We start from the raw sequence: 60,754 nt of genomic DNA, 5'->3' as shown, positions 1-60,754 counted from the left end.
CTAACTCTAAAATAGTATAGGCTAAAAAAGAGCCCAAAATAAGGCAGCAAGTCTCCAATGTCCTGTTTTTTCAAAAGAATAACTGTCTAGATTGTTTGCTACAATTAGGCGAATTAGAAATAATATATCCATAGTAAAGATACAAGACTTTCTTTAAAGCAGTTTTTTTTGTTTAAACATTTGAAAATAATGCGTGACTGAAATGATCCCATTTTCCATTGCATCTTAGTGTGCAAAGAGAACAGTTGCTCAGAAAAGTGACTGAAGAGTTTAAGTGATGGGACTGCAGGATATTCATGTCTTCTGGGCAAAGCTCCGTGGGGCTCAAGTGAGGGGGGTTAAAAAAAAATAAAAATTGTGGTTTTCCCTCATGTTTCAGTGTTTGGGGATTTGGGTGTAGGAAGATGTTTAAATATTTGTTAAGGCAGATTTACTGTACAAAACATTAAGCAAGTGTTAGAGCGACTTAGTTAATAAATTACTCACTTTCAGCTTCCCCAGTTTCCTTTTACTCCAGTTTTAAAGCTGCCTTAACCCCCTGTTATCCAGGGAAAACTTGTATTCTTAAAATCTAATTAGATGTCACATCCCCTTGCCTCTCCCCATGCTCACTAAACAAATAGGTGGGATGAAAAGTGTCACTGGAAGTACAAGCATCGGGTTGATAGCTGCTACCCTGAAATTAGGCTGGCCAGACAAAAGCTCCTGACTCCTACAGGAGCAATGTGCTTATAGCAACGGTAGTTTGTTTATGGATGTACCTGTTAATTATGACTATTTAAAAGCTAACTAGAGTGGAAAACAACTTGCAATGCTACTGCACAAAGATGCAGATAAGAATGGAGTTACTGGCTCGCTCTTTTGGATAACCAGTTTTGTCCTAGCTCTATTTCACTCAAAAAATGTTGCCATCTTTCAATCCAGGTGACTGATTGAAGAAAGATGATACAAATATATTTTAGCTGGAAAGTGCATCTGTGTAACTAAAGCATCCAGGTGTTGCAGAAAGCAACAGTGAAAACTTTCTTAAAAGGTTAACTTGCTTTACTGAGCTTTGACTTCCCTTTGCCTCCTTGATGACTTCGCACATCCTGATGGGTGGCTCAAACCATGTTATTTAGAAAATAGCACTGATAAGATTTTGTTAACAGGACTTGTGGGTTGAGAATGATTCAGAACACAAAGTGTTTCAGTGCCTCTCACACATATGTTATCAGCATGTATTGGCAGTGTTGCAGCTGGTCTTTCCTCCTTGGAGCAAGATCTCCCAGCACCTGATTCTCAAAAGTATTTAACTGCAAATGCAAAAATCAGTATTTCCACAGCACCTGGCTGCATGTCCACTGTGAGTGTCCACAAAGGCAGGCCAGGCTGCATGTTTTCTCTCCCAGCAGAGTATTCTAACTTTCATGACATAGCTTAAATCTGGAGTGTTCTCCATTCCTCCTCTTGAATAGCTTCAAGCTTGCATGGCATAATGAAATGCACAGCCAAAATCAGACTAAAAATAAGGCAGCTTAATCTCTGGATCCTAACTGAAAGGCAACAGTATTTAAGATAAGGTGTGTGGACAGTAGGTGAATCACCTTGATGAGGCATATTCGGTTAGGTGCAGGAATGGAACCAATCCTGATGGAAAGAGGAGCAAAGGGTGAAAAACAGGGTGCTGCTGAGGAAGGAGTACTGAGAAAGCTGTGGAAAAAGTGAGCCACAGAGTGGAGGTTGGAGGGGAGAGAAGGCAACAGCAGTGCAGCCTGCCAAAAACTGGCATGATGAGACTGGGCTAGTGAACAGACGCTCATTTGGAGGTGATGTTCATCGCAGCACAGCCAGGAACACAGTTCCTTCCTTCTGAAATGAGTGTCTGAACCAAAAGGCTAGAAAAGCATGCAATTACTTAGCTCACAGAAAACAGAACAATTTCAATGGGAAGGGTCAAATGAGAGTCTTGCTCCAGAATGCCCTGTACATCACTGGTACTGGCAGAGTGATCAGATCAATCATCTGGAAGATTATAATAGAGGTTCCTTGAATTCTCTCAAGGACAGGAGCAAAGTCCTAATTTCTGTAACCCCTTGCTGAGAGCTTCCACTACTGAGCTGTCTGTTGGAAGGCAGGGAAAGGATGTGACTGTAGTCTTCTGTGAGGAAAGTGTGGGTTAAATACCTAATGCCCAGAGATAGAGTGTGGCTGTGACTTCAGTGCAAGGAGGCACTGCTCTGTACTCTTCTAACTTTGAGAACTAGAGTTTATGCAACAGTTCTTTTTTCAACATTTTCTATTAGCTAGGTTAGGAAGTCAGAACACAGCATTTGAGGAATCTAGTTCAAATCTTGGGAAGTCCATTAAGCTCAGCTCCGAAATTGCTTTAATGAGTCTGGCCCAAACTTTGAAACCTGTAAAAGCAATTTGAGCTTGTACCTGAACTTGCATCATGCTTGCACCTTGAGTTTCAAGAAGACAGCATTAAGAGAACTCTAAAATTTAAAGTTACAATTGTGCTAAATATTAGAATTTTTTTAAATTATGTTTTACCTTAACTTCATGCTCCTTAGCATTTTGGTGCTAGGTTCATTCTGTAAACACAACAGGGAGCATTCAACATTCAAGCTTTAGTAGTTCAGGACTGTAAAATGATGGTCAAGTCTGTTTTGCCAGGATTCCTCACATACAGAAGCAGATGTAACTGAAAGAGATATGAAGGACCCTAATCACTCTTAAAAAAAAAAGTCTACACTTATACAATGCTTGAACAGACCACGGCTGGTTAAAATTTTTTATTTTGTAACTCACTTTCATCTGAGGGAAAGCGAGAGGACTGCCGAGGGAGCTGGGCTTACTGTGTAAATACTAAAGGTAGCATACTTGACATATCACCATTTGTTTATGTAATGTGAAGGGGAACTTATCTAAATTTCAAATAATCAAAGTAGAAATCCAGCTGGTGGCTATTTCTGTATTTTACAGATCCTGCCCTTCCTAGGAGATAGAACTGGGGACCCTCTTCCCCTCTTTTTCTGCCCGAGGATGCGTTGAATTTCTGTGCGTGCTGCTGCGCCGACACCTGCCAGGAACTCTCTTTCAGGTCATGGCTGAGGGAAGAGGGTTTCAAGCCTCCTTTGCAGCAAGGCACGCTCTCACCACCTCATCGGTAGGAAAGGGATGTTGGCCGCCTCTCTTGCCGTGCTTTTGCTGCGGGGCCTGCTTACATCTCCGGGACAAAGTGCCTCAGTGCCCCACGGAAGCCATGGATCCCCCAGGGACGGTGGCCGGGACCTGAGGAGAAGAGCTGCAGGACTTCAGCCCTGCCACCTTCTCCCCCGGGGCCCTCCGGCTCTTCCAGCCCTTCCCGGGGACGGCGTCCGTCGGCCACCCCGCGGAGTGCCCCTTCCCCTCAGCGGGGAGCGCGGCCGCCGAGGCGGGAAGGCGCAGCCGGCCTCCGCGGCGGGGCCCAGCGCCATGGCGGCGAGTTCTCCCGCCCGCCTCAGGGCAGCGCGTCCCGGGCCGCCGCCGCCGCCTCCGAGCTCCCGCCTCTCAGTTTGGGGGCGGCGGCGGGGCCGGCCCTCGAAACGCCGCCTGAGCAGGGCCCGCGGTGGCGGAGAGGCCTGAGGGGACGGGCTGGGGCCGTGCGGGAGGCCGGGGACCTCTCGGTAACCCGGGGACCTCTCGGTAACTCGCCCCTCACGCGTGGGGACCCGCGGCGCCAACTTGAGCGGGGCTGGGGGCTGCCTGTGCCGGGCCGGGGGAGGGAGGGTCCTGCGGTTAGTGTGTGTGGAGGAAAGGAAAAAAGCCCACAGGTTTCTTACAGGGTTTTATTGCCTTCAGGGCACATAGGGAGGACGTCTCAAGAAGGGAGCGAAACGCTGCGGCCATGGCGGGAGAGGCGCTGCTGGGCTCCGGGGTCCAGCGGCGGGAAGGCAGTGGAGCTAGAGCCACCCCCGTGACAGGGCTGTAAACTGAAATGAGAGAGGAAAAAGAACGAAGGGTGTCGAAAGCAGCACTTGTAAGAGACCTGACCTAATGCAGGCAGTCGTGGACTTGACTATATAAAGCAGTACTCCACGGAGAAGCTGCTGGGGTGGCACACGGTAGCTGCGCGCAGGGTGGGAAGCAGAAGGAATCAAGGGTTTGGGGTTTTTTTTTCCTTTTTAAATAGCTTTAAACCTTTCCCATTCCTAAAGGAGGTAATTTTCAGAAAATGAATGAGCATCAAGAGAGATGGTTTGAAGCTGAGCATACACATAAGTGGCTTGTTGAAAAAAAAAAAACCAAACCACCCAAACCCACCCTTGGGCAATATAACAAAGTATTTCATACAAATTCTGCATCTTACCCCTCCTTACGTAACTGGCATAGCTGGCAGGATCATGGCAAATTAGGTCAAGCTGTACCCAGATGAGGGATTAGAGGAGGAGTAGTTTAGAAATAGCTGAAGACACTGACAGGGCTGAAATAGAAATGTTGTTGGGTTACGCTGAAGAGCAGGGAAAGGGACAGCGCCAGTAACATCTGTGTCCCTCACCCACAAGGCTCAGAGTGGGAGTTAAGCAAACACGCTACTGATAAACAACCTGCAGGTTTTCACAGCTGTAATGGAGCTCTTGTGCTGATTTCTTTGCTGGCTAGCTACACAACATAGAGAAAGTAAGCGTCGCAATGCTTCCATGTTTTTTTCATAATGAGTGAGCTGTACTGGTGAGTTAAAGCTAAGTGTCATAAAACAAAGACAGACACTTTTTCACCTTTGAAAACTATTGGTATAGTATAAGTAACAGCCTCAGGGTACTAACTAATATAAATAGCAGGTAGTTGCAGACCTGAAGCAGAACCAGCACAGCCCTGCTCTGAAACACAAAGTAGGATTTCTCTGAAAATGGGAAGGAGCAGGAATAGCAACATAAATAGGGCTGAGATAATTCAAAACAAAGAGAAAGCCAGAAAGCCCTATTCTTAGAAAGGGTGAAAAAAAGTCTGCTTTCACAATTAAGATTGCCTTATCTTTTCAGCTTTCTTTAAATGACAATACAGCAAGTATTTGTCATTGGGCTGTGACTAATCACAAAATCCACCACTCAACTGCACATATCCAGACCAATAACATTGTAACACAAAAAATTGAATTTACATATTCCTCCAAAGGAATGGACAAGATGAATAAATGCTTGTGGAATTTCAGGAACTCTCAGATTTCCAAAACAAATAAACAAAAAAACCCCAATAAATATCAGATACTTAGTGGTAACTAGTAAAGGTGAATAATTTTAAACTCCCCTGAGACCTCTTAAAAAATCATCCTATTTGGTGGAAGATAATACAGTAGTGTGACAGATTTTCTCAAAATTTGAGGGCAATAGCTTGATAAATAGTATAAGCAAATTATAAACTTTTTCCTAAACCTTGGAATTACAGTGAGTCCGTCTCTGGCAATATCCCCATTGGTTCCACTGCTTTATTATGTTCCTTACATCTCCAGAGAGAGTCTTTATCCTGCACATTGTAGCAAATAATAAAATCCCAAGTACAGAGAAGTAAAAATAACCAAGATTTTACTGCACAATATCTGCAAAACGCAAGGGCACAGTGAAGTAAACGGCTCGACATACTTTTGTTAACACATTCACCTTTTGTTTCAGCTGGTAAATCTGTCTTCCAGCTCATCTGTCAGATTTGTTTCAAGCAATCAAACCAAACATGTTCTTTTCTTAAAGCAGCATTTCTTAAGACTTACTGCTGTAAAAGAATTCTAGTAAATGCTGCCCAGAAAACCCATGTGGCTGCCTCAGCTTCCAAGAATATTTTTAATGGGGAAAAGAAGAACATTTTATAAGAATATTCATTTTTGTAATGTGAAATTCCATCTGACTGACAAACCTATCCAGAGAGAGAATGCTCTCTCAAGAGTGGATAGTCTGACTGAGACACAGGCGTTGACAATCCTAAGATTCAGATTCTCTTTCCAGCTCCCCATCAAAGCCATCCTGTGTAATTTTGGTAGCTGTTACTATGTGGCTCCCTAAACATAAAATAAGAATATGTATCCATTTTAAAAATTTCTGCCTGGATCATTCTAATACTGCACCTTTAAAAAAAAATTAGATTCAAGTGGAACTTGTGCAAATACCACAAATAGCGAAGAAGCGATTTAATCACTTGTTCTCTTCTACTGCTGTCCTTCAAATTAAAGGTCTTTGCTGCTCCCCGTGAAGGTCAGATACATTATGCTTCATGAAGATACACACTTTCACTTGCCCTTGTTACGCTTTTCTTTCACTACTGATTAAACAGATTTACAGAAATAACCTCTGTTGAAATAATGGCTTATTATTGTTCCGACATCTTTGCTTCTCCTGCCTCATCTGTTCAAACTGATTAAGCAAGAGAAGGTTTCTCAAACACAAGCAATCTGATCGAGGAGCCAGAAACAAGTGGAGATTTAACTGGGTGTTGCTAAACTTACACATTACAGAGAAAATAAAAGCTCATTAGTATACATGTAGCTGGTATACTTTATGGAAAGAAAGTAAAAACTAAAACAAGTAGGGAAATGAACCTTTTCTTACCTTATGTCCTCGCATGCAAATGTTCCAAATTTTTTCCAACATTCAGATATATGCTAATACAAAAATAATAAATCTGCCAGAAATCTGACAGTTCTGTCAGTTGCAGGAGGTGGGGGGAGAGTCCAACTTCTTACAGCCCTGTTCTTTTTAACAGTTCTAACAGTGTTTGATCCCCTAATCTTAACTGTATCTTTTTTACTTCCTAACTAGGCTTGAAATAACATGTATCGTTGAGAAAAACTGTCAAAGATTAGAAGGCAGGAGAACCGTGTGAAGCTTGCCAAGAGGGTGCTTTATTATTGATTGCTCTTGCAGACATACCTAATCTCTTACTAAAAAAAAATCCCAATTCAGTTTAATCATAATTACTGTGTCCTCAACGGCATAAACTTTCATTTAAGGCAGTGGAAGACACTTTGGAATTTATTTTATGTCAACAAAGGAGAAATAAGGGCATTCTAGTAAAGTTAGAAATAAAAGACCTGTTAGGGTTTCTTGTTGAGTTCACCTTTAGTACAGGGCAGTCCCATATTATATAGTTAATCTTCTTTTCCCTGTGGTATTTTTAAATGTCATAAGAAACTACTTTAAACATCTACCAAATAATCTGGCTAACTGATACGCTTCTTGCCAGAAAGATAAAACTAGGAAATGAGTAACATGCTAGAGGCTTTGCCAGTGGCCTGGCAGAAAGTTCACCTTTTCTTGCAGGTTTAGTGTTCGGCCAGAATAGTGATGTTAGTTGTTACTGGGTGCTGTGGGCGGGTGTGAGTCTGTCTGTCTCTCTGATGAGGACTCGCGCAAGGTAAGCAGGTGGAAAGAGGAAGTAAGGCAGTGAGTTCTCTGTGTCAAGGAGCAACCGTCTGTTAGAACGGGTTTCCACATTTCATGGAACCATACCTTCAGTCTCCCATGCAGTATTTTAAACATTCCTAAGAGATAAGGAGAAGCAGTGAGTGTACACACTGTGAACGCCTATGCCAAAGTACAGACGGTTAGGAGCTCATCCATCATCTGTGCACGCCGAGTGTGTGTATATGACTGTTTAAGGTCTCACACAGCTTATAGACAGAGGTTAGATATCTGCATAAGATACAATTAATCCTATTATTTCACTGAATTTAAAACTTACTTCTTCAAATACTAAACATGGAAGATAATCTGAGAAAATGTGACCCATGTTATTTCCTTTTAAATGAGTATTGCTTTTTATTCATAGCTATTGTAAGATTAACAGTAAAAGTTAGCTCTGAAAAAAGTCTATACAACAATTTATGGAGATTAATTTTCCTATTTAGGTAAGTCCAGACATTTACAAGAACAATCACTTAAATAAAAATAGAATATAAAGCCTATGTTTAAAACATGGCCTTTATTAATGCTGTCTAGTGAGCTCCAAATTTTTCTTACATTGAAATAGTTCTGCTTTGCTTAAGAAAAGACAGAAAAAGTGCATTTACAAGAGTACTTTTTCTTTAATTTTCTGCGAAAATGGAAGGAATTGGAATCACAAGGTGACAAATGTTGTAAAATGAAATTTCAAGAAACATCAATTTTAGTAATGCTACGCCATCACTAGTGTTTCGTTCTGACTTTCTGCCGTGTGAACCAGAATATCCTGATATACAGTCTAGAGCATCTATGTTATTACTCTACAGCATATTAAACACAGAAAAAGGGGTTAAGAACCCCTTTCAATGTACAAACATGAATAAAAAAATTGATAAAAAAATCACTTTTATACATAATGTATATGCAAACTGTTTTAAATACATGGTTTTGGAAGAGTTATTTACAAACTGTATCTGTCTGTGGGACAATCCACAGACAAAGCATACACAGTTGCTTTACTTTATTGTTGCATCTCAACTTTGGGAGATATAAATTCATTCGGCAGTACAGCAAACATAAGAACTTGTGACAAAGTATCTTAAGGGCAACCCAATAAATTTTGTTCCTCAAAACAATGTAAGTACTAGGACTGCCAAAGTTTCCAAATAAAGTCATAGTTTAATCCAGATGCCCGCTTACAGACCTATGTTGTGGAGGATACATAGACAGACCCATGTGAAATACAGGCACAGCTACTGGATAAAACCTCCTTAAGAGCCATAACTGATAACTATGTTTTATCGAAAGAGTGAACTAACCTAGAATTTTTTTTCCAATTTTATTAATATTTTAAAAAATACATAAAAATACAACATCCAATGTCTGAATAAATATATTTAACAAGTTGCAAGATACCTTATTTTACACAAAAATTTCAGCTTTAGAAATCTTGTTAAATAACTTCACTGTTGTTATATATTTCATTTTTCGTCTTTTTGTAACAAAATAAAAACTCTGAAATTACATAGAAAAAAGACAAAATATTTTTGTCAAGGGATAAGATAGTCCACTGAAAACCTATTCACAATTCCACTGTAAACATTAATAAACATTAAAATATTTGCATAATCGTGTGCTCAAAAATCCTATAAAAAGTGGAAGACTTATTACAACTGTAGTTTTCAGTCAACTACACTTCCTTTCACAATTTATTTTGTCCCATTTACACCTTTAAAACTGGGCACATTGCTGAACACATACTTTGGCAGTTCTGTATAGCAAGTGCTTCCACAAAGAGGAACTACTCACCAAGAGTTAACGTACAGCTCAGTGAAAGTGCAGCAGTTACTCAATTCTTTTTGATAAAACTCTGATGTCTGCTTGGTGCACTTGCTTTTCTAAGATCTCCCTAGAACAGCTGAATGCTTCATTGGACATAACTTTTCAAATTTGATAAGTGCCCTTTCTCTGCATTAATAAAAAAATAAAAAAGAAAAACAACAAAGAAACAAAACCAAAAACAAACACAATGACAAGCATGTCACATTGTGCCTACAAACCTTCAGTTACCAATGAGCTTAATTTCTCTGAACAGTAAATTAAACAAAAGAAAGAAGGTAGGAGGGGAGAACAGGTACAGTCCAGCAGTGGAAGTGTGTACAGAATATACTTGGCAATGTCAAACCAGTTGAGTGCTTTCTGTGGTTGAATTTCAGGATTTATGTCCATGGCAGCAAGTTGCTGGCAAGGCAGAGAAATGTATATCACCTGCATTCTACAGCAAGCACGTTTTGTGGAGGAGAAGATGATGATGGACTCATTCCAGTGTCTGATGAAGCAGATGACATGGATGCTCCTGTATGTGACACTGAATATACAGAACAACAGATCACCATCAGATTATCAAAGTACATGTCAGAATGAAGGTTTTCTTGGTTATTACGTTGTTTAAAAGACCTCAAAGAAGAGGCACAGTCACAGAAAACTGAAAAGGATTTTTTTGTCAATTGCTTTCACTGTTATATTCATGTAAACTGGATGAGTAACCTTACCCTTTCTGCATCACAGACCAATTGAAAAGCTAAATCAGATGAGTCATTACGCTGATTGAAAACTCAGACCGAGCTTGCACTAGGAAGTCCAAACTTCTAATACTCAGTTTTTAAAATAGTCAATGTTTTGTTAGGGTCAAGTTCTAAAAAGCCACAAATATTCTTTCTAAATATGTATACATATGAACAGGATAAACAGATAACACTTTTTTTTCAAAAATACTGTCAATTAAGTTGATTTGAGTTATGTATTTTCAAGAAAATGAACTTCTCGTAGGAAACATAAAGCAAATCTGAAAATTACCTTCTCTGTCTTTCTTTTTTAATCGTTTTCTTCTCCTGTCAATGGTTGCTACTTCTGACTTCAAGGACATGTAGTATTTTCGTATTTCCTGTAGTTTTTCTTGTAAGAAGGAGATCCTTTCAGTGCTGCTCATATTGTCTAGTTCATCTTAAAAGTGGGAAGAAAAGAAAAAATGGCTTTATCAAGGTGATTTTAAACAAATAAATGCAATTCTTAAGAGTATACAAGATGAAGCATGAAAGATACCACACTTCCGTAACTACACCATAAAAGGCCTATACCTAATTTAGAATCCCAAAATTCGCAGAACAAATTTTCTTGTAAATTCCCTCTGATCAAGTCACTTAAATAATTCTTACTGAGCTGAAAACTCCATTTGTATACTCTAGGCGAAGCATTCTGGTGGTGGTGTTTCTCTCGGTGTTTATCCTTCTCTCCATCTTTGATGTGAGGTGAAATCACTCTTGCAGGTGATCGAGAAATCTTCTGTGGTTTGGATGCATTTATGTGTTTTACAGGAGTACATTTACTTGAACTGTCCAGGACAGGAAGGTCTTCACTGTCACTACTTTGTCCTGCAGTAAGAGAAATGTATTTGGACTTCAAAAAAACAACCTAGACATTTTAAAAATTGTAGCTATCGTCAGAAAAAAAACTATTAGGAAAAAACTGCCCCTACTCGCTCAGAAGATCCCAGAATGCACACAAGGAAAAAACATATCAGATTCCATGTATAACCTTATTGGACAGAACGTGCACTGAACTCTCAAGATCTTTAATGCAGGAGAAGTCACGGACTGACTAGGCCTTTAGTTAAAAAGCAATAGTCAAATTTTTTTAAAGCAGCAATAAAGCAGCTTATTAAAATAAGAAAGATAGCTTATCAGTGCTCTAATAAAGTCACATATTTTGGGGTTCTAATATAAAGCGGACAGTAGAATTCCCTTCTTAAAGATTAAAACTGTTTTAATATAGGTAGGTAGCACATGACTGTGTATGTTTACCAAATTGCTTTACACATCTGAAGGAACAGTTCTGAAACATGGCTAAAAGCATAAAAGCTTTAACATGCAACAGAAAATTTTAAGCTGATATATGCAAATATTTTAGATTCCCACAGTAATTGCAAAGTTGTACACAGGCATATTAAATATATCTGAATATTTTATGTCAGATAATTAACATTTTAGTTTGATATTTAAAAATTTTACCAGTGCTGCCACAGGGTCTAAATATTGACTCATTCAATACAATGATCACCAAAAATGAGCTATAGAAACACAAAAATCCAGATTTCTATAGCAAGTTAAAAAATAGTCACATACTTGAGATAAAACCAAACAAGATTCCTTTTGCTGAAAAGTTATTCTTTAGCATCAAACATTTTTTTCATACTTCATAGATGACCTTTTTCCCATGAGTAAACACCTGTCACAAGACTTTAAAGGAGATGCTTGTTGAACAAGCTCCCCTCTCCCAAATTCATAACCGACCCAATATATTAAAAAAAAAAAAATCAGCATAATGGTAAATATTTAGTAACTGCTAATATACACAATTATTAAAATTTTTTCTTAATGAAGTAGTTAAAAATAGTCAGGAGATTTCCCAGTAACACTGCTACCATGCAGCTGGTAATTTCTCTCCAGTTAACAGCCAATAATCATGATGAATAATAATGAAAAACTCTGACAAGGAAGTCCCATCCAACAGAAATAACAAGCAACAGTGAGCCCTTATACATGTTCATAGGACAGCATAACCTTCCCCCTTCTCCCCCTCCAAGAATGTACCTGTTCCATTCTTTTCATTTTTGGCTGCAGCACTTGTTCGCTTTGGAGTACGCTTTTGTTTTTTTGCCAGTGTTCCACTATTGCTATCACTGGGTCTTTTTTGACCTAAATGAGAAGAAAAAAAAATTTAAAAAAGACTCTTCAAATATTTCTGCTAACCATAAGCTTTTTTTATAAGCAACAAAGGAATTTAAAATCAGAAGACAAAACAAACCAGCAATTTTTAGCAAAGTAACAGCAGACTTAAGATGACTTCAGAAGTCATTACAGCAGAGAATGACTTTTCACAGGAAATACTCACCTTTCTCTCCAATCTCTCTTTCTTGCACGGCTATACTACAACTGCTTGATGTAGTACTGGCTTCAAATCCATTAGCAGACTCACTTTCACAGAGACCTTCTTGCGACTCTTCTGCCACACTGTCGACTTCAATAGTCATATCACTTTCACTCTTGATACTGCGTGATTCATCCTGACTAAGAGTAAGAGGTGAGGCCACTGAGAAGCTTGACTGGACGGCAGGGGGTAAGGCAGATGGATTTGAAATTGAAGCATTAGGGTCTGGCTTTTCTGATATTGTATCTTCACTACTGCTCTTCTCCTTTTCATCCAAGTCATCCAAGTCTACTTCATGGCAGAGCAAAGTTTCAGGACCAATCTGAGGCATTGCATCATCCTCATCTTTTAAGGGAACATTCTCATTTTCTTCAGATGGACGTTCAAAGTTCTCATTCCTCAGCTCCTGACCGTGCTGAACTGACTCTGCCACCAGGGATGGCATTTCCTCATTTTCAGTTCTGAGAGACTCTTCAGCATTCAGCCCTCTACATTCCTCTGCTCCAGTACATTCATTGGTCCTCTCTTCAGATACAATATTTGGCACTTCCATCTCACTCTCTCGTCGATTTCTCTTCTCAGGCGATGCTTGTTCCAAAGTTTTCCTTTTCAAAAGCTTCTTATCTTTTGTAGGAGGTTCTGTTTCACTTTCAGTAGTGCTGGAAATTTCTTTACAGTCCAAGGAAGACATGTCTAATCTTTCAGGTTCTGTAAGAGATTCATTTGCCACCTCTTCTTGGCTTCCTGGTGAAATCTTTGCATTCTCTGAAGAGGGATCTTTTGACTTGCTCCTTCTCCCTTTTCCTTTAGGTGATTTTTCAGCCTCTCTTTTGATTTCTTCTATTTGTTCTATTTTGTTTCCAAAGATCTGAACAATTTGCTCACTTTCTTCAACTTCCAGTTTCAGTGTTTCTAGTGGCTGTACTTGAGTCCTGTCATTTTCTTTCAAGGCATGAGGAATCTTTGGGTTTTCTTCATCTAGCTTCTCATCAAGTAGTTTTTCACTTTTTTCCAGTTCTGAAGTCTCTGGAGAAAAGTCTTCATTCAAATTCTTTTCAGATGACTCATCTGCTTCACTGTCAGATGAGCCAGAGTCTGCAAAAAATTTTAAAAGAGAAGGAAACAGCACCCTAAATCATCAATTACAACACAATTTCTTTTTTTGACCACACAAAAACTTTTTTTCCAGTAATCTATGGTATTCACATCAGTTTACAATAAACAATTTAAAACTTAAAGAATCCTGTGTTATTCAACACACTTATTACAGTTCTTATTTTTACTCAAAATTTCTATGAAACTACAACAGCAGTTGTACTATTAGAGTTCAAGGAGCACCTGGATGATGCTCTTAGTCATACGATTTAGTTTTAGGTAGTCCTGCGAGAAGCAGGGAGTTGGACTTGATGATCCTTATGGGTCCCTTTCCACCTGAGATATTCTATGATTCTATTAATACTATTTCCTAAATAAGCCAATATAAACAAATTACAGTTTATAGTAGCAAAAATAGTTTTACAGATTGCCATGATCTGGTATCTACCTGTGGATATTGCCTCCCTCACCTGACATTACAAAAACCAAGACTCCTCCCCTCCATGCACCCCCAGACAGAAGAAAAAAAAAAACAACCCAAAACCAAAAAACAAACAAACAAAAACAAACCCCCAAACCTTTCCACACCACAATATGGACATTTCATTGCTAAACTATTGTACGAATCACGCACCATATACAGAGCAAGCATTATTACATTACCAGAAGATTATTCAGGCACCTGTACTAAAAGGAGACAGTGATTTCACTTCAGTTCTTGTTCACAGAGGCTTAGAAACACCAAAAATATTGCCGTCATTTGTATATAATTAACAACTCTGCTGGATGATGTAGTACTGAGCTTGAGGACTTAATTACCACAATAAAGACTATCACTATACCACTAGATTTGGTCTGTTCAAGATTAGGACTGAAAAGCCCTGGCTAAAGAATATGGAATGACTTGCACAGTCATTTCCAGGCCACAGCTCTTCTGTGAGCAAACTGTGCTCCTCAGCAGTGTCAGCTCAACTACTTCCTCAATAAAATTCACAGGGAGAAAGGAAAAACAAACAAACAAAAAGTAAAAAATAAAAATCAAACCTCTTTTCAAAAAGGTACTGAAAAAAAATCTCAAAAGCATACACAGGACTGAGATCACTCACCGTTTGATCCTCTATCAGAATCAAACATTCCTGAGCTACGTCTCGTCTGCCTGCGAGGTGTTGCTAAAATCAAAATCAAAAGTATTAATTTTTATAGAGTAAAATCTGCATCAAAAATTTGTTTTGTTATATTGCTTGTTCACTGACGGGTTAAGTAGGATTTTAAAGCTGCTGACAGCACTGTGTTTGCTGAAGTTGTCATACTAATGCACCGCATTACATCACTGTTTACATGCACTTCCATGCCAGAACACGAGTGCACTAGATGTACCTTCTGTTCCATTTGGTAATGGTGAGGAATCTGACAAGTTGTTCCGTGCACTTCTGGCTCCTGATTTACCTTCACTATTAGGCGTTTTGGATAAACTGCAAGATGTGTTTGATGGAAGAGTAGATTTCAGAGGGGGTCGCCCACGCTTCGATTTTTGTTTCTCCTCATCCTTCTTCTCATCCTTTTCACTGTCTTCTTTATTCTGAGGGGAAACCAATGAATTTTTACTAATATATTTCACTGCCGATTATCAAACCTTTTCTCATTTTGCTCTACACTTCTATTAAAAAAACTAGACTGTGGACTGAATAACTTTTTTTTTTTTTAAATAATGAACAGTGATAGTCATTAAGTATTGTACTACAGTAAGCTTATTGAAATAACCATTACTTTTGTTTTTTTCTTCTGTTTTCTCTTTGGTCCTCCTTTGTCCACAGGCCAGATAATCCGATCAGCTTTCACCCATTCATCGTATCTAAAAGTGAATAACAACATACTGTTATCACTACACATAAAAAAGTTGTTTGCAATATGCGGATTAGAAGACTGAGTTACAGAAAATATTTATTAAGAAGAGGTAGGAAAGCAGAGTGTGTATTTACAAACACATGCAGTATCTGGCATTAGAAAGATTAATTACACTTCTAGCCCATTAAAAAAAAGGGGGGAATAGGGGAACGGAGGTGCAAACTTCCCTGTCTCTTGCTAGCAAAGCACTGGAACTCAGGGGACTGAGTCAGCTATAAAGTTTGTCAATATTTCACATTATATACCAAACACAGTTTTCACCACACTGTGCCTCAACAGTAAAATACACTTTTTTTTTTTTTTTAAAGGTAAAGTTTTTAAATTATAGCAACAAACTGGATGAGATTCTGAAAAAGCACAAATACACTACTAGTGCTCCTCAAAATCTCCCGAGTCACTAATAAGGCAAAGGAACACTTATAAGTATTTGGGGGATACATTCCCCACACATAAGCTTTACGTTGCCACATAAAGAAATTTGCTTATTTTACTTACAAATGTATGGATTTGGAATATCTCAAGTTATATACCAGAAGTGTTTTATTTTTAAAAATGATCGGGTTTGTGATATTTTTGTCTACATAACCACAAAGCTCTTAACAACAACAAAAAAAGGCTTTTCTACAGCAGTATTGAATATAAAGCATGGCTGCCAAGAGAAGCATTTGATAATTTTTTTTCTGTAGTTCTTTGTTGCTTAGTCTTCTCCTACCCTCTCTACATGTAACAACTGTTCTTTATAATCACAGTCAACATTCAATACAGGAATAAATGTTGTTGCCAAAATTTCAGTGCTTGATACACTTAATTGTAGATGTCTTCACCATTATCAATGACTCCCTTAAATAAAAAAGTCTGATAGAGCTAACACTAGCTGACACAATAAATTACAGGGATGCTCCTCTGAGGAGTGAGGATTACTCACTTTAAGCCAGATGGAAACTTGGAAACATACAAGTAAGTATATTCTGAGATTTCAATGCAATAGTGTCATATCATGAACAAAATTACTAACATTGAGAAGTGTAATAAGAGTCAGATCCTGTTATCATGTTGATAATTCAATCTGGAGCCAAGTCACTTATCTTTCTCTTTTTTTCTTAAAAACAAAAATTCTTTTACAAATAATCCTTCTAACAAAGAAATGAAAGGCAATTTGTTATCCTCACCTTACATTCCAACCATAGTAATGAACTAAATATAAAACTTCTCCATCATCAATTTCTGTGCTTTTAATACTGGCTTCATAAATTTTTTGAGTCTTTCCACGTCCATATTTTACTTTCACTTTGGTTCCAGTCAGGCAGGGTTCTGCATCCTCCTCATCCTCTTCACCTTCTGATTCTCCTTTGTTCTCAGTTTCCTCCCTGCAGTAAAGTGTATTTAAAATGCCCACTAATTAGTGATAATTAAAGTTTTAACATTTAACTAGCACAGCCAAGGTACTACAAAAGAAAAAGGCTGCAAGAAAAAATTCTTTCATTTTCTATATCCTGCACTGCCTCTGAAGCTAGCTTGGACACAGCTTTTTAAAATCAAGAACAGGACTTAGAGAGAATAGGGGTAAGTGCCAAAAATGTCCAGAAAAATTATATTGTAATTTAAATGCAATTTATCATGTGTACAACTCAAAGCTTAAAGCTTATTTTTTTTAAATGAATATTTTGATAATACAAAAAGAAGAAAAAGCTAACTCAGTGTTTGGCTCCTAAATAAGACAGGAAGAACGATTCTCAGCTTTTAAAATAGACTTGAATTTGACACACCATTTAAAAAAAATAATTCTTACTTCTACAGTTTGGATAATAAGCTATGGTTTACTAACAGTGCACACAAGTCTGAATCGCCATCATAGTATCCTCTCATGATACAAACACGATTCAATTGAAAAAAAAGTTGATTACAACAATATTTAACCAAGATTAAAAGTGTCTATACAGCTCTTATTAGCTGTATCTACCTCTTATTATAGGTATATCTAATATTTAAACATTCTACTTAATCGTATTTTCAAGAATTACAATCTAATCTACTTTACCTATACTTCTCTCCCTATTTTAGGGTGAATTTAACATAATGTAAAAGTTAAAACTACAAAAAAATCACCAAGAAAGAAAATACTGAAAAAGACTATGGGTTTGCTTTTAATTAAATATATTTGCTAGCCTTCAGTGAAAGCTGAACTATCTTGTTGTGGCAAACAATTAAAAGAAAGAGGACAAGCACCATTCACACCACTTAAAGAAAACTCTTTCAGGCCTTAGTCATCCGACATACCTCTGCAACCTGCTGCACACCCACACTGTACATTCATTTGAGGCATTTCTGCATGCTATGGTGTACTGCAAGATTTTTTTTTTTTTTTTTTTATTGACTGCACAGTGACACTTTCTTTAAAATAGCTGTGTGTTTTTCCCACTCCTCAAAGTTCTTTAGAAGAAAATATGCAATACTCCTATCAGGCTTTATTCAGTAGCAACTTATGTCCACACCACTTAGCCACATGGACAAGGAAAACAAGGTAAGAAAGGCAGCTTATGCAGGCAAGACATTGCCCTTGACCACAGCCAAAGTTAGCTAAGAAGAGGTCTGCTCTGGTAATAAATTAGTCACCTCGTCACAACTCGTTTGTAACTAGGACTATAAATCCAATTTAACTTGTCAAGCTTAGTCTCAGGATGCTATTTTCCCTTTGCCCTTCCATGTCTCTCCATCCTCTCCTCTTCCACCTACCTTTAGGTTTCGTTCAAACTCCCTCTCTCCTTCTCCTTTGCTTTATTAGCTCATCCCCTTCCTGCCTGCCTACAATACATCAAGTAACAATAAAAACAAGCAAGCTCTAGGTTCACCAGCCACCACCAAACATTTAAACAGAAGCACAGGAGAAGAGGGGCTCTCTTTTCCATTTATATTTCAACTGTCCAGAAAAGTCTGCCCAAATAGTTGCTCACAATCCATACAGCACCTGGCATACTTATAGCCTGGTCTACTTGATGTCTGTACGTACTAGTGTGACAAAACACCAACACAACCTTGGCAAGACCTTCAAGAAAATGAAAGTGAAAAATACTATCTGGCATCCACCAGAAAAAGATGCTTCCATAAAGTACAGCAGAGTCTACAAGCTTGAAATAAAACCTTCCCTTTCCTGTCTGGCTGAGTGAACTAGGTTCCCGATTTCCATCTTTTACTTGGTGAGATCTCCAACTCTGTGTATATTCCTGCTTGGAGTACAGCTCAATCATGACACAGACATACTCATAAGAAGGTGATGAAAGTTAATGTTTACCTCTCCCTCTGCCTCTCTTCCTCTTCGTCTGACTCTTTATCAGAATCCTCCTGTTTTTTAATTTTTTTCTCTTTTTGCTTTGGTATACTTTTTCTCCCTAGTGAAGTTTCATTTTCTTTCTTTTCTGCATTCTCAGGTGTTTCCTCTATATCTTTGTTTTCTTTGTTACTGTCTTTTAATTTGTCTTGTGTTTTATCCTCTTCACTATCTTTTTTAGCTGGGGTTGCATCACGGGCAAGTCGTCTTCGCCCCTAGAACAGAAATAAGATCAGTTTATTGACTCCTGTCAATTGTTCTCTGTATGGCCGCTCCAAATCTTAGCAAAAGTGAAACATACTATTCTTGTACAGAAGACAGGCTAAAGATAACACCAAAAAGCAAAGTATTCTAAAATCTTAAGATAATAGCTTAAAGTCTCTTATTGAGGAAAAAGGCAAAATAAAGCTGTTCTGCTTTGTTTGGAATAATGAGGATGAGCTTCTGATTAACTTCTGGAGGATTTCAGGACATTTGTTTGGACCTGCAAGGTCTGTTGCCCTCATAGAAAGGGCTAAAAAGTCTTGATCAACTACAGCAACGGCATTAATTAAAGTGTTTGTATAGGACTACTGAGAGAATTCATCTTCCTTCAGCATCTTCAATCCTGATAGCCACCTGTTGACTTCACAGAACAAAAATTTGTCAGCTTTAGAAAAACTCTAAGTATTGCATTTTTAAAAGGTACTTTGAGTAGCCAGACAATTGCTGTCTGGGTCTATCTGCACTGGTTCTTGAGGATCTAGTACAGGTTTATCATTTTACTATTAAAAGTCTCTTGATAGGGTCATTGCTTTGTAATCGGAACATTTAAAATACATTATGAATGCAAGGTTAATTATCTGGAGGCCATCCAAAGATTACAGTAATGAAAGCACTATAATAATTAAAATTCACGGTACTGTAACAGTCAATACATTGGAAAAATAATCATTCATAAATAGGTAGCTGGTGACTGGATTAATAAATTAATAAAATACATAACCAAATAATATCTAATTATTAAAAAATTAACATAGACAGCCAATGATATAAAAAACAAAAAATTCTTCCATTTCTTTATCCTCTCACCAGTTTTCTCCAAAAACACAAAATAAATGAACAAACTAACAACAAAGCTAATGTCATGCCAGGAAGTTCATTAAGGCTGTGTTTACAGTATGTCCTTTCACCTATTAATTTAAAAGGCCATATACTTGCTTGAAAAGCTGGTTTGCAAGAGGTACTTTCATAGAATTACATTTTAGTTGAACAGAATCCTTACAACTTGAACAATTTAAAAAGTAGCAATTCCTTGTCCTTCAGTAATCATGCTCTATTAAGGAATACAAAATGTCCTTTTAACAGGATTAACAGGAGTACTAGAGAGTCATATTCAAACACCTGAAAAGTATTCTTGTACTCTCAATGAGGTTCAGCATCCACTAGCTGATGGGGCACTGCTCTTATCCACGTAACTACTAATACAACCCTCACCTCTATAGCATTCAAAGACAAAGGAAGACAAAACTTAAGTGTTCCTCCCTATACTTTTGTCTACATACTGTAAAACTGCAGAGTTCCTTTTATTAAAAGAAGAGGTATTGTGATAAAAAACAACTCAGAGAAATGGGTCTTCCTTTGATTCTTAAAGCTGTAGCAGTCCCTTGATATTCCTGCTTCTTGCCGGAAAGCTCCAGATTCCATGTGCCTGTGGAAATTCTTACCCACAACCACGCCTGTCCTGCTGAGATTCACTGTTGTGATGATATACAGCTCTCAGTAGCTCTCAAGCCATCCCTGAATCGAAACACATCTGACATCCAACACAGCCTGAGCAAATCCCGTGGATGTTTTAGAATATGAAGAAATAATCAAAACTGATTCTATCCACAGGTAGAACATAATTAACAGTTAACACCAACTAGGCATTCACAGAACCCTGTCTCACACTTGTACAAGTATGCCAATTCAAGTGTACAATCACTCCACAAGGGAAAACTCATTATGTAAACTGTGAGCTATACAAAGGGGTTTGTTAAGTACTAAATAGAAACCAGTTCAAACCACTTACCCTTGGGGATCTTAGTTCTATTTCTTCTTTTTCACTTTCACTGCTGGAATAATTTTCTTCTGCTTCTTTTTTAACTTCTGTTGGGGGCATTTTTTGTTCCTCTTTTACACTCTCCTCCATTGGTTCCATGTGTTTCTGTATGTCTTCTACCACTTTTGGTTCATTGTGATGGATGGTCCTAAACTGAATGTTTGCAGAACGGCAGTACTCTTCAAAACCATAAAGATACCTATAGATACAAATAAAGTTTCATTTATATTTCATATTTTATTTTCCATTTATTTAAGTGCATAAAACCTATTTTCCTGCTCACAGAAGAGCAAGAGGAGCAGTAATTTCAGGAAAAAAACAAAACAAATGCAAATAAATGAAAAATAAAAAGCCAGAGAAGATTTTGAAATGAAACAATTATGCACAGAAGTCACATGGTGAGAAAGAATACACACAGGTGCTTCCCACAAATTTAACTTCATCCCCGTCCAATTAAGAATTCATTACAGTAAAGCCTAAGGACATGTACGCTGTTTTGCAAATGCACAATGACACCTAAAATCAGCCTAATATTAGAATATGGGCATACAAACAAGTTACCACATGGTAACAAATTGCTATGCATCAGCTTGCTCTCTGGTAACTGCCTGTGTGCACACTCTAATCCAGTTATAGGTGACAGAAATACGAACTAGCTTATTCCTCAAAGAATAAATATGCAAGTTACAACATACTATCATGTGTCCATACAACATAATTATTCCCACTGTAACAGCAACCTAATACTTATTTACCAATTACTCTTTTTATGACAAATACTCTTCTCTGTAAAATACAGACCTTAAATATGTGCCCAGTTCAAATCCCACTGAAGATAGTCTGAATATTTTCATCTTCATCAACATTAACCTGAGTTGAATCATTAGTCATCCCTATTCAATCAGCCAAATTTCCTTAGGTTCGAGTCAAGAGAACCTCATTCTTCCCTTTTACTCAAAAAGCCCAAGTGTTTCTTGTCAAAATTCCAGGAGGATAAATAATAAAAATAATTTTTATTTAGAAAATGAGCTTGAATAGTGTAATTTCTAAAAGGTTTCCATTTCAAAAGTTAAAATACAACTGAAAACCAGGGGTCAGAATAAAAAGACTTAGGCATTTTTTCATTACAAGCAGTGATTTTACTACCTAATACTGTCACATCCACCATAGCAATGTACAGTTATGCCCTAAAGCCATTATTCTACAGATTCCACAAAGATGATATTTAAATATGCAATCTGAAATGTCTATATCTATCAACTTTTTTCAGGAAGTTAAAGAAACTGGTATAAAATTCTCCTTGCTGCATGCAGCATCTACAGACTGAGGATGGAGTTCGTTCTTGTTAATCACCATAAATTGCAAAGCTTAATTTGCCAAAGCTTTTTTTATAAATTTCATTGTTGTACTCTGAAATGGCATCATCACATGCTGAAAGTGAATGCTTCTTGATAAGAAAATGAGCAGAATTCTAATGTATTAGAGCAACAGGAATTTATGCAGCCCTGAGCACTCTCCTTTCCTCCACCATTTCAATCCTCAGCACTAGAAAATGCTCAGAACTGTTCCTTAACTGAAGAATGTCAACTACTGTTTCACTAAACTATCAAAAAAAGCTTGAATATTGTACATGCTACTAAAAAAAAGGAAAAATGTTTTCATCATGATACAATATGAGAACTTACTTTCTATAAGCAGTTTTTACATTGTAGGAAGCAGCCGAGTTCAAAATAGGAATGCCAAGGTCCATATAAATTTGCTTCCATACAGCACCACTCTCAATCTTTGGGGAAAAAAAACAAAAAAAAAAAAAAAAAAAAGAAAAAAGAAAAAAAAGGAAGTTTTCAGGTTTTGTTAACCAAGAACATTAAGGAATTATATCTAATACAGCCACAAGCCACAGCCTTTAAGAATGGACACATTTAGTTATGAAACATGCAACACTTACATTGTCACACCCACCCTGCTGATACACCAGTCTAAAAAGTTTGAAGAGATTAAGGTCCTTATAGCCCAGAACAGGTGGTTTATTGATAGGAGTACCTAAACAAAACAAAACCAGAAATAAGAAGTTATCACAAAGAACAGCAAATCGCTTCTTCCATTCCTTTAACACACATTCAATTATTAATAACTTTCTACATTTTTAAAATAGTTCTAAAATATGTCACAAGTCAGTACTTTCCAATCACTTATTAAGGCTACACCCTCTTCTGAATGCATCACACATTTCTGCGTGGTTTATTAGCATACTAGCACCAGCTGCTTGATAACTACGATTTCTCGACCTCCTTTTCAGATTTGTGCAATAACCCCCTCCAACTGGCTGCATCCCACTGTTCCTCTCTTGAGCGGGGGCGACAGCCAGAATTGCAGCAAGCTCCACAGAACACCTGATGAATGCTGGAATATAGCAATGTGCAAAGAGATTAACTCAAACACTGTGGTCTGAAAGGAATGGGGAAGAAGCAGAAATCTTGGTTTAGAAAAAGATACACAGGCAAATTGTCAGAATGTGAAAAACCCTAAAGCCCTAATAGGACATGAATATTTGGGACAGTTCCAGGAAAAAGAAAGAACTCAAATCGGGTAAGTGGCAATGATATAAAGAACAGTAATTAATTGCAAAAGGAGAAACCAAAAGTGACTTGGGGCAACTGGCTGCATACGTAGACAGCATTCCTCCCAGCAAGGAAGAATATCAAACCTCCTCCCTGCTGCTTCTCATCTTCCTTCATCTTCTTGCAATTATATTTGGAATCATTAAAATAATTTTATAGGACTTTAGGAATACTGTCATGATTACACAAATCAAACCATTCATACTGAGAGACTAGAATGTAGAATAAATCTGGTGGGAACAGACATCTTGCTATAAGGACAGAGTAAAAAAAGTAGACAGGCGGGGGAAAGACCCAGTCCTGAAAAAGTCCTGTACATTACTCAGTGAACATACTAGCTTAAAGAATCGTTTCTAGACTAAGTCTTCAAAGTCAGTGCACAAATGCTTTCGTCTTTTGCCTCTCTACAAGTCCCTGACATGATCCCTACTTGATTTGTAGTCTAAAAGTACTTAAGAAAGGGAGTAAAGAAGGAGGAAAACAGAAAAGGGGGAAGAATCAGGCTTACTAGGAAAGAAAATTGTGCATTAGTCCAGCAGCATAGGGATTTTTTTTCCCCTGACACAGCCTCTTATCCTCCCAAGGCAGGTTATTCTCCAGAAACACTGGTTATACACAGGAGGCCTCAAAATTATATTGAATGAACTCCAGTATACTTTGCTATAATACATGATCAATTTCTAAACCTGTGATAACTGGCAATATTGAACAGACAGACTTGGAACTGTTCTTTTACGATTCTGTGGTCCAGAACACACCTCGTTAATAGGGATGCAGAGGCTTTTACAAAGGTGATTTGATCTCCACCCCCCCCCCCCCCCCCCCATTTTAAAGCCCAAGAAAAAAAAAAGAAAGAAAGGGGGAAATATTCGGACACTTCGTGCACTTTGCATTTTACTCTTAGCTCTGGTTATTTCAGATTCAAGTACATCAATGTTTGCTCTACTATATGCTGCTAAGGATATATCATTCAGGTAATTTTTGTCAAGCAAAAAGAAAGAAAGAAGAAGGAAAAAGGCAGTAGCTGCACTTGTAATCTACCTCCACCGATGTTATTGCAGGATTAACACTTACAATATTTAAACTGAAAAAGCAAGAAAAATGAATAAAACAAATACACTCTAAAAGTTAAAACTCTTTCCAGCCTTAAATATACTTTAAAAAAAAAAAACGGAGGGGGGGGGGGGGATGTGCAGCCGAGGGACAGAAAACCTTCCATTTTAGTGTCAAGTCACATCACAACTGCAAATGTGAATGGCTTATACAACAACAGTTCTCCCAAGTCAGCAGGTATATCCTGCTGTCTATCTATACATAGCACATGCACTTCCAATATATGTCTTATGCCAGGACTTTAACTATTCCAATTTATTACAGTCTCACCTAATTCTGTAAAGACAGACATTTAAAATATGCTATTTTCTTGTTCTAGCTACAGGACAAAGTAGAATCTTTTAAGTTGTCTCTTCAGGTGAGTATCACTGCTACATCTGCGCATGATTAAGACAGTTCTGCAAGGAGACTTGAAGACGGCACATCTCCCATTCTCTGCTGGTTCAATTTCACCATCCATGAATAGCCTCCTCAGGTTCCAGCCTGAGATTAACAGCAGCAGAGTTCCCAGCCATGGCTGTCACAACAAGAAATCAACCAAGAGCTTATTTAACAGGGATTGTTAGCATAAAAAAGGTTTTGTGAAAGCAAAACAAAAACAAAACACCTCAGGGAGGATTTGAGTTTCCTTTGTGTGCTGTGCTTCAAAGTAGTGGAAGCAGACCTTCCACATGTGAAAATGGGCATTTCTCCTTGCACAAGATTAGCTGTTATCTTTTTTCACTGACATAAGAATATGCTCATAATAACATCCATTACAGTTAAAAGCAATTTTTAAAAGCCATTAAAAAACTTGGACATGAGATTAAATAAATTAAAAAAAAGTAGTAATAATTCAGTGTTACCTCTGTCTTCCATAAACTTGTAAAGCTGTTGGAGGAAGCTGTCCCTCTCTTCAGGATCAAGCTCTTCCTCAGGCTGTGAAAACAAATGCAGTCATAATGAAAACATAAAATACACAAAGTAACAATTTATTTATACAAAAGCCTAACAGCAAGAACTAAATGCAAACCACTTCCCATTTGGCCCTGCACCCGTATAATGGTGAAATATGCAGAAAACAAAATTTACTCAGGAAACCGACATGCACACCTCAGGAGGAAAAACCAAAATGCAGGTCAGGGAAAGCCTAAATCCATGACAGAAAGAATTTAAGTGTGACTCTTCAAAATCAAAACACGAATATACTTAACATATTGTTCTAATACAGAAAAGGTCTGTTATTTACAAGACTGAGGCAGTTCATGGAACTCTAGGTTTTTTGGTTTAGTTTTTTTGCTTGTTTGGGGGATTTTTGTTTAACTCATCTTCCTTACCACAACTATAGCTAAGGTTGCAGAACAATTCTTTCTCCAACCGTTTCTGGTTTTGATGCTCCAGACAGTATTCATATTGTGACTAAGCTCCAATGCTTGACTTCAGCTCATATTTGGAAACGCTTTTAGAGTCACTTCTATAATTTATTATTATAAATTCTTTAGTTTTATCTGTACAACTTAAAGCCTTGAAGAGACAAGCACTTATGAACTTTATGGTAAGCAGTCCACAGTGTAAAATGAAGATTTTCTTTTATTCAGGTGAAAGCCATGAAATTAAAGTAAATTTATTGGGGGGTGCAGAGAGGAAATAATGTCTACATATCTACATATACTTCATGGAATTCTGAGATTCTAGTAGAGACAAAAAAAAAAAGGGAGAAAAATCTTTTTCCTGCAACGCTTTACGCACACCACTTTCTTCCTGCCAGCCTGGCAATCATAGGGATTGCTGGTAAGGCAGTTTGCACAAGGAAGACTGCAGCTGTCTTGGAGGAAAGATGTACAGTATGTGTCAAAAAATCTTATCATTACATTATTAAAAAATAACAGAAAAAAGTCACAAGCAGTTCCAGAAGGAAACCAGAATAGCAATTTCAATTTCAGTTGTCTCTGCATTCTGTAAACTTTAAGCTTCAAGGCAGAAAGACAGGCAGCGAAATGTAAATGTATATGCTACTGCCTTGTTAACCAGAAAGCAATCTACCCAGCATCAGAATGAATTTCAGCCCTGCCTGCTTCAGTGCATTCTGAGCTTCAAAGCCCAACAGGGATCACCTACAATCAGGCAGAGACAATATCTGTTTCTTATTTTCCTATTTTTTTCTTGGGCGGTAATTTGAGGAAATTAAATTAATAATTACAATGTTGTACAGCATCAGTTACCATTTGCTTATATTGCATATCATAGCGATTATATAAAGAGAAGCAGTTATCTATAGAATTACTACGTTCTTCCAGGTTAACAAATGAATTATTGCTATAGAAACCACAGCTTTTTTCTCTCCATCTAGATTGCAAACCAACTTCAAGATCGAGAAATTTCTACCATCTACTGTAATGTTTACTGATTAAAGGCAATACGACTCAAACCATGCAAACTAAATATATCTATGTAACAGTAAACATTTAGAAATACTTCTGAATAGTTAAATTCAAACCATTTCTTTTATGTGGGCATAATGCCAAACCAGAACTGTAGGTCAGAACAGCAGAAGTGTAGGTTAGAAATAGCACTCTTGCAGACAGAATGTTAACCATTTCACTGATACCAAGTATTTTCAGCTGAAAAAAAGCAAAAAGAAAAGTTGAAAAGCTTTTATATACTTAGAGGACAGGGGCATAAAACCTGCCTGCAATATTCATCCACCTATGTGAGACATCCTGAATCCTGTACCTGCTTCTGTCTGTTGATGGTGCATGAGCGAGGTTGCCACCCCTTGGCAGAAGGAGTCTGAACTGTGCCTGGTACCAATGCCAGAGTAGATACCAAATCCTTCTGAGAGGTGACTTGAATAAGACCTGAATATATCATATATCAGCTATTTCAAAGTCTTTTTTTGCTACTGGCCAGAATAAGAAAGACAAACCCTTCATGGAAATGCCTACTGCAACATTAAGATACGTGAATTTTTATAAGAGGTCATTTCTAAAATCAAGGTTATCTATTTGTAACTGGACATAATGAATTTCCAGGAGTGTCTACTGTTCTGCATTAGAGTTGAGTTTTATTTTAAAGACATCAACCATCTAAGCTGCTCTATCAGCAACCTTAAATCTGCATCCAAAGGGAAGAAAACACCTGAGAAATGTTGATGCCACAACCTGAGATCACCATCAGTGAGAGACTGGAGAGCTAAAATTCCCAGCATCTCTTTCCAGCAGGCACCAGGGCGACACTGCTACACTCCAAAACTCACTTCTGCTATCCAGACACTTATAACCATTTTAGACTGGGCATAAGTAAGGCCACAGTGACAACTGTTCAAAATCAGTTTTCTTAAGAGAGTTCTGTCTCTCCATTTCATTTTCTTCCTATACAGATGTTGCAAGAAAGGGAAATTGTAGCTAAAGATAAGTCCAAGTGAGAGGCAAAACAATATGAAATTTTTTAGTGGCAGGAGTTAAAAATTGAGACCTTTCTGTTGTTCATCCAATACCTGTAACTAAATGTAACATGAGAATTTTTTTTGTTTGTTTCAGGGCAAGAGGCTGAATTTCATTTAAAAAAAAAAACAACTCCAAGATGCCCTTTTTGGCTTATAATTAAAAAGTTGAAATTTTATGGGTTTGAGATTTGCTTCCTCCTTTCTGACTAGCAGGTCACATCAGTTAAAGAACATTGTAAACAGCAAAACAATAAAATTAACAACAAACATAGGATCTCTGTGTAAGGGACATACTCCTTTCCCAACTTAATTTCTTATTGCCTTTCAAGTAACACTAACAGTGTTCAAGTATTTTGCAAAATTATTTTGATAATAACAACCAGTAAATAAGCAAAACATAAAACCCACAGAAACTTGTAGAAAACTCTTAAGTGGCTTTGCTTCATTTGGTTTCAAGCCACTTTATTCACCATGAGTTTTCCCTCTGTCTTCAGCATGATTTTAAATGAGAATATAGCTCTGTTTTCCTGACTCATACTTTACTCTACAGAAAGATGTTAAAGCTTCTGTGGATGCTAATCTGTAGAGCTGAGTGGGAGCACAAAGGATGAAATAGCTTCTTTTACAAAACAAAGAATGAATCTCTACTTACAAGCATGTACACCATATACTCAATCAATACAGGCCTAAGGTACCAGGGACAGATCTTTCTTTTATGTTATTAACAGAGTGGCAATACCATAAACTCTACTGTGAAATAAATGCATGCTAAGAGGAAGAACAATGTGTAGAGGATTTGGAGTTCAGAAGGGTATATGATCAAGACAAGCTGCCAGAATTAGCATTAATGTAATTTTGTTGCTTCAGAGTACTTAAATGCATTTTCATCACTTGCACATTTGCTTTCTGATGCCAAGTTCGAACGCTAATTAAGGAAATGAAAAGAATTAAACTGATTGCAACAAGTTAACAGCTTTACACCATGTGGAGATGAGTGGTCTTAAAATGTTAATTTCTACCAACAAGAACCAGGAATTGAACCATCCTCAACAATGACTCACTCCAGAGCTGCGCCTCAGTTTGCAACTTCTTTGCTCCTCTTAGAGGAATTTTCTAAGAATGCCTGTTAGCATAAAACTGCGAGCAAGAAAGTCTTTGTAAAGAACATTTGAGCATGGTATGATCCAGGCCATGCTTCACAGTAGCCAAAACTCCTACAAATGCATGCATGCATGAGAAGGTTGATTAGCTAATCAATGATTAGCTATTTTTTTTAAAGGCTATTCTATGTATTAGACTTAGGGGTTTTTGTAGATGTAAATAAACCATTTGTTTCTGGATACCATGCTTCATTAACTTTGAAATTACTGTACTCTTGTATTTCACTTTTGGAGTCAGCTTTTTCAATGTTATCGTAAAATACTCATACGCTGCAACAGAAATGGACGATTGGGCATCATTTTATGTGGTCTCCCACAGTCACTTAGAGAAAAGACTACATGGGAAACAAGAACTACTTTGAAACAAAATGTAAATATTTTAATAGATGACTACTGATCATTTGTAGGAATCTCAAGCCTCCTAAAACACATCATAGATTTCATATAATCATCCTTCCTTTATGAACTTAGTGGTAATAAAATGTATGGTAATGACTTATCATGAGAACTAAAATCCTTGCTTATTTGCAGAATAGGTACATTGGAAAATGCTTCTGGCATTTTCCCTGCTCAACAATGTAAAGCAACTGTGACCAATGTTTCTTGATGCTGTTGTGATGCAAGAACCCTAAAAACTTGAAATAAATGCACACTATTAACATACTACACATACATCCTTCAGGTGACTGTCAAAATGAGGACTAAGAGAAAATTTCTCTAAGCATACACCTAGAGGTGCTACAACTCCTTCAATGAGGGGCATGGAGACCAACTAGCCAGAATTTTTTTCTGAATGTTTTCTGCATGTTCAATTGGGGGTGGGGTGAGGGAAGTGAAAAAACATGGAACTGCTACTAAAGTGACGTAGGTGAGTTGGAAGAGTCTCTCAAAGATGGTGTTATAACCAATTCTACAGGTAAGATAGAAATCCCTTTTCCCCACTCTTGATGTTATAAAAAGATACAGCTTTGAAACTTGCAAAATTCAAACTCTAAAGAACAAATTCCTTACTTTCACTCTGACCTTATGTGAATGTATCTATTAAGAACACATATTGAAAATACATTTCAAATAACTGCAAGTTCAAATCTTGATTCTTTTGGAATCAGAATGGCTACAGGGAGACTGAGAGGCAAAACCAAATGTTGCCTACACATTCCCTTGTAAAACAGAATATTTGACTATTTAATCCTGAGAAACAAATAGGTATGATTTCTTCCCTGACATAACAGCTTAAATACAAGCAAATACAGTAGTATATATAATCTGATTTTTAATAAAAATCAGGTAATGTCCCAAAAGCTTCTATTTCTATGTGGAGATACTGGAGTTTCGATTTTCTCTTTCCTTTTAGCTGCAGTGCATTCTTTGACTGCCAAATGTACCCTCAAAACTCAGTTAATTCTCTTCTACTGACATGCTGAAAACTGGATAAGAACCAAAAGCAATATCCAGATTTTTATCTAGATTCAAACCAATTGAGTGATACTTTAAATTTTCATTTGATAAATAATTTTTTTCTATAGCACCTCCATATTTTTTCACTTTTTATGACACAAGCAATCTCTGTTCTGTTATTCAAACCTCACATTGTGAATGAAAAGTAATCCTGAGTTGCACTATGTATTGCATTTATTGCCAAAAATCCAACAATTTGAACATGCTGAGCAATCTAACACAATCCCTGTTAAAGTCAGTGACAAGCAATTTCCATATTGTCCCCCTTCGTAGTCAACTCTGGACCACACAAGTCAGTTACCACCGATGAGGAGGATTAGCATCTTACCACCACCATATTGGTTCCCACTCCTTAGCTTACAAAAGCCATCAAAGAACAACCATGTAAAGCCTCGAAACCTTATTGTACCAATTCTACCCTAACTCTTTAAGATGTCATGAAAGGCAGCACAATTCAAAAGACAGTCTCTGTCAAAACAAAGTTACAGATTTTAACCCAGCTACTGGAAAAATGGTAGGATCTATTATCACCAGCCACAGTAGATCTCTCTGCTCCATTATCATTACAAAAGATCCTACTTCAGATAAACAGGATCCTTTCCATTCCCAGAATTAGACTCTTCTGACTGACTTTAACCTCTCATCATATATTAAGTAGGTCTATGTCCATTTGATTGATTTAATGAAGGCCTATCATGGCTGGCCTTGACAGCAAAGCTGCTGTGCATTTCAGGAGATGGGGGGCGGGGGTAAAAATAATTTTAAAAATCTCCCTCCCATCTCTAGTAATATAACAATATGCAGTTCTAAAACAAAAGGTCTACTGAGAACATTCTGGGAGAGGATGGACAGAAGCTATTTTTGACCTTGATTAAAAAAGGGAGAAACTCTACAAAATGTAAATGCAAAATTTGAGTAATTCAACATCTGTACTCAAATAAAGGCAAAAAAAATATCACTCACTTGTCGATTCTCTCTGTAACCAGTATTACTGCCTTTTTAAGAAAAAAGAAATTATGATAAATTCCCTAAATGCTAATTGCAATATCCAGCATGGCCCACAATTAAAATAAGAATATGTATTGTATTGCAACAATTGAATCAGGAATTTGATTTAATGGGCCGGCATGACAGTTCTGCTCTGACATAAACTAAAAAGATTAATATCTATCCTCTGCTACATAGCTTCAGCATGAAGATGCTCACCTTATTTTTACATGCTTGCTTGTCACCTGGAAATAATGGATTCTACAGCTTCTCCTACCAGCACATCTACCTGTCTGGAATCCTTTGCTTCACTACTCTACATTTAGATTATTCTTTAAAAATAACCTCTATTTCTTTTACAGTAATGCCTTTTTTTTTTTTTTAACCACCAAGCTCCCCCCTCCCCCTTCTTTGTTTGAAACACACAGCACTTTTATGCAATAGACATGAAAAAAGGTATTAAAAACGGATACTAGAAAAGTAGTATAGCAATCCTTGATTTTTAGTGACTGATACTCTGCAATTTTAACCAACGTTAATACAAACAGACCAATACACACTGCAACAGTTCACACCCTGCAAAATGTGGCCTATTCAGTCCTTTTCACTGCAAACAGAGGAAAAAACCCAGAGGATTTTATATTCTGCACACATTTATCCTTATATTTATCTAATCATACCATTATTCTCACACAGACATCTACTCCATTTTCCTGAACACTGTTATCAAGGCATAAAATTAACACCTAAAAATAGATTCTTATTGTCTTTTTTTACCTGGAAAGATCTACCCTGGCTGCATGCTCCACCAGACAGTTCCCAGATCAGAAATCCAAGTCAAATCCGCATTCTAAACAACCATGTTAACATTACAGATTAAAACACAGAATCCTTACCTAGGAGCTGCATTCTTTCAAATGTAAAATGGTTTTACTTCCTTTCTATCTAATCTGCCCACTGCCTGGACATATTTCAGCCTGACTTCCAAATATTTGCTCGCTTTCTCCCTCCCTGCACGGCATCCGCAGTTATACGGCATTACTTACATTCTCTTCCATATAAAAAAAAATAAAATTTAAAAAAAAAAAAAAATTAAATAAAAAAAAATTTAAATAAAAAAATTTGTGAAAAATCAGACATTACATGAAAGGCAAAGAAAAGAGACAGCCCATTTCAAAGCATCTGGCAAGCCTCCCCCCTGGCCGGCGGCCAAGCCTCCGCTCCAGAGCCCGCTCCCCCCCACCACACCCCCACCCCCTCCCCGCGCCTGCGCGCTGCCGACCAACACTCGGTTGCCGTGGCAACGCTGTAGGCCGCCTCCAAGTATGAACGGCCATTCTGTGTTGGGGCTGACAAAACCGCACGCTGACAGGGGAAGCGAAAGGGAAGCGGTGTTTGACCTTCCTCAGAAGACAAACTTCACGTCGTTTTTCTATACAAAGGAATGGTTACGAGCGTACGGTGAAAAATCGCACGACGAGGGGAAAAGAAAACAAACAAATCCCACAACCAAAGAGCCCCTCCTCCCCCCGCTTCTAAAGATAGCATCAAGGTTAAAAACAGGTAGCAGAAATAAAGGGAAATTCTGTAAATGCCGCTTTGATGACACGCAGAAACGGCCTATCTTTGTGGAAAAGGAGCCACTCAAAATATTTCAATGCAGAAAAACATTTTACTGTAAATACTGGACAGAAAGTCCATCCACATCGTAGCATGTGATTCTGTGATTCCCAACCTGTAAAACTGGTGTTAAGAAAACCTAACACTTACAAAGGTAACTCCTGCACTGCTCTTAAATAGTCTCTTAGGCACCAAATAGCTTTAACAGGCACTGCGCATTAGCTCATACTTTCAGTCAGCCTACTGCTTTTAGCTTTAATAGTTTTTCGGTTTGTTTTTTGTGTTTTTTCTTAATCGAACTACTGTTTTCAGAAAGAAGTTACTCTTTATACAACCTACATATAAAGTACAAAAGAAAAATACAAAGTTACTTCTACTTAAGGTTGGATTACTACTATTAGGCTCAGCATCAATTTTTCGTTCATGTCTCTCCTTTGGACACAGATTCCTTCTATCACTCTTCTCTGCCTCAAATTCTTAATTTCTGAGATTTGTCTCCACTTTCTGCAGTGGATAACATGTGGCAATCTGCCACTGGTCACAAATCCCAATAAAGATGGCTGTAGCAAAGGGAAGATGAACAGGTCTGAAAAGAAGTTGAAGTGAGTAAGCTACGCCTGAGAGTAAAATGCTGGAAAGTGCAGGATCTTCAGGCATGCAAGTTATTAGATTATCTTTGAAGAATGACTGAAATTGCCCAGACTTACCACTACTTCTTCAGTTTTCTCTTCTCTTTTTTCCTCCTCTTCATCAGTTTCTGCAGCAGCTCCATCTTCCTCATCACTGCTAGAGGACTCCAGAATTTCACTTATGTCCATTTTCCAGTTCCGAGGAACACCCTTTGTGTTGAGAAATGTGCTTGCCTCCTGTAGCCCTACAGAAGAAAGCGCCTCGTTTTTACCTCATCTGCAGTATTCACAGTCACAAAGCATTTTTAATTTCCTTTTCACGTTCTTGTAAATCACAATGCCAACTTAAACCAAAAATAGAATTAAGGCATAAAACAGATACTTCAGCTTTAAACACTCAGTTTACACACCTTATGTTTTGAGACTGTCTAATTTTAAAAATCAAGTATCAGCAACTCAAGGAGTTTAGAGTTGAGAACAACCATCCCACACAAGGCATCCTGTAGTTTTCCAGGCATAGGTTCCATGAACACCACTAAGGTTTACGCCTATGTATGCGAACAGTACTGAAGATAAGCACCTATACTTATCCACACATATTCTGCGCAACTGCATACTGTTTTCTTCTGTATGAAAGAGACAAATACTGTAATAAAGCTATTTAAAGAAGTAAACCCATCCCAGTTAGATTCAAAATATCTTCATGTCTTAAAGTTCAGATTGAAAAAAAAAAAAAAAAAAAAAAAGCGCAAATGTTTTGTTTAAGAGCACTGCATAGATGTTACATTAACGTTTGGAACAGAAAAAATAACACCAATGAATATGGGAGTGATGGAACAGTGAGAAGTCACACTTGTACAATGGGAATACCTCATATGCTTCTCTTTGAAGAGGTGGTCCAAGGGGGAAAACAACAAAGCAAAACAAACCCAGATAACCCCAAAATGTGCCCCCCAGTCACAATAGAAGACTAGTAAGATGAATCAGAAGAATACTAAAAAGAGGGACATATTGCAATGAATCATTCACAGTGTTGCTGGAGAAGAAAAGGCACCAGTTTTTAATAGCTGCTGATAGAGTAACCTCCAGAAATCTGTCTAAACTCTTTTTTTGAAACCATTAGTACCTTTGGTTCAACAATATTCCTTCATGGCAATAAACGTCACAACCCAATTACGTTCTGCATTAAAAAAAAAACAAACAAAAAATCCCCAACTCTTTCTTCAATTTATCTTAAAGTTGGCATCCAATCATTTTTTTGGCTGTTCTAAAGTTCTTGTACTGTGAAATAGTTATTAGGAAGAAAGTGTACAAGAAATCATTAAGAATTACATGAATCAATCTAAACCACCTCAAGCTCTCATTTGTGAGTATCGTGTTAAATCTTTATTTGTTAAGAAGCTGTTCCACACCTTTACTCAAACCAGAGGAATTGGTGTTGAGTGGGGTTTTTTGTTGCAGGGTAGTTTGGGTTTTTTTAAATTATTTTTAATAAATACATTTTAAATATTTCTCCTTAACAAATCTCATGTTTTGAGGTCCGACTGGGAGAAACAACACTAAAAATTTAAGAATTATTTACATTAAAGTGAGAATCTGGCCTTTTACAAGCTCACTAAAAACATGGATTACTGTAGTTACATCATCTATCCATCCAGAAATCAAGTTCTGTAATTATACTTTTAAATCAAACATTAATCACAGGCAGGCTGTTCTAATAAACTTTACACCTTGCTGTCTGGGTATTTTTAACGTAAAGATAAAGTGTTTTGAGCAATAGCACAAAACTTTAGTGACAGGAGAGGTAACTATGTGTTCCATTGTTCAATGACATTTCAAATACACTACCTTGAAAATATTCTATTCATTTTCCACACATTTGGACTGAATCAAAAGAGGAAATTAAAATAAAATAAACAAGACTTCTACTAGGTGCTATTTTAATAATAAGGCAGCTATATCCGAAGTTTCTCTAATTCATCACATTTAAAATTGTTTGCAAAATATCCAAGAGCAATTATCAGAAATCAACAGGCCATCATTTATCTGCGAAAGTTAAAAGTACTATTGCACAAGATGATTTCTTTAGGATGTAGAATTTACTCTAATTTACCTTTTTTAGGAGAGGACTCAGATTTTGGTAAGTTTTGAACATCTAGTTCTTTAATGTCTTTTCTTGCTACTGAGTAACTGAAAAAGAATAAGGTTCTGTTATTATTTTTAAATCACAGTAAAGCAAGCATTTGACTTAGAAAAACAGCAATTTCTAAAATTTTCAAGATTTATTGTTCACTTTCAAGGTCCTTTCTAACAACTAAATGCATAAGGCATTTGTTATTGTAGGTCCTAATAAAAGATTCGAACCCAGAGTAAGTTTCCAATCTTTCTTTGAAATTCAAACACTAAAAGAACCCTTGTTACTAAATAATTAAGAGAAGGTTGTAAAGCTCTTATTTTAAATGTTTAACCGGCACAAATTTGCAAAGGTAAAATACTCTACGTAGGCAAAAAACATTTTCTAAATTGAAAATATTCACATCAATCAACAGTTGCTACCCAAAATAGCAATCTAGCTAAGATGAAAGAAACAAGCCCTCTATTTTCAAAATGCATTTCTACTAGCACAGAACAACGGTGAAGCCAAATTCACATATCTGCATTGATAAATAGCTGATTTTTATTTTTAAATTACAAAAGTGTTCTCACAGCAAAATATATGGAAGTTGCTCTGTTCTAAAGTTATACTGAATATTCAGTTACTGAATTACTACAATAGAAATGCTAACCAACCTGCAAGGAAAGCCTTACAAGTGAGTTATTATAAAAGATTTTTTTTTCTTCTTTCATTATTTCAGAAAAACTGGAGTAAAACCTCAGGAATTGGAGGCCGCCATTTTCTGAAGTTAAAGCCATAAGACTATGGGGAAAAAAAAGTAAAACAGAGCAAGTCTGCATGCTTTTCCAATAACATTCTACCTTCAGCATATAAAGAACCAGACTTATCTAAAGGCTGATGATACATGTCCATATTAAAAGGCCAAAATGAATTAAGTCTTCAGTTACTTGAAATACATTTCAGTAATCAAGTACTCGCACCCTGCTCAAAATTACAGCCATTAAAAAAATACAAATTGTTCACTTTGAAAGAAGGAGGGAAAGAGAGGTGACAGCTGGCCTTTGGAAAGGAAGTTTTTAGTTACAATATGTTGAGACAGATGTATTAGAAGTAAGGATGAAGAGAAATAAAGGGAAACAGCTTTAAAAAAACCCAGTCTTCGTATTCTTTTGAATATATTACTCCTTAAGTAAGACACACATCTGTCTCTCTCTTCCCCCTGCCCCTCTCTCCCTCCTCCCACTTTTGGAGGGGGGACGGACTAACAGGACCTTTCTTTCTTTTTGCATGAATCTTGGTTCAGATGCTGTAAAAATTTTAATTAAACAGTTACTTTACACTCACTTTTTTATTTAAAGAAATAGATTAAACACTTTTAAACTTTTCTTTTTAAACAGCCATGGACATCTGGGCACTGGAGGTAATGAGTCAATCAGATAACCAAACTACTACAGCAGACACCCATAAAGACATAATAATTAAGACATTAAGGGAAATAATTAGAACCAAAACTCACACTTCAAAGAACAGGAATCATCTAAAGTGTTAACAGCTGGTTTTTCAACGTTGTTAATTTTTTTTTTTTAAATGAAGAAACACCAGAAACTATTAATCCAATGAACTCTTATCAGTACACACAATGTAAAGGCAGGCAAGTAAGCACAAAAGTTGTTAGCTGGAAATGGACTATCAATGACAAATGCGTACAGCCAACAATACACAAAATTGTACCCTTTCCTTTTGGAAGAAACAATGTCTTCAGAAGCAATATGTAATTAGTTTTGCATTATTCTCCCATATGCATTTAATGAAAGTAAGCTATTACTTACAATTTTGAATCTGCAAAGGATCGAACTAAACACTGGTCCTTTTTCACTGTGACGTCATCATTACAGCTGGGAGACACAACCTGAAGTTTCAAATAAAACACTTTTTTTAAGCAAAAAAAAAAAAAAAAAAAGCTGATCTTGAAAGGAAAGAAAGATGGACAGCAGGAAAACTACTATTTTCCTGTTTCTTCTATTATAGTTTCCAGTTCTAAGAAAAGAAACCTACTCCAATTTATATTACCAAGGCCAACAATGACAAATTTCAAAAAGCAGTTTACCTCAAACAATTAGCTTTATTTGTTATGTACAAGCCAGAAAAGTTTGCAATTTCATTTGTAAACTCAAAACTAGTCTATTGGGGTGACATCATGGGGTCCTGTTTATTCACTCTGCTTTTTTTCTCTTCTTCACACAAAACCTGTTTAAAGCATCTATTTAAAAAGTCACAGCCCCACTTATTTTACACCAGCTTCTGATCTTTGACATTCAAACTGAGAGGTAACTAGGTTTTTGTTTGGTTTTTTTTTTAGTTGTGAATAGGATAAGCCAGTGTGGAATCCAGCACATCATTCCACAGCAGTATCATCTCCAAGTCTAAAAAGGTGATAAAAACGCATTTGCAGTATTTGTATTACCACAAACAGAACAAGTTTACATTTTGCTCTAGACCATATACAGACAGAAAGTGTCAAATGCAGATGAACTTCTGAATCTACCAGGACTCAGTGGAAGCTGTGCCACCCCATTCAGATGAGTCAGAAGTTTTACCCTCAAAATCAAGGTAAGACATTCCTGTTTCTGAGGTAGCAGAGAACAGAACAGGTACGTGGCCTCCAGTAACTTAATTCCCTAGTTAGAACAATGTTAAGTTAAAATCTGCTGTTAGGAAAGCGATATACAATGATCAGAACATGTACAACAATACCACATTTCACGCTTTAAACTGAGATACGTAAAGCTGGATAAGTCAGCGTCAACTATTCACCCTACATTACACCATAGTGTTTTCAAGGAAGGGAAGCCTATGTAGTTAGTTACCTTTTGATCCTGGATTCAGACAGGGAAATAAGATGTTAAACTAAGTTAGAAGATTGTAACAGCTCAGCTTGTTCCCTGAAAACTCGAAAGGACTACGGAATATACAGTTAAATAAATAAAATCTGCAAAAATTAGTGAACTAAACCTGCCTGTTTAATGCTCAAAATGCCTTTTTTTTTTTTTGTAACCAAACGCGTCTCTGATGGATGACAGAAGATGCATATTCAGCTTGTCTGACAATACCAAAAAGTTTATTGAAGAAAGCAACTTTTAATATGCATCCCTGAACTTTTCTGTGTGTATAAAGAATCTGCAAAGTGTCTACCTCTACAGTACGAGTCTACTTGTACTTGAATTTATATAATATATATTTATTATCAGCAATGGCAATGAACAGCAGTATCCTATACTGACAGTCAAATAAAAATAACCAACCCCTACTGCTAGAGTAACTGGCCATTTATGTCAATACAAGCATGAAAGAAACTAGTATTTAATAAAATTGAAAGTCTAAGCAAAAAGACAACATTAAATACAAAAAGATAAAAATTCCATTGCAATTAAAATTCATATATCTAGTGTTCTTAAACTGCCTGGGGTGCAAGTCCTAACATATCATATTTTAGAAGACAAACATTGTTACATACCAATCATTTTATGTGCAGTTTTGAAAGACTTAAGAGGTATGAAACTGTAACTACACATAAACATTAATCTTTGCTCTCCTACTCTTCATAGATACCATAAAGGATTTGTATTTTTAGCAAATATGGGCAGCAGAGCTTAGCCTGAATGTATTTGCAACTTTGCTGTAAAATTTGTGAAGTCTGCAAACCATCCTATCCAGGAAAACTGCTGTATGAACAATGTAACAAGTCAGATGACACTCTTGTCTAAAAAGGTATTAGTAGTATGACACTAGAGGCGTTAATGTCTTAAGCAACTTACCAAAGCTGGATACCAGTCTGCCTTCTCAGAATTACAAGTCACACTCACAACTTTGCCAAGCAATTCATCATTGAGGCGCCTTTTATCTTCATCCTCTTCTTCACTACTTTCTTCTTCCTTTTCATCTTCAGTACTAAATTATTAAAACACACAATATTTTAAAGTTTTCCTCTGAAGTTAGTATTTGAAAGCAAATAGAGCTTACAACCACATCTTCCTTCCTGTTCTGCAAAGATTCAAAAACAAAATCAGAATTTTAAGAGCTGAAATTGCTTGAAATACACTTAATATTTAAGTGCACTTACTAAGTAAGAGGAATTTTGTAGAAATTTTTTCCAAGTAGTAGTATTTTACAACAGCATCATGTTGGAATTGGAGGCCTGAATCAGGATTTGATCGTGCACAGACATGAAACAAAGAGAAATGGTCTCTACCCCAGAAATTTAAAAGCACCTTTTTTTCCTACTTTGTGCAGTACAAAGAAGGTTAAACATCCTACATTTCCTGACACAAGTTCCTATTATATGAAAGAAGCATAACATTTTGCTACTACAAGCAAAAAAACCCATCAATTTCATAATACTGCTAACATATGAATATGTCTGCATGAACTGAATTACTTAAGTCCATAAGCTGTGCATACAACTTGCATGATAGTGCGTTCAGACCACTACAGCTTCAATGGTGCTACTTCAGTTTTAGTAAAGGACACTAAAGGAAAGGAAAGCAACAGAGCACTATCAAAACTCACACAGGAAGAGAAGATCTTCTTCCTCTATTAGATTTCTTCCCAATAACTGGAGTTCCAAAGTGCTCTGGATTGGTTAGTGGCAGTTGATCAAGTGTCTACATGGAAAAAGAGAAAACAAAATTAGTTTGCAATTTTTTCTTATTATAAAATAAATAAACTAACTCCTTAGTTTTCACTGCATGTCCATCATTGTCTTACCTCACTTTCTGCAAAGTGCCTTTCTCCCTTCAAGCATAATGAAGTTCGTCTCAAGGTCCTTTCATCACCATCATCAAAAACTAGTATGAAGCCAAGAAAACACATTGGCACAAGATGATCAGATCTTTCCCAAGCTGACAAAACAAGTCTACTATTTATCTCACAATCCAGAATATTCTGTAAAACATGACTTTCAAGACCACCATTTAAACATTTCTTTAGTTCACAAGCAAAATGAAGGGTGGTATTCAAGATTCAGTCTAAGAACAGATAACATTTTCACACAGAGATTCAAGCCAGTATAAAGTAAGCCTTTTGGATGCAATACTCTAAGTCTAATTTAGACATGCTTCTTATCAATACACTGCACATTTCAAACCATAGCTACTGGATTCATACCAGTTATTATTATCTAACAATCTTAGGGGTTTGTTTGGTTTGTTGTGGGTTTTTTTTTTGTTGTTTTTTTTTTTTAACTCTACCATTTATTCCTTATGCTACCTTTTAATCCCCCCTCTTGGTACAAACAACCCCACAAAAAGATAAATGAATGCAAAGAAACACAAGCATGTGATAGTTTTTGCTACACTATCAATACTGTGCTACCAACAGACTGGGAGTACTGGAAACTTGTAAGTCTGACCAATTTATAAAGAATACTTAGTAGACATACTGTTCTCTTAAAACTCACTTATAAGTGAAAGGGAAGTTCCACCAATTTCCACCAACACACACCTGAACACTACAATGCTATGAGGCTATTGCAAGCTCTGCCTGAGAAAGATTTACTCTTTAATCAGTTTAAATAAAACCTTTTCACGAAAATTTCCTTGAAGAGAAGGCAAGAAAAGTTACTAGTTCCCCCTGCACTGGCTCAGATCCCACTGTCAGAGCCATGTGAACAGGCCCTTTTCAAAGAGCAGAGACCAGGTGGCTGCAGTCTGTCATTCCAGTAAGGTAGAAGTTTATTTGTATGGGGTCAAAGTGCAGAATACTACTCTATATTTAAACTACTTGAAACATATTTTTTCCAGTAGTGAACTAAAAAAAAAAAAAAAAAAAAAAAAAGGAAGTTTCAAGTGTTGTGCATATCAGTATGATAATTTTGGCACACTTCTATTAAAAAAAATATCTCTTGAGCTAGCACAAATATCAAATATATGTGTATTGTTAGCAAAAACACAGCAAGAAAAGCACTTATTTTGTCAAAAAAACTAAATAGAACAGGCACATTCTCATAATCTTAGATTAAAACCTTAGACTGCTATAATACTAAAATAATAACTATATAAAAAGGTATGAATACAAATTAGCTTGATAAGATAAGCTTTAAGGTTCCTCCATCTTCAGAGTAGAGATACTGCTGTGGTATACTCCACTACTGAATTATCTTAATGGTGTATGTTATAATACTTGTACACACAAAGCAACTAACTTCCCCCCCCCCCTCCAAAAGAACTAATATTTTAAGAACAGCAGATACCTATATGCCTAATTAGCTATACTAGTTAATAATATTTTAAAAACTTAAAAATATAAATACCAGTAAGACCCATCAACACCAATGTCAGTATGTTACTGTCAAAATCTTGTAGTTTAGCTTACAGCTCAAGGAAGCCACTACTGCAACACTTTGCACTAACTGGGAAAACAAAGTATGAGCTCCTCCCCTCCGTATTACTAAATCAGCATTGGTACCCATTGATCAGCCAAGTACAAAGACCAGAGTGCTCAAAACAATTCTGAAGTTCAGCGTTGTCACAGGTTTACACTTACAACAACAACAAAATCCGAGCCACCCCTTTGAAGTTTAAGTTTCATTACCCACTCCAAACCTGTCACTCGTCAGCTCTCTCTGTACACTTTGATAACAATATTTCATTGGCATATTTTTAAGTTTTAGGGTGGTTTGGCTGGTTGGGGTTTTCTTTTTTATTTCAAACATTCTATGCACCCTACAGTGTGTGCCACTTTCATTGCTCTGAAAAGACTTAAAAGCAGATTACCATCATCATTCTTTGCCAAACACATTCAGAACTAAAGTACTATGTTTTCACAAATAATCATTTTAGGGGACAAATGGCTGGTGATTGGCAGCACGTAACTACCGAAAAAAAGCAAACAGAACCTGATACTTGACAGTAAATAAAAAAAAAAACTGGTCTAGTTTATCTCCAATTTTGGAAGCTCTACCTGTTTAATTAAAACTAGTACAGGAGAGGAAAAAAAAAATCAAGTAAACCATTCACTAACCAGATGACACATACCATTTTTTCATCCCTAAAAGATAAAAATCTTATAAATACTGAACGTTAAGTAAAATACACTAGTAAAACATGTTAAACTCTACTTAAATTAGGACACATAAAGAAATTATGACAATTAACTGTGTGAGATATTCTGCTTTCCTCAATTACAAGAACCATGAAAGTTAACTTAGAACTTTGAAAGTCACATAATTAGATATTCCTGACCAATATGAGGCAATTATAGATTGCAAACTGTAATTGCAACTGCAGAAGTGTCAACTTCATAAATGTATATTTCACTTCCATGGACAAAACAACAGAAGAAAAAATAATTAATGCTGAATAATTAAGTTTTCCTAATCACCCCTCAGACCCAGACACAATGAAAGCATGAGCATGCTTTCAGGGTTCTTTCAGGGTTTCAGTCATGCTTTCAATCCTATTCCCAGTTTTATACATGAACGAAGACAAGTCTACCCCATGCCTTAAAAGCAGCCCTCCTCCTACAAGCCTTTCCCTGCCATTTCTCTCAGTTTTCTCCAGCTGAAGGTACAGAACTGGCCTGTTCTACAGAAGCTGTTTGTCCCTTGCCATACAGGGGAAAAAGTGGCAGGCCACTCTATGTTTTCCAAAACCGAAATGGGTGGACTACAAAAAGGAAAATAACAAAAACCCAAAGACCCTTCTGAAACCCCTCTCCCACCCCTAAAAGGAAAGCCAATCTTTCCAAAAGGATAGAGTTCTTTCTTTCATACGAGGGGCAGTTATCACACAACTTCAGGAAAGGAAGGTGGAGAAGCACAAATTCTCAGACCTCCTTCCTGAACTGCAGCAGGCCAAGGAATTGGCGTAACCATTAAATGAAAGTGTAAAAAAATATCTCTGTTCAGCAGCCATGTGAAAGTGTCCCAAACCTAGGGAAAAGCAAATGCACAGCAGAGTGTAAGTGTGCATGATTCCTTCAAAGTAATCAAGTTCAATACGTTCCATTTTACCTTGGTAATTTTCTTCCAGGGCTGAAGTGTCTCTCCCCCTCACCCCTTCATTCAGGTTAAAAGAATGGATTGAGTCAATATATCCAACCCCTGAGAATCCCATATAAATGTATGTAAACACATATACACACACACGAATGACAAAACTAGAAAATATTTATCAAATCTGTGTGTGGTTCTCCCTACAGACATCACCTGCTCAGGACAGAAAATGCTTTTAGACAATTACAACAGAATTCTCAATAATGAAAACTAAATGGTGTTACAGAGAAGGAGATGCCATAGCATGATTACTTAAAAAGACTTTGCCTTTTTAAAATGATTAATAGAAAAGTGACAGTGACATTTAATTTTCTATCTTAGTGGAGAACAGCAGGGGCAGAGGTAGAAGGACCATGAGGGGCAGAAACAGAAGGCACTAATATTTTTGGTATTTCAAAGTCATTTAATTGCTTCAAGGATAAACTGAAACTGTTGTGGAACAACAAAGTGTGTACAGAACAGCATAAAAAAAGATTTCCTTAGCTAAATTAGTGATCACTTTATGAAGTGTCAATGGAGAAAGGATAGCACCATTTTTCATACAAAAATATCAATTATTTGAGTTACTAAAGTGGGGCCAAGAAGTCTCTACAATTAATCACAATACATGAAGTATTTTGTAATTGTAGCTACTTTAAACTTGCTTCTCTTCTAGGGAAAATACTTGTTTGCGCCTTACTGAAAGGATAATCAGAAACACATGTTGAAAGTCTCAGCACCTTTAAAAATATATACCTTTCTTAAACCAAGTAGGCCTTGTGGTTTCCATCTCACTTTTAAGAAAAATCTACTTCACCAAAGAACCATTTGTATTACTGGCACCCTATACATGCCTTTTTAATGCTAGTCCTAGGGGCTTTAAGAGAATGTCTTTTCAATGTACAGTATCATATATTAAGGATTTCACAAATATAAGCAGCAGGGCAGACTGCATGTTTTTTGACTATGCGATACTTTGATACTATGATAGCAGTCATGTCAGAAGAACTTAATACACTCTAAGCTGCATATTCATTCCTTTTTTTAACCTCATCCAGAAGTAAGACTGTTTAACTCTAGTTAAAATGCCTAGTACTAACAAACAGACAAATTAAAAACTGTTGAATTAATGCTGAATAACTTTTATTAATTACTTAATCATTCCTTAAATAGGTTATTGTTACAACTCCAAGTTCTCCAACAGCAGAAACTCTAGAGGTTGTATTCCATAAGAAAGAATTTAGTGAACAGTACCATTGTGTTAAAGAGAGAAGGAAACAACAACAGAAGACAAGGAGATACGCACCCATACACATGTAATGTAGTCATCAAAAGATGCGTTTATAGGGCCACAATATTTATTGTAGAAGAGGAACTTACAATACTGTCCCCTTCCAAAGAAACACGTACAAAAAAGGAGAAGCCCTTTAAGTACTACCATCACCTAATCTTGTAGTGGGCATGTACTTGTTGGGGAAATGGTGTACCAGCTGACTACTTCAGTAAATACTTCTGGAAAGAGAACGATACATACTAGCCAGGAACCTATATACTACTATTTTAACTTACAGCAAAGTAGGAATGACAAAGAAAAGCAGCGTTTCTGCTGGCCAGAGGCCTTTCTTCCACATACGTTGCTTAATGATGAACACTAACAGAAGGGGAATAAAAAAGATGACTAAGCAGCACAACCTGGAAGAACAGTCTCTGTTATAATGCTTGCACTAGTCCCAAGAATGGGAGTTCAATGTGCTCCATACAGAGCAGAGCATATTTAAACAGTGAAAATAAAATGGAGATTTTCAGAATTTTGCTGCATCCCAACCTTGTCGATAATAACAGGAAAGAAACAGAATTGATTTTTTTTTTTCTATTTGTGGAAGCCTAGGCAAGCCAAAGCTATGACAGAAAAAGAAAAACAAAGCTTCCCAGTGGGAATCAATGCAATACTTTCCAAAAATTAGAAAAGTCTCTCCATTAAAATTGAGTACCTAAAAAATGCATTAAACAGTGCAACTTTGCACTCACTATTGATAAGCAGGTACCTTCCATTCCCTGCCTGTAGCAGGCCCATATATGCCATTAACAAAAATGATACTAACCATATCCTCACAAAAACGCTGTCTCAGTGTCAGTTCTCATTTATTTATATAAGAAATACTAAGAAGTCAACTAATCAAAATAATTTTTAGGAACTGTTAAGAAACTTGCCACAAAATACTGCAGATCTTGTCTATAAATATCCCTAAGATTTAAAAATAAAAAAAAGAAAGAAAAAGGAGAACATAGCAGGACACTAGCGATAACATCCTCATAATAGTTACGATATTACTTATACATAGAGCAATCAGTGTTATCAGAACAAGACAGTCCTGTAATACACAAGTGAATAGGGAAAACAACCTTCAAGGCTGCACCTGCTTGCTAACTTCAAATCCAACAAGTTATGTTAGTGTTGCTGCCCAAAGGAGGAAAGATTCTATACTGCACAGCAAGTAAACATTTTCTTCTCATTCCCCACCCTATTCAGAAACTCTTATATCTGCAAGACAACAAAAGTACATACCAAGAAGTAAAAACTGCTCCAGTGTCACTACGCACATTGAATTATTTTCACTAGCTGCCTGACAAAGTAGTAATTTGTGAACTATCAGAGATGCTATCTATGAATGTCTAAATGTATGTGTGCAAGTTTTGCAGATTTTTGTTTTTCTGCTGTGGAAAAAATAAAAAGTACCAAGAGTCATGCAATACTTGTTGAATGACCTTGTAGACAAGGACTGTACTAACTACCAATTATTGTGCTACTGGAGAGACTACAGAACTCATTTAAAAAAAACAACAAACAACCAACAACAAAAAAACCCAAACGTGTTAAATGAGCTTCAGTTCCTCTACAGAAATGTATATGAAATATCACTGAAAACACAGAAGTGTGATCTTTGAGTCTACTCATAGAAGACTATTACCTTACAAACAAAAACCTACTGAAACTGCTTTTTCTGGTGTTACAGTAGTCTTACTACTGTTACATATAATGAGATTAGAGAAAAAAATTCTACCTGCTTGCTTTCCCTACAGTATTGTTTGTACACAATTTTTTTTTTTTAACATTCAGTCCACATTTTAACAAAGGTGGTTTTATAATCAAAGGCTCTATCCAGCTGATCTGTAATAAGGTTCAGTTAATATACTTTTTCACCATCACATTTGCCCCTCTACCTGCACATTGCCTGAACGCATGTAAGAACAAAATGCAGTGCTGTTCTTTTTTTCTAGATTCTCTGGAAAGCAACCAACACAGCAATTGCACAGTTTCTGTGTGCCACAGGTGCACTTAAACAATGATATGTCCCATGGAAGGACTCCAGGCAAAAACAGGGTTTCCTCAAAATCCACCGAAGCAACATTTTGAAGACGAAAACAAATTTATGGTGGGTCAGGGTGGTATAGAGCACCAGGGAAGTGGGGGCAACTGGACAGTTCCCCTGCCACACTTGTGTTTTTGGATTCTTGGATGACACATGCACAGCCTGAAGATGAAGTGATGCTTCTGGGATGTAGAACTCAACAGGATGCTGGGAAGAACTGGTCAAACCCGCCACACAAACATGACTAGTGCCTTGCACATACTACAAAATGTGTGCCATTCCAGTTACAAAAAGACAAACCAACAGGCCTCTGGCATGGATGAAATCGACTAACTCTGGTGGCACTAATAGCTTTTATCACCCTTCACGCAGAAACAAGACTTATTAGGAGCTTAAAGTTGTAGAGGAGCCAGAACCAAGCTTTTTTTTTTCTGTTAGCATAGATATCTCCACAAAGCATCAGAAGAGCAAAACTTGTAAAAATAGGAAAATGTGACTATAAATGGCTCCTGTTAGCAACCCTGCTCCTGAAAGTCCTAGGACATCACTGTTGGTTTATTTTCTGATATATATTCTTGGAGTTATGAACTGGAATTTTCAAAATCCATGCAAAATGAAAGAGGACTAGAACCAAATACTTAACACCTATCATTTCTGTCACCTGCCCTGCTAAACACAGTACCCCAGAGTGATGCAACTGGTAGCTGAGACTGTACTTCATTTCCAGAACAACTCAAGTGGACTACCCAAAACTTTACTTGCACGAGGACAAGCATTCAGGTATCTAACTCCTCTCAGCACACACTCATTCAGCATTCCCTGCAAACTGCCACAATGACTACACGAGAGGAGGAGGTTACCACCACATAAGGCTAGAGAGCAGCACAAGCAGAGGTATGGAGCTCACAGAGGCGTCTCAGAAGTGGTGTCTAGCCATGTTGATGTACAACACCATACTAGAGCCAAAAAGGAAAAAATCTGTTGGCTTTGCAGTGTGAAAAGAATGAGAAAAATTCTTTACTATTTAAGTTAAAATATTCTGCCATTTCATGATAACTTTTAAAAGGAGAAGAGACATGTCTTCTCTTAGGTAGAAGTACTAGATGATGCCCGAAAGCCACAATTCTCAAAAAATAAGGATTCAGGCTCCCTTTCACTCTAAACAGCATATAAAGCCCTACTGTTGACAGCAAGGTCTGCTAGAAATAACAAATGCCTCTCACTGTTTTTTCTCCTTATTTCCTACTCAGTTCAGAGGAAAAATCACTGAAAGTTAATACATGTTTTTCTCGTTCTCTCTCTAGAAAAACTTTACCATGATTTTATCTAGCAAAATACAAGACACAAGGCTCAATGTATTTTATCTGGTTTTTTTTCTTTTGTTTCAAGTTATAGATATGGTTAAATGACATACAATTAACGAGATCTAAGCACATACAGATTACTGACCTGAGTTTTGTCAAAACAGAGATGACACTTTCGTTTTGATGGGGCAATAAAAAAGGCCACTCTAACAACAACTCTTCAGATGCTTGCTCAATTGAGATACTATTTCTCACTAGTTCTGTACAGAGACGATATAAAAGTGTTTCCTTAAAGAACATATACCTAAGGATTTCTATTTTCTGAAATTCTGATAGTGCTTGCAAGATTCCAGAGAGAATGTGAAAGAAGGAAAATACAACTATGCACTTTGTAAGGTGTGGTCTAGATTGTGCCTTCTTTTTTTTAGTCATTTCAGACATTTCATTATTCACTTGAAGCATTTTACAAGTTAACAGAGAATCAGGTGGATGGTACACTAAGCCATAATTCAAATCTGGCTGAGCTGAAAGCAGATCTGATAGACCATTCTAATGCTATGCAATTATCACCTAGCAATGTATTCAGCACTTCAAAAGCATCAATGCAGCATTTTAAGATTTCTAAATTAATAAGTTCATTTTAAATAATTGCATTTTAAAGATTAAAACATCCAACTGAACCATTTGTTATCCAAAGAACTTAGACTGCTATTGCTGTCATCCCACTTGAGATTCAATTGAGCAGGTGAGAGAGTTGACTTGTGCAACGGCATTTTCCAGACATTGTTAAACTTCCACTCCCAACAGCTTTTGTTTCTTCACTTACTTATACTGAAAAGCTGAATTTCAAAGGTAATTTCAAAAGTATTTCCAAATCACAGCTGAAAATTTCAATATGGCTAAATGGCTACAGTAACAACATTATTATGTAAAAATAGCTGAAAAAGTGATTCCATGGCAGCTGCAATAAAAATAATTTTGGGTACATGAACATCACTGATAGACAGGAGATACTGTTGAAATAGACTAACTGATCATCATTGTGGTGTGTTCATTACATTTGCATACATTGGCAAAGTAGCCTACTACAGCAAACTCAGCATAGCATTTCTACTGGTTCACCTTCTTGAACAAAGTAAAGTTGTTTCAGCTGACTTTTCTTCTTTAGATACCTATCTGAAATAGAGAACCTGATTTGCAAAAGTGAGCATCATTACTTCTCAGCAGACCTGCATACAGTTTGTTTTGGTGGATTTTTTAAATATTTGTACTTAATACTTTGAAAATGTTTGCCTGAATATACTGCTGGTTTTCCCGTCTGTATCGGTCTACTTTTAGATCACTGAGAAAGAGATGCTACATAAGACAGAAAATAAATAGTACAGGAAAAGCACATACTACTGAAACACAAGCTTTCCCTTGTACCTTCCATCTCAAGCCTGACCACATTCAGGAAGACGTTCTAGAAACCTGAAGGCTGTTTAATCCACTTCCCTCTCAACTCTTTAGCTCTGACTGAATCAGTCAGCAAGACTGCCAAGTGGTATGGCCCACCATCTATTAAAAAGGAACCAATTGAACTCTGTTTGCTTCATAGCAACATAAACATTCACCTAATATCTTTTCAAAACTTTCTACAAAGATACAATGGAAGCAACAGGCAAAAGATAAGGCTTACTTTTCATACCTCAATGTTGCTGTACTCAACCTGGAACACTTCCTTAATTTTAAAAGTAAAATAACCATTTTTCTTACGACACAAACTTCATGATCTTTGGTCAATGTTACCTGTGCTTTGAACACCAATGAGCATGTCACCACATACAACTCACAAAAATGTTTGTAAGATCTAAATACAATTCCAATGTGTTACAATTGGAATACAGTTGACATAGTCACAGGTATATATACTCTACATGCTATATTACCGTACTGCATGTTAACTTACCATAAGATTACTTAAATCCCACAGGCACCCCCAGCTCCAAATTTTTACAACATCCTAGCAGTCTTAACACATTTGCATATGGAAAACACATGAGTTTATTTCCCCTAGTCCACCTGTCCAAAAATATTTTGGGGGGGAAGAAAATGACAAAAATTGATCCACTGGCTCAAGTTTCTGAGGAATTGCACTTTAATAAATGTATACAGTAAAAATCATGGTATGCATGAATTATCTCTTACATTATTGGGGAGAGTTCAACAGCTTCTTAAATCTAAACAACAATCCACTAGTGCAGGGCAGAGCATGTATTCACTGTTCATGTTACCTGCTCACCAAGTAAAGATTTTTGGCAGAAGTGTACTGCTCAAAAGAAAAGGGGGGGGGGGGGGGGGGGGAGAAGAAAACACAGACAAAACTCACCCCCAAAACAGGGGATTTAAAGTTCACCTGTCAAATGTAAGAAAACAAATATGTTTGGTTTATCAATTAATATTTCAAAGCCTTTTTAATCACTGAAGCAGGAATACGTAGGGTTGGTTTACTGATGTAAATCTTCTGGTCCAAATTCAAACAGAATTAGCTAAAAATGCTACTTTAAAACTAAAATAACTAAGAATATTGAAATGAAAATGCTAATTTATAAACCATGTAATTATTAGTGCAAGACTGTGTTTCTTATCTCTTCTGTATCAGAATGGTGAACTTCTAAGTCAATATAAAGCAAAGTTGAAGGTCTCATTGTTGAGTGTGTCTCATCATAGTACTAAACTGAGCTGATTTTAAATCTTCTGCTCTCCAAAATAATCCTGCCTTTCCTCCCTGACCTGACATACACTACAATTTTACAGCTAAATCTACAATTTTACAGCAATGTTATAATCATGAAGAAGAATGCAAAGAGCAGTGAGCTTTGTCAACTGGTAAATCAAGTAGCTTATATTCAAAGCACACAGTAATAATCATAAGTTGATAAATACTTGCAAATTATCTGCAGTGAGAGCCTTATCCTGATCCCACCAAAGATGACATAACCTCACCTACTGCAATGGAAGTGTTGGATTACTGAAAATATCTTCCTTATATCCTAAAAAGGGAGTTAATGAACCAAAATAATTGACACTTCATATGACAGAGGACTCCTCAAGAGAGTATGGAAGAACATGAAGTAAAGCTAAATACACTCAGTATACACGGCAGCTAGTAAAAAAACAAACAGTTAAAATTTACAAGTACTAATCTCAAAAGCATTGCCAAAGAGTAGCATGTACAGGACAATTAAGAGGAGCATGTTCCCTCCACGCTACTATTAGTGAATACAATGCTCCACTGCTGTAAGAAAGTTGTACAAAAAAGGACAGGTGCTTGCAAAGCCCTCTGATTCAAATACTGTGGGGTTTTTTTTATTTGCTTATCTAGTATTACTTGAATGTTGCTGGGTTTTGTCATTCTACTGTTAAAGCTGTTTCAGAAAAACCTAGAGATCAGAATGGCCAATTCTAATTATTCAAAATACAGAAGTTTATCTTGGAATGAATTCTTGTTCAACATTGAAATTTCACTGACCCTGAAGAGCACATGAGTCTCCAACATGAGAAACAAAGCATTTTTCTATTTCACTTTAGATATAATCATTATTTGAAAATTATTTTAAAGCAGTTATTCACATTATAAATGAACGTCCCCTCTTTTCTAAGCTGCGATGTTTCAGTTCTTTTCTTAATCAGAAATAGATGCTGTCTTCTACTGTTTCATACAAAACACGACCCTCAACTACACAAAACAGACAAATGACTTCAGAATGCATAGTGGTACTGCCACTTGTGTACAAGATTGCATATAGTGAAAGGCGGCTTGCATTTCAGTCATTCATTACATGCCACAGGTTTTCAGCTACAAGTGCAATTACAAAGTTTATGTCTTAAAATCTGCAAAAATTATTCTGAATTCCTGTAAGTGAAACTGACATCACTATACATACGTTGTGCCAAATAAAACTTGATTGTTCAGCCCTGCAATTACCTGTGCAACAGCCTCCCTGAGCATCAAGTAATTATTGTCCTATTTTAAGTGGAAAAGGAAACAAGACCTGGAAGACTTAAAAAAGTCCCCTCCAAAATCTATTTCAGATCTTGTATTATAAGATATAATTACTTACATTATTACCTATAATTAGAAATATATTGTTTAAAGATTACAGATCATAAACGAAAGCATGTGGCTACTCACCTACAGTATACCAACTAGCATCTGTCAACTTGCTGATAACAGCTTCTTGAAAGGATCCATCAGGCATTTTGGTTTCAACCATTGCACCAACCTGCAAAAAGGAGTATCTCAAGATTACATGTAATCCCAAACTCATATAATGGACAAAAACACATATAGGCATTAATTCTTCCAGCAAGGTAGATTTTTTTTTTTCTAAAGACTCATTTTCACTAAAAGTTACTTTGTAAAATTTAGTTACTTAGCTGGTAAGAACAAAGGTCCTTAACTATGAAGGCTGAACTGCAAGTAGACAGTAAAGCAGCAAGAAACTCAGAACATCCAATTTCAGCATGATTTCATAAGAAATAATAGAAGGCTAATTGGAAATAAATATTCAAATATTCAAAGTAATTATTGCTTTAATACTGATATGCATGCAATTACTACTATTTCTTATACTTTAAACATCGTTATACTGTCGGCTAGATCAGAATTTCAGTAGCAGCCTACAACATGCATTGATGTTCTTGCAGTAGCTATAGAAAAAAGACAAATACAAAAAATATGATCTCAAGAGCTCTATGTGCATTCAGTGTTTTACAATGCAGCTATGTGTTTTAGCAGACAACTGTTACATATCATAACGATACAAATCAACACATATTTTTATATAAAGTACATAAACTGTTTTAAAACACAGTTAGCTTAATCATATTTACTATCATCCAACGGGCTTGAAATTAGCTTCGTAATCAAGTTTTCAATTACTTGTAAGAAGTTTCAAAGTTTCATTACTTCCAAGAAGTTTTGTATCTTGTAAGAAGATACAAAAATCATCATGCCTGCAAAACTGCATATGAAGTATACTACACAGAAAAGCATAAACAGCCTCTAAAAGCTACAAAAGTTAAGACTAATCACTTGGAATCAATCTGATCTAAAGCAATGAGCCTCCTTCTGTTGATTTAAACTCTGTAGAACAGGTACCCACTTAAACAGCATCAAAATTTAGAATTTTATAAATCAATTATGTGAGTACAGAAAAAAAAAGGCATGCAATATACATACTCTTAGAGGTCCTTTCACTTGGTCATCTTGCACTAACTGAGTTGAGTTATCCCCCTTCAGGATCACCTGAAAGATATCCATGAATTTTTTTATATGTAACTTATTTTTAGCAGCATACAAAAAGCATATGAAACTCCATTTATAGTAATAATCATCATTTGGAAAATAAGATGTTTATCAAACGGACTCGAACATTACTGAACGCAAAACATTTGGCATGGACAGTTTTACTGACAGGAAGCCCCAAGTATCATACTTAATATTTAATCTGAAACATCATAATTAAAGAACAGGGCAAATCAAACATCAGCCATTCCAAGGCAAAGAAAATACATTTTGATGTGAGTTTGGATATTGATGCAATCCAGGGCATACCTGGAATTGGGGCTTCCAGATCAGAAGATTAAGCAGGTTTTTCTCTCTACTTCAACTGCAGCACTTTATTGACAACACACTGAACACTAAACTACAACCAAAATAAAAAGCTCTCTTTATTAAGTATGTATCAAAAAAATCACCAAACTGACTGCGATACCACCATTTCTGCTACCTTGAGCAAGGGAAAGTTTTTATGGTAAAGATGCGAATCACTAAGAGTGTAATGAAAATAAGGATCAGTTACAGTGTAAGTAAACCATGCTTCTCCCTTTAAAATCCGACGTTTGAGAAGGCAACACTGATGAGACAGAGTGAATGTAAGCCTATGCAATTTGAATCCCTGAGTTTGAAGAGACTCAGTTTAGAAACATAAAAGATGAGTATTTAGATGTCAACACTGTTAACTGTTTCACTGCCGTTTGTTATAACAAAACCACCTATGGTGTTCTAATAAAAAAAAAAATAATCAAAATTCCTATTTCTTTTCAGGAATCAAAAGTACCAGGAACTTCCTTCCACCTATAAAGATGTCTAGTTTTCTGGCTCCCCCAATTATCCCCCAACCATAGCCTACACTGTAGCTGTATTTATAAATACAACACTAGTGGCATGCTAAAGTAGCATTGGTATTAACACACAATCAGATCAATAATGCACTTTGTGCAATTTTAATTTAAGATTTTTTACTATGATTTGCATCAGCAGGTTGTCCTGCTACTCAGGAAAAGACTACTGGACTTTTTGCACTCTTGGCAGGTGTGCCAGGGTGTGCCTACATGCTCCTAATTACAATATCAGGCTTAGCTTGTTAAAACTTCAATTGTTATAATATAATTGAGATACAGTGACAGGAATTTCCACCAAGTAACAGCAGCCTCATACACTTCCAAATCTTATCATGGAGTAATAAAGCATATGATTCTAATGAGAAAAAAACCCCACACATCTATCAACAGTCTAAATACTCCATCAGATCAAAGGTGCAGATACAAAATCAAGGATGTCAGACCAGGGAGGGCAGCACACTGCTTCCTACAGAGCCTCTAATTAACACAGATTTCAAAGAACATCACAAATTTCTTTAAGTACTCATTAAGAACAGGGGAAAAGACTCCAGTATCTGAATTGTTTGGGGTTTTTTTTTCCTATTCATGAAAAGCACTCTGATAAAGTGATATGATCTATGCGCATAACTGAAGAGGCTGATAGCTAGTTCTATTTATGTAAGCATTAAAGCACATGAAAACTTAAATGTGTAGTTATAAAAACCAGCTTCAGCTTTCATCTCTATTTGTTAGGGCGTTTGGGTCACTAATGCCTTGTTTACATATCCTGGAGAGTAGACAAGAAAGTGGGAAGATTTTGACAAAACAAAGCAGAAGAACAATTTCTATCTTTACTTTGAATTCTTAACTTTTACTTAACTACGTTTTATTCTTGTTTTCCCATAGTAGCATTTACAACAGTACTGCAACGCCAAAATAATTACTTTATTTTTCGGTTGGTTTGGCGTACGACCTGTAAATGTGAATGAATATCATGTGCCAGTACTACGCATGTAGAGAAACTCAGCTACAGCCAGAGCACACTGTTTTAGAAGGGGCAGCAGCAGCAAGATGCTCAAAACCTAACAAATGTTATCCTGGGCATTTCTAAAACCTGGTCTAAGAAACTATATATTGCCATCTTTCTTGCCGTTATGTTGATTTATTTTGGCATTGCCTCTTAAGTTCCAAGCTATAAAACTGAGGATGTCAGTTGGAATGAAATGGAACTTTTGCTTCTGAAGAGGTTGCTCTTATTCCTTATTACTCATGTAAAGCCATAATCCTCTATTTGTGACATGAAAACTGATTGCTGTGAAACTGATGCATTCACAAACAGAAGACAACCGTGATCAGGGAAGAAGTAGCAAGAATAGGTAATCTGAAAGCTCATTCTTGTTCCAGCATCCTCCTAAAGAAAAAAATAAAAACCCACCACTACCACCCCAAAAATAACAAAAAACCCCAAACAAAACCCACCCCAAACCCAACACCAAAATACGAAAAACGACATTCAAGTGTTCTTTAAAATTCATGCAGTGAGGTGATGAATATTTCCTTATCTTCAGGACCAGGATCTTCTCTGACAGTCCTTTCAGCACAATGGTTTAATAAAATCAGCAACAACTACAGTATACTACCTTGACTTTCACAAGCCTTTTCACTGTCTTAATCTTTGCCTCACAGAAGGCACCACGGTACTTGGCACTGACATCAGTTCCCACTGTCAGGTAGGCAGGCTCATCTGCTGCCTATTAAGAAACAAAAAACATGAACAAAGTTTAGTTGTTCTTATTTATTTTTACAGCTACATTGTTATACATCAAATTTTACATCTAGACTTTTAAGTGATAAACAACATCTGTACTCAGAATTGCAATCACACAGTTCTTTAGAAGGAGAAAAAAAAAAAAGAAACCAACAAACAAGTTACAGGAAGTTTTGTTTTACCAGTAATGCTGACACCCCCCCCCCCCCCCCCCCGATTCTGTCAGCCTAATTACTGTCCCAGAAATATCTTTGAGGATATTGAACTGATATTTGGAACATCTCCTTATAAAAAGGGTAATACGTATAGGAGTGACTACTAATTCAAGTCATTCCTATACAGCATACAAAAGGAAAATATTTTAACTGCAAAAAGGCAGTATAAAAGGTAGTTGTACTTTTTTTCAGCTATAAGAAATCCAATGACACAGATTATTTAAAACATTTGAGATTGCTATCATCATGATACTTACAATTAAGTCTGTAACATTCTATATATAGTTTTCTTCCTGCTGACTAAAAGGAGACCTCTAGAGAAATTTGTTGCAATCTTTCAAACAGCTGTTAACTAGTATTTTTCTTTCTTGAAATGCCTTTATCAAAGCTTAACTGCTTATGCATTTTAAGAGAGAGAAATATTTCTCATCATGTTTTCCTTAATCTGGACTTTATTACTCAACATTTCACTTTATTGTGATTGTAGCAACTGATAAACGAGGACAAAATTACCACGTTGAAAATGTCCATCAAGACAGGAAATCAGCACAGAATATAAAATAACTGTTTTTTGTGTTGGGTTGTTTTTTTTTAATTGTTATTATTTCTTCAACTCCAAAGGCAAAAAAAAGTTTTTCTCTCTTTTGTAAATTATACTGCAATTGTTAAGCCTTTGTACTGAAAAAAACCGGCAACAGCTAAGGCGGGACAAAAGCTGTGGTTTTGCAAACTTGCAATAGCAGCTGCTGATACAGGAAGCATTTAAAGACAGTAGCCCAAAGGACGACAACTCAAAGACGTCGTGAATTTTCAAGACTGCTACTGCAAGACGATAAGAGCTTTGCTCACCCACACCTCAGCTGGAGAGCAGAAACAGGATTTACAGCATGCACCGAAACCCCGGCCAGCGCGATCCTACTGTTGCTCAGCCGAGACGTGCGATTAAAAATGAAATCGCCAGAGCAGCTAGCGAGGCGGGGTGGGGGGAAAGGGAGCCGGCTCCCCGCTCCGGACTCAGCCTACCTTCATCTTTAAAGGTTATTTGAGGGATTCCAGCTCAAAGACTTCTCCTCCCCGCGAGCACACGGGAAAACACTGCAAAACAAGAGGGGGGGGGGGGGGTGTCGGTTGAAGGCTCAATCCCTGCGAGCGTGGGTCTCCCCGTGAGGGGGCGGCCGGGCTGCGAGGGGAGCCCGGCGCGGGCGGGCAGGCAGGCGGGAGCCGCCGCCCGTCCCAGCCCCGCCGGGCCGCGGAGGGAGCGGGGCCGAGGCCGCCGCCCGCCGCTTCCCGCCCGGCGGCCCCTCGGTGTGTCACGTCGCCATTGCTCCCGCTTCCCCGCCTCAGGCCGGAGGGGCCGGGGAGAGCGTTGAAGCCGGGAGGGGAAAAACCCGTCGCCGCCTCACACGGACGGTTCACTCACCGGAGGAGAGGGGGGCCGGCGGGGCCCACCACCGCCTTCCCCGCCCCTCCCCGGCCCTCGCAACTTTCTGCGGCCCGCGGAGGGACGCGCCGCCGAGCCCCTCCTCCCCGCCCCCCTCACACCGCCGGCCGGGCGGACTTCTCGCCGCCGCCCCCCCCCCCCCCACCTCCGGACACCCGCCGCGGCCGGGACGCCGCAGCCCTCCCCTCCCCGGTCCGGGTCACGGAGGGGGAGTGTGTGTGTGGGGGGGGGGGGTTGTGCAGCGGGGGCGGGCCGGCTCCGCGCGGCTGAGGGGAGCGAGGATGGAGGGCGGGCGCGGGCGGGCCAAGCGCCGGGGGCAGCCCCGGGGACGGCGACGGCCGGGGCGATCGGAGAGGGGAAGGGAGGGGGGGGGGCACGGGGAGGAGTTCGGCGGGGAAGGGAGTCCCCGTCCCCGGCGTGAGGGGAGCGGCGGGTGGCCTCGCTCCCCTCAAGGGGTGGAAGGGGGGGGGGGGAAGCTCCCGCCGCCGCTCCGCGCCCCCTCCCCCGGGACGAGCGGTCGGGAGTTCCGGCTGCCGAGGCGCCCGCCGCCCCTACCCGCTGACCCTCCTTACCTGCAAACTCGGAACGAAGTGGGCAGACCCCGCGCTGCCCTGCCCAGCCCGGCCGCCCTCCCCAGCGCCGCGGCCCCCCTATCCGAGACGACGACAGCCCCGCGAGCGGCGGCGGCGGCTGAAGCGCGGCCCCGCTCCACCCCCCTCCAGCCCGGACTCGCACCGAATCACCAGCGACCAGCCCAATAACAAGCTGTTGAGCAGAATCTGTCCTGCTTGAACTCCCATTGGCCCCCTCCTGACGCCCCGGGGGCTCTGCCCCGCCCGGATTGGGCGCCGCGGACAGCACCCCCATTGGTCACAGGGAAGCCTGCAGAGGGCATTGGCCAGGCGTCGACGCAGGTAGCGCCAAGGTGACTTTTGATTGGCGCCTCTTCGGAGCGCCAGCCGATTGGTGGAGGTTGAAGTGAAGTCAGCGTCCCCCCGCGGCTGATTGGCGGGAGCGGGATCCGGATGTAGCTCTGGGCGCGGTGACTGGCCACTGCCGGGAGACAGGAAGAGCAACGGAGCCATGTGATTGGTGCGGACCGTCTCTTGGAGACGCGGTGGGGCGGGGACGGGAGAGAGGGAGGGAAGGGAGGGGTGGAGACTGCGTCCTGCGGCGGCGGCGGCGGCGGCCCGGGGCAGGCAGAGCGCATGCGCCGCGGTCAGCCTCCCGGCGCCATTTTGTGTGAGGCTCTTTCCCATTTTAGGCCGCGGGAGGAAGGGAGCGGGAGTGGTCGGCGCCTCTCCTGGGGGGGGGGCGAGCGAGGCGGGGGGGCTGCGGGTCAGCGGCTGAAGGGCTCGGCGGGAAACCTCCTCCCGCCGGCGTTTTCTTCCCCGCGGCCCACCCCCGCGTTGGATGGCGGCGGCCGTCGTCTCGTCCGTTCTCCCGCTCGGCGGCGATGGCGCAGGAGCGGGCCCGGCCGGACCCGGAAGTGAAGCGGCGGCCATGGAGGGGCGGCGGCGCCTCTGGCGGCTTGTCGGCGGTACCGCCCGCCGGGAGGGCGCGGAGGAGCCGGTCGGTCGGCCGGCCGAGCTGCCCGGTGAGGCACGGACACGCCAGCGGCCGTCCCCCGCGGCTCTCTCCGCGGAGCCCGCCGGAGCGGTGCTGAGGCAGGCCCGCCCGCCCGCCGCGGTGGCTGCCGAGCGCCCCAGCAGAGACACCGCCGGGGCTGCAGGTAGGGGCTGCAGGCGCCGCCCGTGCCGCCTTCCCCTCACGCCGGTCCCTCGGCCGGTGCGGGCGGGACGCGGGTGGCTGCGCTTCCCTCGGAGGAAGGCGTTGCTCTGTCGCCGTTAATCGTCTCCCTGCTGCCCGTGGTGCATTTTGGGGTGAAACCCGGGGAGGGGGACGTGACCGTCTCTTGCTGCCCGGTCGCTTCTGCACGTGGTGCTGGCGGTAGTGATGGCTTCCTGCCAGGCGGCTGAGGCCATCTCTTCGCAGGAAGACGCAGCAAGGACGTGGAAGAGTGGTGGTGACGGGGCTGAGTGCTTTTGGGGGTGTGTGGGGGGAGATAGATTGTAGTCTTGTACGTGCCTGTGACAGATGCTGTCTGAAGGTGCAGCCTTATAAGGCAGGATATCTGCACCTGTCAGAGGTCCTCTGAGAGAATTTGGTCTTGGAGGCCTGCTTTGACACTCCTAGATAGGAGTTACAAACTGAAGCCTGTAATAAAACTGTATTTTTTAATATTCGTTTCACATTTTGACTTCTTATCTAAAATCTGCTCCATGGTTGACTGTAATGCAGATCTGTTGTTTTTGCACAAAGTGATGAGCATCTGTCTGACAGTGCTTGCTCTTAGCCACAAGACATACCTTAGGTTGATCTGGAGCAAGAGCTGAGGGGCCTATCAGTATAGTTAAGAGATCCATTGTGCTAATTTGACAGAAATGGATTGTTAGTTTAGGCGTAGTTTCCCTGTAAGTGCTGTTTGAAGGTGAGGGGTTTTTTTGGTTTGTTTTTTTGGTTTTGTTTTTAATTAAATCTGATGCTTTGGAAAGCAGCAAGCAAT

General features: G+C 38.3%; 1 protein-coding gene across 6 annotated transcripts; it reads right to left on the bottom strand.

Annotated features, from left to right (window-relative positions):
* Positions 1-3,816: 3,816 nt before the first annotated feature.
* ARID4A (AT-rich interaction domain 4A) lies at positions 3,817-59,020 on the bottom strand. 6 transcript variants are annotated; one of them, XR_012650616.1, is made up of 29 exons: positions 58,761-58,909; positions 57,771-57,842; positions 56,405-56,515; positions 53,842-53,907; positions 52,792-52,882; positions 40,678-40,757; positions 40,480-40,574; positions 39,729-39,861; positions 37,743-37,822; positions 35,911-35,987; positions 33,876-34,042; positions 25,365-25,437; positions 22,734-22,828; positions 22,471-22,568; positions 20,756-20,984; positions 18,667-18,917; positions 16,547-16,744; positions 15,240-15,324; positions 14,850-15,051; positions 14,579-14,641; positions 12,342-13,472; positions 12,041-12,145; positions 10,607-10,822; positions 10,248-10,394; positions 9,660-9,759; positions 9,201-9,359; positions 7,260-7,492; positions 4,334-4,447; positions 3,817-3,956 (listed from the first exon to the last, which is right to left on the bottom strand). XR_012650616.1 is itself a non-coding variant. In XM_075029563.1 (26 exons), exons 2-26 carry the CDS (start codon positions 57,774-57,776, stop codon positions 9,290-9,292), a joined length of 3,969 nt encoding a protein of 1,322 aa, XP_074885664.1. In that variant the 5' UTR covers positions 57,777-57,842; positions 58,924-59,020; the 3' UTR covers positions 8,740-9,289. The 6 variants fall into 6 exon arrangements, 5 of the variants coding, with proteins under 5 accessions (XP_074885664.1, XP_074885663.1, XP_074885666.1 ...); XM_075029563.1 differs by lacking the exons at positions 3,817-3,956; positions 4,334-4,447; positions 7,260-7,492; positions 58,761-58,909 and adding an exon at positions 58,924-59,020 and having other exon boundaries at positions 8,740-9,359; XM_075029562.1 differs by lacking the exons at positions 3,817-3,956; positions 4,334-4,447; positions 7,260-7,492 and having other exon boundaries at positions 8,740-9,359.
* Between the last annotated feature and the right edge of the window lie 1,734 nt (positions 59,021-60,754).

This window comes from Buteo buteo, chromosome 6 (genome assembly GCF_964188355.1).
Source record: "Buteo buteo chromosome 6, bButBut1.hap1.1, whole genome shotgun sequence".
NCBI lineage: Eukaryota > Metazoa > Chordata > Aves > Accipitriformes > Accipitridae > Buteo > Buteo buteo.
The sequence above is the reverse complement of the archived record's forward strand: the minus strand, read 5'-3'. Positions and strand labels throughout refer to the sequence as shown.

What these genes read in the sequence shown, in the direction of transcription:
- ARID4A (XM_075029563.1), bottom strand. An exon ending in TGAGTCCTCTCCTAAAAAAG is followed by an intron (nt 34,043 to 35,910) that starts GTAAATTAGAGT and finishes TTTCTTCTGTAG; the next exon opens with GGCTACAGGAGGCAAGCACA. An exon ending in AAGAGAGATTGGAGAGAAAG is followed by an intron (nt 12,146 to 12,341) that starts GTGAGTATTTCC and finishes CTTCTCATTTAG; the next exon opens with GTCAAAAAAGACCCAGTGAT.